Below are 72,089 nucleotides of genomic sequence, written 5' to 3'. Positions count from 1 at the left end.
TCCCACCAAGACGAAAACCAATGTTCAGGTGATTATTTTTATCAATGCAAATAAGGTTGTGACTAAATTTGCAAAACACAGGAGAAAAATATCAAGCAAAAATTCAAGGAAAGGGAGGGAGAAAATATAAACGGCAGTAGAGAGTGATGAACTTTTGTGGGAGGTTGGTTGCGCCAGAGGCTCCCCGAAGGCCAGTGTGACCACTGGTGGGATCAACGTGGAAGAAGATCGCGTGGAAGGAATATAGGCAGCCGTAGAAGTGTCTAAAATAGCCATGGTGGTCTCTGGGTGGTAACTCGAGCCAAGAAGAGCGGTCGCCCTTGCAAAGGAGGGCTGACTAAAACTCGAATGTGCGCCCGTCGAAGACCCAGAGGCGACGAAGAAGGAGTTGGGACCGATAGCAAAGCCGGCGAATGCCATGGGTTGCGGGGCAGCAACGGTGGCTTGGGCAGAGGCAGTGCCCACGACGCTGGATTAAGAAAGGAGCGCCGATGTAGAGTCTTGGGCCATACCACGTCTTCGGGCGACAACAGAGCCGGTAGCAGAGAAAGATCGGAAAGAGTTTGAAGGCATGAGAATTCAAGCGCGGGATGAGCAAGGGGCGGCGGTCCTCCACACTAGCAGCGAAGAGCAATCGGATGAAGGGGAGGGGAGGAAGTGAAGAAAGCAGGCTACAGAGTTTGAATTGAAGAGTGAATAAAGGAAATCCAATGGTTTAAAGCCCAATACAGATTGGGCTTGGGTGCTTGAACTACTGCTACATGTCCAATTCACAGAAAATGATTGCGGGCCGCTGCAAATAAATGGATCTAATTGGGCTCACATACAAGCATTTGGGACCAATGAGCCAATGCTTGCGGGGGACAATTGTTTGGGATTAATATATAATTATGGAGGTCAAATTTAATTATGGGTGTCCAAATTAAATCATACAGGCCTATTAAGTATAGCAGATCAATCCCTATCGATTTAAACTGATCATGAGGCGCTGAAAGGGATAGAAGATCGTGGGATGAATAACGGAAGAACATGGATCATGGGGGAGTGGAAGAAAGAACCGCACAGTTGCTAGGAAGAGAAGGGGCATCGGCTACAGAGAAAATAGAACACACATCGCAAAAACTCCAGGCAACTCCCTGCAGAATTCTCATAGATTTAGTCAAGCTTTTTCAGTCATATTTTAGCATCCTCGTACATATTCTAGCACTATTTTGTTATATTTTTCATGTTTTTGTAATTTCCTACTGATTTGTGGATACACAATCATGTTGAAAGTTTATTTCATCAAGTTCTATTGTCTTTTCTTTCGATTTGGTGTTGTATTTGTTTAGGAGACTATAACGAACGGTCAAATTTAGTGTCCATAATTGTTGTGTTTTTGGAAATTAGATTTTTATCATTTTACACAAATTGGTGCATCTTTTCACCTGGCACGCCCGCAAATCAAATATTGTGCAAACAATAATGTTGCAAAATTAAAAACTACAAGTCTGTGCTGGAGTCGAAGGAGGTGGTGGAGGAGATCAAGTCAAAGAGCATGTCGGTGGTGGATGGAAAGAGAAGCCGGGAATGACCTGTTGAAGTTGTTGAAATAATGCCTCAAATCTTTGATATTGATCACCTTTAGTCTGTTATTGCTCATCCACCATTCATTGCATAGCCGTTATTTTTAAACTATCATCATAAAGCTTTGAGCTGATGTTTGTGGCCTAGTACCACCTACTACAGATTGTTTAGGCAACCGGTCTAAATTTTTGACATAGCGAGATCGTGAGCCTAAGACTTGCATCATGATATTGACATCCTTGGGTAGATGTACATTATCAACATTAGAGGTGGACACTTCATCTTCTAACGGAGTCAAAAGAAATACCACCATTTTTGTCTAAAAAAATAAAATATTGGTATGTAAAATATATGTAAAAAATAACTACAAATTCAGTAATACTTGCACTTACATTTTTTCTCTGCAACTCAATCAATATTCTTTAATTTTCCTCCTTTGTGAAAATATATATTGAAGGTTTCGATCACTCTTGGAAACTCTCCCGCCACATGATCAGCCTTAAAAAATAAAACAAGTTATTATCATATAAATTGTGAAAAGAAATATTACTTTTAAATAAAACTTACAGCATCTTGATAATGTTAGACCAAAGTATTTGATCCATAAGCAAACCTCAAATGGCCTACTAAACCGGTTATTTGTATTTTATCATATTTTTCCTAAAAAATAATAATATTGCAAGTAATACTGAAATATTTATCGAACAATTTAATTATCAATAACCATTTGTTCTTTTGTGCCTAAATAATAACAATGAAAATCTCCATGATCTTGGCTTACTCCCTTGTACGACTTCCTCTTTGATGCATCTTTATGTTGCAACCCCCGGAGTTGCTTCCGGTTCTTCCTTATCTTACGACTTCCTTCTCGAATAGCTCTCATGGCAAGCCGTTCTACCTCTGCCATAACCACTTTTGTCTTTGAATATATAAATTTGTTCTTCAAAAAAAAAACTCATTAACACATAGTTTATTATATGATTAAAATAGCATACACAGATTAAAAACATAATATAATTTTCTCAACTTACATCAAAATGATCAAAGATGAGTTGTTTTTAAACCAAAAGACGTTATCTCAAGTCATAAACGAGAAGATATTTTACCTCGAACTATTTGAGCTATTAAATTATATATATATATATATATATATATATATATATATATATATATATATATACACACACACACTATCTTAATGTCTGCTCGAGAAATCTACAACAAGATCGTTGCATGTCTCCAGGTTGTTTGTCTACCTCCTCCATCCTCTACTGATCCACCCTCACCAGTACCTAAACCACTACCATCCAAACTAGACATCCATAGAAGATTAAATAAATGAAATAGGGATAATACTCATTTTCGTCCTTATTGTTTACCGTTTTTCCTATTTCAGTCTCTTCTCATTTTTGACTGCTTAATTAATCCTCCAAGTTTTCAAAATCTTCCCGAATTGGTCCCTACCGTTATCTTGACGTTAAGATTACCGTTGACTTGATATTAGCGACGGTTTTTATTAAACCGTCGCTAATTAGCGACGGTTTAATATTTTCATAAAATAAAAAAAATTAATTTTAATAATTTTTTAAAAAAAACTTAGAATCGTACTATGCTAACAATATTAATGATCTTAACTAACACTTAAAAATTTACAAAAAATTAAAGCGAAAAAGTTTACCCTAAGTCGAAACTAAAATCGTATAAGAGAGAAAAATTTTAAGTGTTGTGAAGTGGTGTGGATGAAATGGAAAGAGAGTATTTTTATAGACAGTTTGCGACGGATTTTGGTAACACCGTCGCTAATAGCGACGGTAATATTATTAACCTTGAAGTATAGACGGTTTTGCAATCACCGTCGCTATTTTACAAAAAGCATAAAGCAAACTGTCTATAAATATACTCTCTTTCCATTTTCATACACACCATTTCACAACACTTAAAATTTTTTTCTCTTACACGATTTTAGTTTTGGTAAACTTTTTCGCTTTAATTTTTTGTAAATTTTTAAGTGTTAGTTAAGATCATTAATATTGTTAGCATAGTCCGATTCTAAGTTTTTTTTTTAAAAAATTATTAAAATTAATTTTTTTTATTTTATGAAATATTAAACCGTCGCCGTCGCTAATTAGCGACGGTTTAATATTTCCATAAAATAAAAAAAAAGTTACTTTTAATAATTTTTTTAAAAAAAAAACTTAAAATCGGACTATGCTAACAATATTAATGATCTGAACTAACACTTAAAAATTTACAAAAAATAGAAAAAAAAATTTAAATGTTGTGAAGTGGTGTGTATGAAAATGGAAAGAGAGTACATTTATAGACCGTTTGCTTTATGCTTTTGGTAAAATAGCGACGGTGATTGCAAAAATGTCTATACTTCAAGGTTAATAATATTACCGTCGCTATTAGCGACGGTGTTACCAAAACCCGTTGCAAACTGTCTATAAATATACTCTCTTTCCATTTCGTCCACAACACTTAAAATTTTTCTCTCTTACACGATTGTAGTTTCGACTTAGGGTAAACTTTTTCGCTTTAATTTTTTGTAAATTTTTAAGTGTTAGTTAAGATTATTAATATTTTTAGCATAGTCCGATTTTAAGTTTTTTTTTAAAAATTATTAAAATTATTTTTTTTTATTTTATGGAAATAGTAGCGACGCTAATTAGCGGCGGCTTTTGAAAAACCGTCGCTAATTTCTACAGTTTTTCACAAGTCAACGTTAATCTTAACGTCAAGATAACGGTAGGGACCAATTCGGGATGATTTTGTAAACTTGAAGGATTAATTAAGCAGTAAAAAATGAAGAGAGACTGAAATAGGAAAAGATGTAAACAATAAGGACAAAATTGGGTATTATCCCAAATGAAATACATCATAAATCATGGAATAAATGAACAATAACATAAATAATGTGATAAACAAACAATAATATAAATAAGATATTTCTTCACTTCATTGTCAATACTACCATTTTCGTCAATTTCAACAGTATCATCATCATCTTCATCATTTTCTTCTAATGTGTTATCTTCAAAATCGTCATCATCAACTACAAAATTACCTATAATATGTAGAGAATGATCGATCGATAACCTCTGTTAGTTCGATATCATCACGATGGAAGTAACTCTGGTAACTCTACTACCATTTACAATGATTGTGAATTAATTTACTGTTTTGTTACAAAAAAATGATTTTCTCTAAGATTTTGTTCGTCAAACATATATATTTTTTATATATGTAATTGATAACAAATTAAAATAAATCCTAAACATATATTATTTTAAGTTATAAAACTTATTGAGATGTTATGGTAGGGTTATTGAACAAAACATATGTGATCCATGCATGACTCCAAAAAAATTGGATAATGACCTGAGATTACCCTAAGGCAGGATAAACTCAATCTAAATAATGTATATAAATGCGCTCTGTTTCAAAAAATTAATTAATACATAAAGTTTTTATATAAATTTGATCGGGCGTTACGAGCTAACTGTTAGAAAGAAGTTCAAGAAAGCTCCTCAAAGATTCATGGAGAGCTACCAAGAGTATACCAATCAAGTTTGGGGCCATTATAATGTCATACAAGTGCTGAAAGGCCAAAAAGAAGGTATCCAAGCCAAGACATGCACGCCCCAGCAGAGCTTTTCACCGCCCCAACGCGTGCCCTTCAGATAGAAATTCACAAACTCGGGATTTTGACACAAATTAATTATAAAAACAATATTTTGACGTTTTTGGATGATTTTTCCCATGTTTTTGGTCAAGTATTCATTTGATCATTGACAATTATTGAAGAATTTAATAAAGTTTTGTGAGTTTTCTCTCAAATTCAAAAGCTTTTTGCTTTATTCGAACAACAAAAATAAAACTTATCAAAGATTCGCTCTTTGTGATGTTTGTCGATTGTTTTCATGTGGATTATCAAAAATGAGTTCTTTGAAAGTTCATCTGAATTCAGTTGTTTATCCGTTTATTTGTTACTAACTTTTCGTAGTTTATGATTGAATATCACAACAATTACTTGTTTCAAAATATCAGGATAACACAACGGTTCTTCATTTCTTTGAATCGAGGGCATGACTTTGTTTTAGATCACGTTCACCTTTCATGTTTGAATAATCACATCAACTTTTCTAAGCAGACAAGATCTAGTTAAAAACTCTCGATAAAGATATTATAATTATAATATCTCATATGAATTACTTTTTTATTAGTAGGTATATTATAAAACGGTATCGCATATCTTTATTCATGATGCGAGTCAACTCTACCTATATTTACAATAATATTAAATAATATATTTGGCATAAAAATAATATTCATCGACCCAAAAAAGAGACTCATCTCACAAAATTATTTTTGAACTTTTTAAAATTTAATTATTAATCCAATATTTTTTCATATATAATAAATAAAACAAAATTTATTTTTACATTTTTTTAAAATTTAATTTTTAATATCATAAATCAGCAGTAGCTACCAAAGCGAACTCGCCGATCCCAAAGAAGAGATCCATACTCGTACATGCTTTACCCTACTTTAAAACGTTAAAAAAATATCCATAAAAAAACATTAAATGCTGCCATGGACAAATTGGCTAGTGCAAAACAACGACATCTTGAGTTATAATCCTTATTTTCAATATAAAAAAACATTGTCATTGCCCAAACAATTTTATTTATTAGTATACATATTATTTGGAATATTATATTAGAGCGGTTGTGAAAAGTTATAGCCATGTACAAAGTTAGAAAATTAAAATTTAAAATAAGATTTTTTTTCTCCATTATTTGTATTTGCAACAATTTAAAGCCGTATTTATTTCCTTTCATGAGTCTAACAAGCATTACAATTATTATGTTTTGCAAAAAAAAAAAAAAATCATTATTTATTTTAAAAAAAACTGATACATAAACTCCGTGGACAAGTTGAAACGATATTATAAAAGCAAAATTTTCCAATCCTCCAACATCATTACCCTATAGAAGAGCTAATATTTATTGCAATTGTTTATATATTGATGATACCCTTGTAAGAGCCCGGGTCATGGATGATCCGGAATATCAAATGGATTCCCAAATCCGAGTAAGTCTGCAGGTGGATTCTTCTGGAGCCGGGCAGGTGCAAGCCCATGCTCTACTCTCCGGGCAGTCATAGGCCCGAACTCTTGTATAAATCTCCAGGGAGGCATTCTACCCGGCCACCTCGATATGAGCACCGCACTCGAGTATACTAGCAGAATAGGATGTGGGCGACTGTCCCATCTCTGACACCGTGCCGATGAGTTGACATGTCAGAATATAGGGTGTGCTCAGCCGTCCTACTATAATTAGTAGCTAGGTAGCACGGAGAACGAGGTCATCATTACTTTTTCTACTATAAATATCAGGTTCTCTGTTTACATTTACATTCATTTTTCATTCATTCACACCAATATCACAGCCATCACTTGGCTACATTGGTTTTCTTGCTTGAGTACCCTGCTGACTTAAGCATCGGAGTGGCCACGCCGGACACCCCTCCGGCGCCCATTCACGAGTTCATTTCATTGTGTGCAGGTGACAGCTGAAGCCATATTACGGAGATATATCTCATTGCTCTTATTCCCATCATTATATTGATAGCAGATCCGGTGGAGCTCCCGACCCGGCTCACCCATTTCACCCGGATCGCATCATTGGCGCCGTCTGTGGGAACTTGAGCTCAAGACGTAGATATGGTTTCCATTCGAAGCAAGTCCGACCTTGCTCAGCACCACAGTAAGCCCAACTCTGCTTGGCAAACATAGAAGTCCGACCAGCTCGGCATTCAGATCTTATATGTGAATTTTATATGAGCTCGAAGCTCAGCAGCTATTCTGGATTGGCGTGGAAGAGCATTTGCAATGCACTCAGTAGCATACAGCTGTGAGAAGCAGATTATCTTAAGTCCGGGAGATACGAGGCCCCGGCACATTCTCTTAAGTCTGGGAGATACGAGGCTCCGGCACATTCTCTTAAGTCCGGGAGATACGAGGCCCCGGCATATTCTCTTAAGTCTCGGAGGTACGAAGGCCAAGGCTCCGCACCCTGGTTATCTATTAAGTCCAGGGATCCGTACCCTGGCTCGGGGCTCCGTACCTCGACCATTCATGAAGCCCAGGCTCCGCGCCTTGGTTATTTATAAGCCCAGGGTTCTCAAACCTGGCTCGGGGCTCCGTACCTCGACCATTCATGAAGCCCAGGCTCCGCGTCTTGGTTATTTATAAGCCCAGGGTTCTCAAACCTGGCTCGGGGCTCCGTACCTCGACCATTTATGAAGGCCAGGGCTCCGCACCCTGGTTATCTATTAAGTCCAGGGATCCGTACCCTGGCTCGGGGCTCCGTACCCCGACCATTCATGAAGGCCCAGGCTCCGCGCCTTGGTTATTTATAAGCCCAGGGTTCTCAAACCTGGCTCGGGGCTCCGTACCTCGACCATTCATGAAGCCCAGGCTCCGCGCCTTGGTTATTTATAAGCCCAGGGTTCTCAAACCTGGCTCGGGGCTCCGTACCTCGACCATTTATGAAGGCCAGGGCTCCGCACCCTGGTTATCTATTAAGTCCAGGGATCCGAACCCTGGCTCGGGGCTCCGTACCTCGACCATTTATGAAGGCCAGGGCTCCGCACCCTGGTTATCTATTAAGTCCAGGGATCCGTACCCTGGCTCGGGGCTCCGTACCCCGACCATTCATGAAGGCCCAGGCTCCGCGCCTTGGTTATTTATAAGCCCAGGGTTCTCAAACCTGGCTCGGGGCTCCGTACCTCGACCATTCATGAAGCCCAGGCTCCGCGCCTTGGTTATTTATAAGCCCAGGGTTCTCAAACCTGGCTCGGGGCTCCGTACCTCGACCATTCATGAAGCCCAGGCTCCGCGCCTTGGTTATTTATAAGCCCTGGGTTCTCAAACCTGGCTCGGGGCTCCGTACCTCGACCATTTATGAAGGCCAGGGCTCCGCACCCTGGTTATCTATTAAGTCCAGGGATCCGTACACTGGCTCGGGGCTCCGTACCCCGACCATTCATGAAGGCCCAGGCTCCGCGCCTTGGTTATTTATAAGCCCAGGGTTCTCAAACCTGGCTCGGGGCTCCGTACCTCGACCATTCATGAAGCCCAGGCTCCGCGCCTTGGTTATTTATAAGCCCAGGGTTCTCAAACCTGGCTCGGGGCTCCGTACCTCGACCATTTATGAAGGCCAGGGCTCCGCACCCTGTTATCTATTAAGTCCAGGGATCCGTACCCTGGCTCGGGGCTCCGTACCTCGACCATTCATGAAGCCCAGGCTCCGCGCCTTGGTTATTTATAAGCCCAGGGTTCTCAAACCTGGCTCGGGGCTCCGCACCTCGACCATTCCCAAGTCTCGGGACATGCTCCCCGACCCAAGGCTCCGCGCCTTGGTTATTTATAAGCCCAGGGTTCTCAAACCTGGCTCGGAGCTCCGTACCTCGACCATTTATGAAGACCAGGGCTCCGCACCCTGGTTATCTATTAAGTCCAGGGATCCGTACCCTGGCTCGGGGCTCCGTACCCCGACCATTCATGAAGGCCCAGGCTCCGCGCCTTGGTTATTTATAAGCCCAGGGTTCTCAAACCTGGCTCGGGGCTCCGTACCTCGACCATTTATGAAGGCCAGGGCTCCGCACCCTGGTTATCTATTAAGTCCAGGGATCCGAACCCTGGCTCGGGGCTCCGTACCTCGACCATTGATGAAGGCCAGGGCTCCGCACCCTGGTTATCTATTAAGTCCAGGGATCTGTACCCTGGCTCGAGGCTCCGTACCCCGACCATTTATGAAGGCCAGGGCTCCGCACCCTGGTTATCTATTAAGTCCAGGGATCCGAACCCTGGCTCGGGGCTCCGTACCTCGACCATTTATGAAGGCCAGGGCTCCGCACCCTGGTTATCTATTAAGTCCAGGGATCCGAACCCTGGCTCGGGGCTCCGTACCTCGACCATTTATGAAGGCCAGGGCTCCGCACCCTGGTTATCTATTAAGTCCAGGGATCCGTACCCTGGCTCGGGGCTCCGTACCCCGACCATTCATGAAGGCCCAGGCTCCGCGCCTTGGTTATTTATAAGCCCAGGGTTCTCAAACCTGGCTCGGGGCTCCGTACCTCGACCATTCATGAAGCCCAGGCTCCGCGCCTTGGTTATTTATAAGCCCAGGGTTCTCAAACCTGGCTCGGGGCTCCGTACCTCGACTATTCATGAAGCCCAGGCTCCGCGCCTTGGTTATTTATAAGCCCAGGGTTCTCAAACCTGGCTCGGGGCTCCGTACCTCGACCATTTATGAAGGCCAGGGCTCCGCACCCTGGTTATCTATTAAGTCCAGGGATCCGTACCCTGGCTCGGGGCTCCGTACCCCGACCATTCATGAAGCCCAGGCTCCGCGCCTTGGTTATTTATAAGCCCAGGGTTCTCAAACCTGGCTCGGGGCTCCGTACCTCGACCATTTATGAAGGCCAGGGCTCCGCACCCTGGTTATCTATTAAGTCCAGGGATCCGTACCCTGGCTCGGGGCTCCGTACCTCGACCATTCATGAAGCCCAGGCTCCGCGCCTTGGTTATTTATAAGCCCAGGGTTCTCAAACCTGGCTCGGGGCTCCGCACCTCGACCATTCCCAAGTCTCGGGACATGCTCCCCGACCCAAGGCTCCGCGCCTTGGTTATTTATAAGCCCAGGGTTCTCAAACCTGGCTCGGAGCTCCGTACCTCGACCATTCCTAAGTCCGGGAGATATGAGGCCCTGTCATCTTATGCAAAGACCGGGAGGAATAAGGCCCCGGCATCTTATCTCAAGTCCATGAGACACGAGACTCCGGCATTTCATCTCATTTCTGGGAGACATGAAGCCCCCGATGCTTTTATAGAACAAAATTGATTGTCTCTTTGGGAATCCAAGCATGACTGATCGGGACAGCGAGTATGACTCTAGCCCGACTATTTAAGGGATGTGTGATGATACCCTTGTAAGAGCCCGGGTCATGGATGACCCGGAATATCAAATGGATTCCCAAATCCGAGTAAGTCTGCAGGTGGATTCTTCTGGAGCCGGGCAGGTGCAAGCCCATGCTCTACTCTCCGGGCAGTCATAGGCCCGGGCTCTTGTATAAATCTCCAGGGAGGCATTCTACCCGGCCACCTCGATATGAGCACCGCACTCGAGTATACTAGCAGAATAGGATGTGGGCGACTGTCCCATCTCTGACACCGTGCCGATGAGTTGACATGTCAGAATATAGGGTGTGCTCAGCCGTCCTACTATAATTAGTAGCTAGGTAGCACGGAGAACGAGGTCATCATTACTTTTTCTACTATAAATATCAGGTTCTCTCTTTATATTTACATTCATTTTTCATTCATTCACACCAATATCACAGCCATCACTTGGCTACATTGGTTTTCTTGCTTGAGTACCCTGCTGACTTAAGCATCGGAGTGGCCACGCCGGACACCCCTCCGGCGCCCATTCACGAGTTCATTTCATTGTGTGCAGGTGACAGCTGAAGCCATATTACGGAGATATATCTCATTGCTCTTATTCCCATCATTATATTGATAGCAGATCCGGTGGAGCTCCCGACCCGGCTCACCCATTTCACCCGGATCGCATCATATATATATATATATATAAAGATAATCAATCGAAAATCCCATTTCATTTATTATAATCTATATTCAATATAATTTATAATGTCATTTTTCGACTTTTTTTATTCCAAATTGCCCAAATGAATGGTTTGCGATAACGCTACTATTTTATTATATATGTCACTGCCTAAAATTAAATTTTCTATTCCAAAATGACAATTTAATATTTGATAATTCACTTATAAACTTATAAGCTTTGAACCTTTTATACACATTTTAAATAGAGCTTAATTTTAAGCTTGGATCGATTTCCAACTCTATGAATAATATATGCTATATCCCGATTTATTTTCTTCTTTCTATGTCAATAATTGAAAAAAACAAAGCAATATATCATCAAGTAAAAACATAATAAAATATAAAATTATCCAATATCAGCTCAAAATGACAATGTTTCTGCCATTAAAATTATGTTTGCGTAGTTGTAAGCATCGTATAGCCACTGGCCAACTAAAATATATATCAGTAAAATTTTTATAGTTATGTGTTGTAGTTTCGTGACTCGTGAGTGGCTACCATGTGTTCTTTTCAATTCAAAAACAGCGAAGATGGATCCTGAATGCGCAGTAACCCTTTCACAAGCACATCCAGAGACGATGGATTTTCTTTCGCTTGCTTGGTGCAACTTCACTGTTCAAGTTTTGGACATGAGATACAAGATCGATCACTCGTCGTTGCTCAAGACAGCCCCATAAGGAAATTTTAGAATGATTCCTAACCTCCCCCGAAGGTTGGTTGATTGTCGCCTTTTACCATAATTGGATGAATATCTATCTACACACGAGAAACAAGTATATCATTCAATTGCTGTTCAGCTTTCTTTTTGTATCCAATCATTTACAAATAATCTTCAAACTTCTTCGTGATTAATGAGATGGAGTCTTCACAAAGTCCGACTCACTGGTACGAATCAGGTGAATGATAGGCTCCTCGGAGTTGAGAACTATGGAATATGGAGTAGAGCTATGCTTATTGTGTTAAGAGATAAGAACAAAATCAGCTTCATTGATGGAGCATATCCACGACCTGAAGTTGGACATGCCACTCTAAACCAGTGGGAACGATGCAATGCTCTGGTTCTTTCATGGATCATGAATAACGTTTCCCAAGAGATTTTTGGATGTATTGTCTATTCCAAAGATGCATCAGTAGTTTGGTCTGATTTGAAGGGGCAATTTGATAAGGTAAACAGATCACAAATCTTCTCTATTCATGGTGATATCAGCCGATCGGTTCAAGGAAATGATACTATTTCTGTGTATTATTCAAAACTTGAGCATCTTGGGGACGGGTATGCTTCTTTAGTCACTCTTCCTTCTTGTGAATGTGACACTGCAAAGCAATACTTGAAGCACGAACAACAACAAAGGTTGCCCCAATTTATTATAGGATTGAATGATAGATATATGTCAATTTGTAGCCAAATCTTTCTGATGAATCCACTTCCCAATGTTGGACAAGCCTTTTCTATTTTATCACAAGAGGAAACACATCGATCTTTGGTTCCAATGGATATACAGCCAACTTCTGTATTCTACTCCTCACAATATAAGTCCGAGGAAACTAAGAAATATCAGACTCAGAATCCAAATCTCAATCATTGCGAGTATTGTAACATGACAGAGCATACTAAAGCCATATGTTACAACTAGTTGGCTATCCTCCAGGGCACCGTTTCCATGGGCAGCAAATTCGTTCCGACAATAAAATGAGTTTCAGGGGTTATGGAAAACCTAAGAAACCACATGTGGCCGTGAATATAGCAGAAGGCTGTCACTCTAAGGAAGAAGAAGCAGCCACCAACAAGCATGTAGTCCTAGTTTTCACTTCAGCACAGTATGCGGAGATCATGAAGTTGTTGGGGGCTTATACCATTCACTCTTCCAGGGATCTAGTTGCTAATATCGCAAGTAATATGTTGAATTTTTGTGATAACTAGATCATAAATACTGGTGCAAATGAACATATGTCAGGATGTTCATCTCTCTTGCAATGTGCTAAATCCATGGCAGATTCCTCTAGTTATGTTAAGCTGCCAAATGGTAGCAAACTTGTCATAAGTCATATTGGTTCAGTTACCCTATCACCAGCTATTACCTTGCCTAATGTGCTTTGTATTCCTCATTTTTAATTCAATTTTTTGTCTGTCTCTAAGTTCACCAAAACTCATAATTTCTTCGTCATATTCTACCCACGTTTTTGCTTATTTCAAGACCTAACGAATGGGAGGATGATTGAGATTGGTAAAGCGAGAAATGGGTTGTATCATCTCACCAACCACCTGTTCCAACAGTCAAGTACAGTCAACAATGAGTCCCCACCTTCATGTTTTGATTCTCGTAGTAATAATTACAGTTTCGGCGTAGTCTTGATGTTCCTAGGATTTCTATTAACAGTGATATTTGGCATAAGAGATTAGGACACATGTCAATATCTCGAATGTCTTTATTGACATTTTTATCCAAAAAAATATCCTTGACACATTGTACAGTTTGCCCACAATCAAAACAAACAAGATTGACATTTCCCAAAGTGAGTATCTCTAAGTCATTGCATCCATTTTAGCTTATACATGCCGATATTTGAGGTCCTTTCCATACACCTACATATACGGGGAGAGGTATTTCCTAATTATCATTGATGATTTTTCTCGGGGTACTTGGACATTTCTTATGCATTATAAGCTTGATGTATTTCGTCTGCTCAAACAATTCTTTGCTTTAGTAGCACGACATATTTCAGCTCAAGTTAAATCGATATGAAGTGATAATGCTACAGATTTTTTCAAAACGGAGTGTCGAGATTTCTTCTCTTCTCTTGGTGTGATTCATTTCAGTTCTTGTCCATATACACCTTAATAGGATCGTTTAAAGGATGAGAAGTGTTTAGAAGGGGGGGTTGAATAAACACTCACGTTTTTTATCTCTTTTTCGAAAATTTGAATCAGTTTGATGAGAAAACGGATCCTCAAAATCTTGTCGGTCAATCACAGTCAGATAACGGTAAAGTGCGTAATATAACTGACTGAAAGATAGAATATAGAAGTTGAAAAACTTGTCAAAGATGCACACAGATTGTTTGTGGATGTTCGGAGATTTCAATTACTCCTACGTCACCCCTTCTATCACGAAGATAAAATTTCCACTAAAAGACTTTGATCAATACAAGATTTGTACAGACCCACTTCAGTTTGGATTTAACAATGCCAAAACTGAAACTCTTAGTTTACAAGTCTCTTTTCTCGAATGAAAAACTTAGCACAGCTGATCTCTAGGATCAAGTTTTACAATAATAACAATGTGCTAAACTGCTCGAAAGTTAGCCTTACAACTACGAATGTTTATGATAAGCTGTGAGCTTGAATTTCAGCAGAGTAACAGTATGAAATATTGCTAGTTCACTCTTCGTGACTGATTGTAAAGTATCGTTATACCCTTCAATTGTTTCTCTCTGCTATATATAGGCTTCCCTCCAACGGTAATATTAAATATCATTTGAATCTTTATATCCGTTGATTGCCATGTCAATGTCCTGATATTCGTACACTGCAAATTCTGCAATGCGGAGTTCCACTACTGGTTGCAGTCTGTTATGTACTATTTTCGATTGAATGTCCTTTTCAACTGATGATGTGTTCAGCTGAATGATCAACTGATAATAGATGGGTAGCCTCTTAACTGAGTATTTTAACTGATTAGTTTCCAACTGATCAGTCAGTTGACAAATTAGATTCAGTTCGGCTGATCTCAGTTGCTTTAAATAATCAGCGCAATAGATTTCTGTTTGACAACTGTCAGTTCGTGTGTTCGTGATCAGTTAGTTCAGTAGATTCAATCTCTTAATTTGTCAAATCACCGAAATAAAGTTTCCAACAATTTCTCCTTTTTTGGTGTTTGACAAAACTTTTAAAATATGAACTGATTAACTGAACTGAAAAAAATCTTCAATTTTATTGTAGATAAAATAACTTCTCCAATGTACAGATTCGTACAAATAAGTATCTAATCCTATGTACAGATTCGTACAAAGAATAAAGAATACAAAATCTTCAAGTCTTCAACCCTTCACTGAAGTCAGTTGATCTTCATACATTCTTCTTTCCTTTGTCTACATCTGTCTCTTTAATAATTTCCCTTTTTTTGTCAAGCACGTCTACTTTTCTTGTTAATATGCGGACGTCTGCTGCAATATCTAATACTGCATTGAGCATTATGTTCTGCAGCAGGTCAATCCTTTTAGTAACCTTTTCTTCAAGAAAGTCAAATCGTCTACCGACTAGAGCTTGAGTCTGGAAATGCGATTTAGTTGACAATCTGTCTTTCTTGAGTTCTGAAGTCTGAATATAAAAAGCATATACACTCTTGTTAAGCTAATTCAGCTTGTCTGTTGTAAATTCATAAGTTGAGTTCAGCTTCAAGGTATGTGCAAGTTGAGTAGATTGTATTGCAGAGATAGCATTCATCATATTGAGTAGGTTAGACTGAACGGTTTGAAGTTCTTCAAGCAGAGCCCCAGTGCCTGAAATTCTAGGAGACATAGCTCCAGAAGTTTCTAGAAACTGTTCCCTTTGTTCTTGATAAATTACAACCATCGCACCGTCAGTTGGTTCTGTTATATGTACAGCTATCTCTGAAACATCTTCAGTTAAAAGGTCCTAGGGAGGAGATGAAACCGAGGAAAGAGCAGAAGTAGAAAAAGGTTCTTCAGTTTGTTGACAGCTGCTTCTTCAGTTGGAGCAACAACTGCTTCTTCAGCTGGTTCAACAACTTGTTCTTCAGCTAGTTGAGCGACCGTCTGTACAATTTGGTCCAAAACTGTCTGTACATGTAGAGACTACATTTCCTCAATATCAGAGGTTTTTACCTTAGAGAAATTGTTAAGCCCATCAGTAGGCAATAGAAATAGTTCGCCGAACGATTCTTCAGAAATGATCAGCAACTGAGAATTGATAGTAACAGCGACGTTTCCATCAACAGTAACATAACCAGTTGAGTAGAAGTCATGAAGCTCTTGTGGATAAAGTTCCTGAGACGATTGTCCCAGAACCATCTTTAAGCTAGCTGCTTCTAATTTCAGAAAAACGTTCTTGACATCGGCATCATTGACCAATAGAATAGATTCAAAGTTGACAACCATAGCATTCAGAATATGTGCAGGGATTTGGTTTGCCATTTCTGAGAGTTGGAATGCCTGAAATTTTGCAAAGTAAAAGTTCTGAATATGAATTTGCTCTGAAGAGTAAAGTTTGCGTAAGGAAAAACTGAATCGGAGCAGGGAAAGTTACATATGTACGTGACTGTTCAAATTTCTGGACACGTGTCAGTCCACGAAAATTTGAAAAACAAATATGTATGTGTGTTAAAAACTGTGTGTACTATTTTACATGGTTCAAGTGGGTCCACGTTGCAAAACATTGTTCATCATTTAATGCAAAAGCTGACAGTCACGTCATTTGATTTGGAATAAAATACGATTAATTAGTTAACTTATATGAGAAGATTAGTTAAATTATCAGCTGAATGATCAGTTGTGAGACTGTGTCATTTCAGATGAAAATTCACTAACTACTGTCTTATCAGTTAACCTCTTAATTCGATATTCCACCTAAATAAATGCATGTTTGATTTACGAAAGTTTAAATAGCAAAGATTAGTGATGTAATAAATCTTATGCTCTAGAAGATTAATCGTTGAGTGCACTGATTACGTCCCTTTAGTTGCTTTGAACCTGTGTTATAAATAGGAGTAACAACGTTAGTCTTAACACATTAGCAACTGAATCTTTCAAGAGTTAAAATGGCAGGTGCAAGAAGCTCAAAGGTTCTAGATATGGCTGACGAGTTTATGGATTCAGCAGTGGAGACCAAAAAGACTGCTATGTAAGATGAAGTCTTCCACAAGGTTCTCCGATTTTGGCAGAAGCTACAAGGTCTTCAGTTCTTTCAGTAGCAAGGAGTAGTTGCCACCCCGAACGGGTGGCAGAAATGAAGAAATATCAACGACGTTTGCGCGTTGCCAAAGAAGTGGACATCTTCAAGGATGAAGGTGTCTACTTGCTGATGCTGAAGAAGGAGAAATGGACTCTGAAGCACATAGCTATTTCAAAGGGTTTCCTGAAGACTGCCACAAGGGTTTTAACTAGTTGGTTGACCTCTTGGCGGTCTGTTGTTAAAAAAGAACTCAAAAATGTACGCTCCAATTTTATAAATAAAATATTTGTTTGATTTACCGTTGTCTTTTACCTTTCTGCAAACAAATTTGTGTTAAGTGAATATTATGCAACTGAAAATACATCTACTGTAATGATAATAACTGACAAATAGTTCACTGAGCAATTAACACAGACTCAGGAAAAAATGGTAAAGGCCATGATATAATCAAGTTAAATCAGTTAAACCAAATATATTGCGAAAGTAAGAAAACTTAGTCTTGGGTAGTGGTTTGGTGAAGATGTCAGCTGCTTGTTGTTCAGTTGAAACATACTCTAGTCTGATGGCTTTCTTCAAGGCATGATCTCTAATGAAGTGATGCCTGACATCTATATGCTTGCTTATTGAGTGAAGAACTGGATTGTAAGTAATAGCAATCGTGCTAGTATTGTCCCAAAATATGGGTGATTCTAACTCCGTAATCTTTCAGTTGTTGCTGGATGCAGAGCAGTTGAGCAGCTTCAACAGCAAGGTATTCTGCTTCAATTGTGGAAGTAGCTATGGATGTTTGCTTCTTGCTGAACCAAGAGATTAGTCTGTCTCCTAAAAACTAACATGATCCACTGGTGCTTTTACGATCTACCTTACATCCTGCATAATCTGCATCTGAATATCCAACTAAATTGAAAGAAGAGTCTTTAGAATACCATAACCCAACATTTGGCGTGTCCTTTAAGATATTTTAAAATATGTTCGACAGCTGAAAAATGCGATTGTTTAGGATTTGATTGAAATCTAGCACACATACAGACAACAAATATAATATCAGGACGACTGGCAGTTAGGTACAATAATGAACCTATTAAATCTGTGTAGAGTGTTGTCTCAACTGATATTCCCCCTTCATCAGTGTCCAGTTTTACTGGACTTAAGAAAGAGTATCGACAATGGAATCTCAAGTTTGGCGTAAGTCATTATATGGACTTAAGCAAGAGTATCGACAATGGAATCTCAAGTTTGGCATGTCGCAGGATACATACAATCACAGCACGATCATTCTTTATTCGTTTAAAAAGATTCCAACAATATTGTGATCCTTGTGGTATATGTGGATGACATAGTCATTTACAAGGAGTAAGTGAGGACATGATTTCTAACTTGAAGTGTTTTTTACATTCTCAGTTACAAATCTGTGATCTTGGGAGATTGAAATATTTTCTGGGCATTGAGGTTGCTCGATCTCATGATGGTATTTTTCTCAATTAACGAATAAATTCACTAGAGCTTATTGATGATGTTGGTGTTTCTGGAAGCAAGCCTTTTGACACTCCAATGGAGCAACACAAGAAGTTGACTACCGTGGAATTGGACTCCATCATCACTCCAACTTTATCCATGCCAGTCCGATGATCCATGAATTCCAGATTGCGATGCTTATCAACGGTTGGTTGGTCGATTGATTTATCTTTCCATTACAAGACCTTATATTTGTTATGTTGTGCAGTACCTTAGTCAATTCATGCATTCCCCAAAGAAATCCCACATGGATGTTGTTGTTAGAGTGGTGAAGTACTTGAAAGGCTCCCATGGTTTGGGCATTTTACTTTCTTCACAGAATTCTTTGACAATTTCAGCATATTGCGATTCTGATTGAGCGTCATGTCCTATGTTTTGACACTCTTTGACTGGTTTTTGTATTCAACTTGGTCACTCATTGTTATCTTGGCGTACCAAGAAACAAAATACAGTTTCAAGATCCTCAGCAGAGGCCAAATATCAGGCAATGGCTGCTGCAACTTGTGAGAGTGTTTGGATCTATTATATTCTCATTGACATGGGTCTTACCCTGACTAGTCTAGCAAGCTTATTTTGTGATAATAAAGTTGCACTACACATTGCTACCAACCCAATGTATCATGAGAAAACTAAACATATTGAAATCAATTGCCATTTGATCCGAGAAAAGCTCAAGTTGGGAATCATTCAGACATCTCACATTTCTACTGATAATCAACTTGTTGATGTATTCACGAAGAATTTGGGCAAAGAACAACATGCCTTTTTGTCGTCCAATGTTAGTATTTGCAATTTATACCAAGATTGAGGGGGAGTGTGTTAGCTAGTTTATAGGAGATAAGTCATCATAATAAACATGTTTTGCAATTTATGTTTCTAGTTGGTTCACTCCCTGTCTTTTGTAACGATTAATGCACATACGAGAAATACATTCTCTAATCCAGATCTTGTGCACTTTAACATAATGAAGGTGGGAATTAGAGAGAAATATGAAAGAGAAGAAGATATTTTTATTGATTTTTGTTGAATGATTACAAAATAGAGTCTTTGTCATATTTATATCATTTGATATTACAACGAACTAGACCAACTCGTTTAGCCCTCGAATCCTCTTATCCTTAAATCATTTGTTCCGCACTCGTATCACATACCAGCTGTTGCCTATTCCTAGTTTTCACGTGTACTAAATCTAGTAATCACATATCATTTAATTTTTTTTTATATAACCATTCAAACTCGATTCCACAACGAGCGCATTTAAAAAGAAAATTTCATTTTCAAAAGATTTATTTATTTATTACATATATCATGGTAAAATTGACTCAAATCCCCAAACTCAAACTTGATTTGAGGTCTCGGAAACAAAAATATGTTCGCATCTTCTTATCCACAAAAAAAAAATGTTTCTATATTATGTGAGCCAACACGTTCTTTTCAAGATGAAAAATTGCTACAAATCATTGAATATATATAATACAAATGTATGACTTCAAATCTGATACAAAAAGAGTGTTCAGGGCATAGATACCCTTGAGTTATACGTGTTTTACTTTTTATCTATCTAAAATGACAGTGTAAATAATGATTTTATACTTAATTGATGATATAAATATATACTTCAATCCATTGATTTTTATATTTGTGTACCCAGAGACGGATTTACGCTAGGGCTGTACTGGGCTGTAGCCCAGTCCATTTTTTTTATTTAGCGACGGTTTTAGCGACGGTTATCAAAAAACCGTCGCTAATTTTGCGACGGTTTTAGTAAACCCGTCGCCGATTGGATCGGCGACAGTTTTATCAAAAACCGTCGCACATATTAGCGACGGTTATTGCTAAAACCGTCGCTAAAGTATTAAAAAATTCTTTGATATTTTTGATGCAACAATAGATTTCATTTTAATGGAGTTAAATACTCGGTTCAATGAGTTAATCGGTGAAACTTCTTTATCTTAGTATAGCTTTAGATCCTAAAAATTCATTTGACTCATTTAACAGTGATGATATTTGCAAGCTTGCGAAGAAGTTTTATCCTGGAGATTTCACAGATCAAGAAATTGTTGTTTTGAAGTATGCATTGATACATTTATAAACTCGATGTGATGCAGAATTTAAAGGTTTCTATACTTGTTGAGTTGTGTCAGCAATTGACCGAGAGTGGACGGTCAAGTGTTTATGTTATGTTGACTAGATTGATTCATCTTGTTTTGACATTGTCTGTGTCTACTGCCACTATTGAACGGGCTTTTTCAGCAATGAAGCATGTGAAGACGGCACTTCGCAATAAAATGGAGGTTGACTTTCTTGCCGATTGTTTGACACTCTATATTGAACGAGATTTAGCTAAACATATTGATGTAAATTCTATTATTGATGAATTTTATGTTTTAAAATCCCGTAAGGCACAACTTCGTTGAACGATATAATGTATTTTTTTAATAATATATAATTTATCATATTGAGTTCAAGCTCACCCCAACTCTTATTCCTGGATCCGTCCCTGTGTGTACCTAAAGTTTTTTAATATAGTGCCTCAAAATTTTTAATTATTTTGGTTCTCAAAATAATTATTTAAGTTCTCAAATAAATTAACTTGTTAAGCCATATATATGTGCAACACATTCATGTTTACATATATTGCTAAAAATTATATTTTATGTATTTAATTCTAAGTCAATTTGTAATAATAATTTTGAACATTGGCTTTAATATAAATTTTTTTGTAGCTTAACATGTATAGTCATAGTTCGTATCAAATAATTTTATATTAAAATTTTTTTGTAACTTATTTGAAACAGTTGATATTCAAATATCGTATGTTAATATTATTTTTAAATGTTAATCCATGAGGAGACAGATAGAGAATACAAAAATATCTTTTGTAGGCAAGCGAGTTAGACAAATACAAGCTCGGATTTTAAGATTTAAAGTCAATTTACCCATATATAATCCAAATAAATAAAAACTAACAATAACTACTTGCAGACGCCATGATGTAGGAGCAAAGCGTTTAAATGAAAACAGCGTTACATTAAAAAAATTTGTCAGAAAGAGTATTTAATTTCTGAGAAAGAGTAAAATATATTTCCATTTTAATTAATTTTTAAATAAATTACTTTTTATTTATATCACACTGTCACTGTTAAAAGTTAAAATCTGCTGTAAAAAAGTATCGAGTTCCTATGCTATGCATTAAGTACTTTCGACTGGATATTCTTTGAGATATATAACGTAAGTAAGAAGATAAAAAACGTGTTCTTGGGCAGAGTTGAGAGACAGATGCTATTTTCAGGGTGGGAGACTTTGTATTCAGTCCCTTCTGAAACCCTTTTTTTTCCCTAACTCTCTCTTTCCCCAAAATACCCTTCCATCTTCTTTCATATGATTGATTTTTCTTCTAAAATATGGTCCATCATGCTTCCGTAAAATAAACTAAAATTTTATACCTTTTTGACCGGAGTACCACCGGGTTATATCCACCGTATTTTACGAACTGCTCCTCACAGTCCAACCACACGATCGCAACCGATGGTTACTGACGCAGATTCCTTCAGCAGCACTTGGCACAACTCTAATTCGTTTCCTACCTTAGAGTGTACAGTATAAAATAAAGTTTTGAAAATAATACATGAGAGGGACTAGAGCAAAGATCTCTTTTATTCAAACACAAACATTTATTTATTACATAGTAACCTTCTGTAGAGGAGGAGAAACTTGTTTAGCTACTAATAGTAGCTGAACTTACTATACGCATAAACTTGAAAGAGAAATATTACAACCTTTATTATGAACGAATTGAGGAAAATGTTCGATGATCTTCACTTCCTTCTTCTACCTTATTTATAGAAGGCTCCTTCGGATTTGAAACTCGGATTTCAAATCTTGCTAAGCCTTTACAGCTTGCCTATGGACCATGTAGTGGTTGAGTGGTCCCTTCTTGTCTTGTCATATTCTAGATTATTAATCTAGACATCAATTTCTCATCTTCTTTTATCTCTTGAAGATACCATTGGCGATGAGTTTGGAAAATATCAGCTGAGATTTCTTTTCCCTCTTCTTGGTACATTTGGATTATAGATTTTAGAGCTTCAGCTTGTTTCCTCTTGTGTATTAATCGTCTTTTCAAAACTCTCAAATATACACGATACATCTTCAAGTTTTGTCTGGGTGTGATTTACTGGTTCCATTCTTTTTTATTTATAGATAAAATTTCGGGACCAGTTATCTTGCTTTTATTCATTGGATTCCTTTAAGTTTTGGTATCCAATGTTCTCTTGTCCTTTTCCACTTTATTAGTGGTTAACGAGTCACTTACTACCTATTATTGGTGGTCCTTGTTTTTCCACCCACCTGAATTTTCACATGGTGGTCCTTCTTTTGGTTAGTGGGTGAGTCACATGTCCACTATTAATTTTGTCGAGGAATCTTTGGTTTTCGGCTTCCTCGAGGAAAACGTGAATGTGGTCCATCCCCATTCGTACTTGTATCGGTAAAGTGTTTCCGATCAGATCTCGGCTTGAATCTTTTATCGAATTCCGGTGCCTTCTGGTTTTGGCATTCTGGACAGATGTTTTCAGACCATCTTCCTACATGTGCCATGTTACAGAATTTCCGACGAGTTTCTTTACTTGTCGGCATCTTGCTGTTCCACAAAAGATTTCTCTTTTTCTCGAATAAATCTTCTGCAAAACTTGTGGTTTTTCCTGTCATGGTATTTAACAGGAATGATCCGTTCACTGAATGATTATAAAATTTGAACGGAAACTTGACTTTGTCCATCTCAGTGAGACAGACCCATAGACCCCAAGCTCTTCTGGTAGACATATCATCTTCCGAAATTGAAGCAACCAGGGGTGTTTCTTCTGTTGGAGGATCCTTGATAAATTTTTGGACATTTATGTCCGGCCTCCTTAGCTTTATGAAATGAAAGGCTTCATGAGAACCTTTTCCTGCTGGTTCTGGTGCTGCACTAAAGAAATATAATTCCAGAACATCTCCTCTGGACAAATAATCATTATTTACCCAAGTCTCGTGAACAGCTTCCTGGATCCACTTTGGTAGACCTGAAATTTCTGGAAAGCTGGGTGATGTAGTATAAACTGAGGCAAGAGCCCCGAATTCATACCATTCCTTGACCTCCTTTGGATATGAATTTTGTTTTATCCATAACCTTTGATATTTTCCTAAAACATCAACCCGATTGGTAGCTGGGTTAATGCCAATTCTTGTTTTTAATTTCTCCCAATTCTGTTGGTAAACCTGAAATGGAGAAATTGTAATTTCATTAGTATCAACCTTAGTTTTGCCTTTGTCAGTACGAGGCCTAAGGTTGATCTCTCCCTCTTCAATCCAGAGGTGAAGGGTTGACTTGAAGACTCAAGATAAGAATCAGGAGTCTCAATTTTTGTTTCAGCCGACTCATCTCGTGATGATCCCGACTTAACACTTGTGCAAGGGGTATTTGAATCCCCCGCTACAGGTATAGAGTCCTGTACTCGAAAACTCTCCATTTGGAAAACCAGTGGTTTCTCAATGCCTTGGAGGATAGGCCTTTGTATTACAGACCATAGCTGAGTATATGCCTGTAAAGATCCTGTAATTCGATCAGAGACAACTCTCTTATCGGCTTGTTGTAGTCTTCCCGCAACTTCTGCGTTTACGACTAGCTTGTTAAACTCATTTTGAAGCATTTCAAGGTGTTCCCTCAAATGCCTCTGCATCTTGATGATAGAATCGATATCACTGCTTTCCATCTCTTGTTAAAAAATCTGCAATAATATTTTCATGAGATTTGATTATCACAATATCAAAAATATAATTCTGACATAGTTCTTGCCATCGTAATAATCTAGCCTTCTCAGGTTTAGACTCAATTCTATTCCTTAAAAAAGCTTTAACTTGTGTGTTATCAACTTTCAAAGTGAATTTCTTTGCAAGTAGAAATAATGGCCATTTTTCAAAAGCCCTTTTTACTGCGTAAAATTCCTTCTCGTTGATATGACATCTAATGGCTTCTGCATCTGAGAATAACCCACTACAATATCTGCATGGTTGTTCTACATCTGGTGTGAGCTTAGTAAGAACTGCTGCCCACCAATGATCACTGGCATCGGTATACAATACCAGATTATCTTCGTCTTGGGGAATAGCCATTTTTGGGAGATTTTTACAAACTTCCTTTAAATGGATAAGTCCTTCTGTGTGTTCTTTTGTCCATATAAACCTTGCATCTTTTTTCAATAATGGACTGAACACCTTCCTGTGTTTTGCTAGGTTTTTGATAAACATCCCAGCAAAATTAACAACTCCTAAAAAACTTTGAAGTTGTTTCTTGTCTTTGAGAATTTCTGGAAAATTCTGCACCTTTTCAATTATGTGGTTTTGCAAAATTATTCCTGACTCATTGATTTCAATTCCGAGGAATTCAATCTTTCTTGTAGCAATGACTGCTTTCTTTTCAGATAAAACCAGTCCTTCTTTCTTGCAAACATTAGAGGAAATTTCCAAATGCTTAACATGTTCGTTCATATCTTTAGATGCTATTAAAACATCGTCGATGTAAACAAACATAAACTTAAAATAATCTTTAAAAAGATTATCCATCTTTCTTTGAAATATATGGGGTGAATTAGCCAATCCCATTGGTAATACTTCCCAAATATAATGTCCTTGAGGTGTGGAGAAAGCTGTGAATTTCTTGCTTTCTTCCTGCATCCGAATTTGATAGAATCCAGACTTGCAATCGAATTTAGAGAATATCTTGGCATTGCGAATGCAACTTATCAAGTGTTCTCTACTAGGTATAAAATACCCATCAAACTCCAGAATTTTATTAATTTCTTGATAATTAATAACTAATCTGGGTTTTCCTCGTTTTATCTCACCATGGTTTCTTACCAGAAAACCTGGACTGCTATATGGTGACATACCTGCTTTGATCAAACCAAGGTCCAAATGTTCCTTGATTATAATCTGCATATCCCTTTGATCAATGATGTTCATTGGGATGGGTTTACAACGGACAAATTCATACTCTTTGCCTTCCTTGATTTTAAGGCAAGCCCTGAGTTGATTTCTGTCCCACCATGCCAAGGGATCTTCATTGTAGTTTTCTTTGATCCTTTTCTTGACATCTTCCAATGATACCTTAGCCTCAAACTCTACTTCATTTGTATGTAGAGTGATCTTAAGGCATTCTATATCATCTGGTTGGAGTTCTTTATCTGCTCTTAACTGGAGCATTGTTTCTCCAAACCGTCTTGAATTCTTCATTTTTGGGTTCAGAAGTTTTCATGAATCACCACGCTTGCTGCGAAACTGGATCGGCAATTTTCTGTAAAATGCCTCCCGAAGTCTCTGGACTATGATTTTGTGAGCACATGGTGTTGTGAACACTAATCTTCTAGTCTCATTTTCTTGTGTATAGGACTTGAACATTTGTAGGAAATTATTTCCTAACAATATGTCAGCTCCTGTATCATGAAAATAAATTGGTGGTGTCTTTACCTTATACCAAGGTGTTTGTCCAGCACCGCCAATCATAATTTCAGTCATCTTAATCCCTTTACATAGAATTAAGATCCTTCTGGAAAAGTTTTTATTTTAAAATTTATTTTATTAATTAATTTTTTAATATATATATATATATATATTATATATATATATATATATATATATATATATATATATATATTTAAAAACAATATTTGATAAATAAATAATTCTCAACTCAAATACACAGTTCACTTTTTTGGCATATTGATAAAAGTATAATAAATAAATATAAGTCACCAAAACCTAGACGTATTGTATTCACACGAGTTAAGAAAAAATTATCAACATTTTATTTTTTCAAAATCTAGTATTGATTTGTTGGAATTTGAGAAAATATTCAGCATGAAAGCTATAGATCATGAAAATATAAATATTTTGGAAAAATATAGTCCATGATGGTCGAAGCACGAACATATGAGAAATCTCACTCATTCACGATTTGCGTAACTCCAATGATCAAAGTTAAAATTTCCGTATTTTATTTAGGCATTTCTGGTAAATTTAGTTGATTTCCGATACTTCAAATTAAGTTTCTTCACCTTTCAATAATGCATAGTGGCTGAAGCACCGATATGACAACACATGAAAAATCTCGCGCATTCTCGATCTATAACTCTCTGCATGTTGAACATTTTTCCGAATTCCAACGGATCGATACCAGAATTTGAAAAACTAAAATGATGATTAATTTTGTTTTGAGAAAAAAACAATACCTCTTATCTCTAGATCGATATTTATTTATTATATTTTTTCAATATGATAAAAAAATTAATTGTATATTTATTTATCATAACAAAATTTTATATAAATATATTTTTATTTATTTATCATAACAAAAATTTTATATAAATTTTTTTTATAAAAAATTATCAATAAAATAAATTTAATAATCTTAAACATAAAAGTGTGCACCTAAATAGTTTATTAATGGTAATTGGAGTTAAAAAGCAATTAAGGTTAAGAGTAAATTGATTTTTTTTAGCGTGATCATGTATGAATTTGTAAATTTATAAATAGTTCATGTACCAAATTGCTATTTATCAATAATCCGTATCAAAATGAATTTTACTCATTTAAAATTTATATTATTATAAATATTTTTCAAGTAAATTACAAAACTAATTTTTTATCATATTGATAAAAAAAAATAATTTAATATATGTCACCAGAGGCTGGAGATATTGTTTCCCAATTACCGAAAAAAAAAATCATCATTTTAGTTTTATAAAATTTAGTGTTGCTCTATAGAAATTCGAGAAATTATTCCATGTGAAAATTATATATGAAGAAAAGATAAACCTTCTGCAAAAAAATCGATGGCACGTGGTTGCATAAGCATCGATACGACATCATATAGCATGAAAAAGCTCACTCATTGCCTATTTACGTCCCGAATTCCAACGGATCATTGTCAGACTTGAAAAACTAAAATAGTGATTGTTTTTATTTTCGTGCCTAAGACAATGACAAATATTTATTTATTATATTTTTATCAATGTTATAAAAATACATTTGTATAATTGAGTTGATAATTATTTATCATAATATGATTTTTAAATAAATTTGATTTTTTTTAAAAAAAATAATCATTAAAATAAATTAAATAATCTTGAAATTAAAATTGTGTACCTAATTGAATTTGTTAATTGTGTTTGGACTTAAAAGTAATTTAGGTTAAGGGTACAATTGAGTTTTTTCTTGATCGTATGTGTATTAATTTGTTAATACAATAGCTCATGTACCAAATTTTCAATTTATCTACCAAAATGAATTTTCTTTTTAAAAATGTAATCCTAAATTTATAACTATACATTATAGGATCACAGCAGAAAATCAGAGATGCCGTTTAGTATTTTTTTTTAAGAAAAATTGCTTTAATATAATTTCAAATAAAGATAAAAAAAATTTAAAAAAAAAAATTTGACCATTTTTTTATATAACTAGCATAATTAAATTGATTTTTTTAATCTTTCAATTAAATTGATTCTGTAAACATGAAATGTTCTATTCTTTAATTACAGAGAAGTATTACAACGGTAAAGACACATCATCCAACGTTAGCAGATAAATTTTTATCCTATGCGTTTTATTTTAAGGATATAACATACGACACATTATTTCCAATAGCTAGGAATATGCTAAATCAAAGCTTATTTATTTTATTTAGTTAGGGGAGGGGATTGTTACCATTGATGATCAAGTTTATGCTAATTCAAAGCTTATTCTCGGCAACTCGATTACCAAGTTTATTTGTTTCTTTCATTCCAAATTCAAGCCCTGCAATTTAATACAACAAACATAACAATTGTCAATAACTCCATATATATTTAATTTGGCTGAAATCAGATAATAACTTATGAGTTATTCCTTAATATATACATATCAAAGGATATACATACATATATGTGTGTGCGCGCGCGCGTGTGTATAATGTGCTTACGGGTTATATTCGATCTGGATCTTTCCAGCGTTCAGATCGGCAATTGTGGAGAAAGCTTGCTGAGAGAGGTCGAGCTGATTGGTTCCGCATCCAGGGCAAAGATCCACGATTTTAACGGTGATTTCGCCGTTCCGGCACGGCCTGTGGTACGCCTTGATTGGTGGGTCCAGTGCACTTCACCCTATAGTTTTTCCCGCATGCCGCACCATTGTTGTAAAGCTCTCTATTTGCAGCTGCTATCATTGTACCTTGGTCTTGATATCCATAGCATGCAGATGCTGCAAATCCATAAAATTATTAAAAAAAAAATTACCACGGAATTAAATGTATGCATTCTTGAACATTAATAACTTTAGAAAGGGAATTTCCTTGTATTATTTTTCAATAGTAACATTCAATTATAGAAATTATATCAGTAGTATATATATATATATATATATATATATATATATATATCAATGAAAAAATATTACTTTTAATTCTAAGAGTATTGCTTTTTATTTTGAATATCGTTAGGGTTGACCCGTTTCACAGATATAGATTCGTGAGATCGACTTACAAGAGATCTACTAATTATTAAGTATCACATTGAGGCTAAAGTTACTTTTCGTTAACTACTCAACGAGAATCCATCGAACTATGAATAACTAAACTAAAAGTGCTGAATATCTTATCATTAGATATAAACTGGAATAGTAACTAATTTTTGTAAACATATGCTCTTAATCTGTAAAATTTCTAAAATACATTCAAAAGTTAGTTAGATTGTTTTCCCCTCAATTTAACAATCATGTCGAAAAAATACGGGATTCGATATCAAAAAGAATTACTATATAATTGGGGTCCTATATAATTTGTACATCTTAATTTTGAATGAGTTTTTTGATGATATATTGGTCTTCATGCCAAGACTTCATTGAAAATAAGAGCAAAAAAGAAAACAAAGACCCATTTGTTGAACTAAACCAGCAAATTGAAATTTTTAAGACGAAAAAAGTGAAATAGACAAGTTAAACGACCAATATTATAAATTTTTTTTATTAAAACAATTGATTTTTGTAAAAAGAAATTAAAGTAAACTTACGAAGATATACAGTGTAATAAGTTGCGGTTCCGGCTACGGCAGATGCAACAGATACTAAACTGGTTATAATAATAGCCAGGATGATAATGCGTTCAGTTGCCATCGAAATATCTGTAAATTTTATGCTTGAAATATTAATTAATGTTAACTGAAATGCCCCGATATTTTGTGTGATAGCACGAAGAAATAATGCCCTATTTATAGTATCACCACTCCTTCACAGTCTCCTCACGTAGTCTATAGTTGATGACTTTTGAACCAAATTATCCGTTTATTAAAAAAAAAAAGTGTCGATTTAAGGGTCTGCTAGCTAGGGTATCTATCGTTTTCCTACAAATTACTTTTTAGACTTGAAATTAAAACTATAGTGATACATATTATTTGTTATTTTATCTAAATAATTATAGTTTATTTATTTTGACTATAACTTTTGTTTTGTCATTAATAATCTTAAATGTTATCTAGAAAATCAATTGAAAAATTCATGAATTTGAATGGTTTCGATGGCACTTTTTAGAAATCAAGTATCTGCCTAACATCCTCAAACATAGAGTGTAAGTTTGTCATGCATGCTGACCAATACAACACAATATAGGCATCTAGTTTCTCACGATGTAATGTCCGAGGTCGAAGAGGGGGGAGTACGATCGTGGTTTCATTAGGTAGCACAGATAAAGAGCGGCTCTTGACAGATTTTTATGCGAAAGAGAACATGAATGAACTTATCTCACACCAGAACGAGAGGAATTCCAAAGCTATGCAGGCATATATGAGACTGTACAATTGAAAAGTGTTAAAAAAATTTAATAGATACTAATCATATCAACAAAGCATTTTCTTTTATAAAATTGGTGACTTAAAAACTCCAAATTGTTTGACTTAGAGAAATTTTAGGATGAATGAACATGTGAAATTTCTTAGGTAGCGTGTGTTAGAAGTATGTGTCTGAAAAATCAACTTGTGACTTGGGTTTTATTGACTCTGTGTTACAAACGATTTTTATTTTAATAATATTTTACATTTTATGCATTATGGCATTAATTCTATCTGTATATTCATGCAAGATGTAAAGATTAAAATCTTGAATATATTACAATAAAGTCGTGCGTATGATGACAATCATGAAACACATTTAAAAATTATTTTATGTTCTAAACATGTTCCTAGTCGATTTTCAGTCGTCTAAAATAAGGATAAAATTCGCTCGAACTTGAGAGTAGCATATATGATTTTTTATACTATATTATATTCGTAAGGATATGGATATATTCAATCATACATGATGAGTGCTCATATGATGGATCATCACTATAACAAATTTGTCATTCAATAACACAATTACGACAACAGTTTTTTGCTAAAACCGTTGTCTTTTATTTTTTACAACGGTTTTTTTTTTTAAAAACCTTTGTCGTATGACATTTTTTAAAGCAAAAGGCAACGATTTTAAAAACCGTTGTCTTTGAGCGTTTTTTTAGGGTCAGCGACAACGGTTTTATAAACTGTTGTCTATTAACATGTTTTTTTTGGACAATCGACAACGATTTTTGTCGATTTTCTAAAACCGTTGTCAATTATTGTGTTTTTTGGACAAACAACAATGATTTTACTAAAACCGAAATTTAGCGACGGTTTCTTAAAACCGCCGCATTTCTTAAATTAGCGATGGTTTTGAGATTTAATTTAAATCATCTCATATTTTGAATTAACGACGGTTTATCGAGATCCTTCGCTAAAAACATTAAATTAGCGACGGTTTAAAAATAACCGTTGCTAAAAGCGACACAATTTGATAGCGACGGTATATGACTAACCGTCGCTAATAGTGACGGTTCATAAAATTAGCAACATCTAATCAAAAATCGTCGCAACTTGTCTATAAATACCAGCCTTCTCACTCCATTTTCTTCCACACCACTTCACAACACTTAAAATTTTTCTCTTACATGATTTTAATTTTGATTTAAGGTAAATTTTTTGCCTTTAATTTATTGTAAATTTTTAAGTGTTAGTTAAGATCATGAATGTTGTTAGATTTATTAAATTATTAAAAATATTTTTTTATTTTACTGAAACAATTAACGACAGACATCATCACAACCATCGCTATCCGTCGCTAAAATTAGCGATGTCTTTATGTTAAAATCGTCGCTAAATTTAGCAAACGCTAATTAGCGACGGAAATGATATGAACAACCGTCGCTAGCGACAGAAATAATAAAAACGGTTTTTCTCCGTCGTCTTTAGACGTCTACGACAACGATTTTTCACCGTTGTATTCGAGCGCACTCTTTATCACAGGGCCTTTAACAACGGTTTTACAAGACCTACGACAATGATTTTTCACCGTCGTCTTTAGACGTCTACGATAACGGTTTTTTACCGTTGTCTTTGAGCGCACCCTTTAACCACAGAGCCTTTAACAACGGTTTTACAAGACCTAAGACAACGGTGAAAAACCGTTGTCGTTAGCCTTTTTTTGTAGTGACTGAACAACCCTCCCTTGTACTTTTCAAGTGTTTATCATTTATCGAGTGAATAAGTCTGCACTTATAGTTTTACACCAATAGCCCTTAAGACTTGAGACAACATAGAGGATCTATGTACTAGTCAAAACACTTTAACTCGTTAACCTGCTCCGCGAGGCTCATCAAATGATGACGAGGTTGAGCGTAATTTCGACATATGTAAGAACCAATACATTGTATTTGAGGATTCACCGTTCATCTATAGGTGTGGATATTCTATGTGATCTGACGAATTAATAGTGCAAATAATCTCTGGTTGGAATATGAGATTTGCTTTAGGGTAAAGTGGTTCCCTAGTTGCACATATGATGCATAAATGATTACTCAAAGATAAATCGAACTGTTGTCGAATTCACATGCAATGCTCGATATGCAAGTTGTTGCAAATTTAGTCGGGATATATGAGATAAAAGGATTGAATTGTACACTAACCATAACCTACTGGTTCTTGCATTCACTATTAGTGATACCTAAGAAATCATGGGACGATGCTACCATGTGCTCTTATCATGATTCGATAAGTGAAATTATATATGAGTTTTGACGTTCTTGTGATCAAGGGTTGAGACATAGAATGAGGCTAACATGGGTAACCCGGTATAAGGGATACATGTCTTGAATCACATGACTTTCGAACTTATGACTAGCTGTATCCCTGAATCATTGAGGGACACACAAGTATTTATTTATGTGTTCTAGTTGAGATACTCAAATTCAAGGATTTGAATTCGGTTGAATGTGGTTTGATGGAGATCAAAATTTTGAATTATAAAGATTTTTGTAAGTCGATTCTATATTTGGAAGTTTTGAGATTTAACATGACTGATAAAAATTTGAGGATATTGCAATTACCTAAATTTTGTGAAGAGTTCCAAAATTGAGAGCTGTCAGAATTGAGTAAGAGACAGTTGACTTTGACTTGGTGGTTTTTCGAAAATTTTGAATTTGCATCATTATAATGAGTGATGTACATTCGTCACATCAGAAATGTCTGGTCATCTATCGGAATTATGATGAATTGTTTCGAAAAGTTTGAATTGTTAAATTCATTAGCTAGTCATGATAATTTGGTCTGGTTAGCTTGTTTTCATCAAGAATAATAAATAATAGATTTCGCCACGACGTCGCAAGTATACTGAAAATGGAAACAAAATTAACGTTACTAATTATTTTAAAATATTTTATAAGACATAAAATATGGAATTTTGTTTTATGAATTAACTCCCACTAATTTTATATTTTCACTCCCATTTGATAAAATAGGAAATCCTATTTTCTTATTGAGTACACAAGACATAATTGCTAAATCATTTTCCTGAATAATATCAATCAAGCATGATTAAAAGGTAGAGCCTAATTACAACTCATGCAACCCTCACGTAATTTGTCTTACGTTTGATGACGACCCAATAATATGAGGTTGTTTCTCTTCACATGTCGAGCCTGACCCAACAACATTGAAATTTAGTGGACGGCTGCCCTGAGATCATCCAATAATATGAGCCGAAGTCACGGGATTTACACATAATTCACATCATTTCGGTGAAATTCACAATTTTCCGGGGTCCAAGTCTCCCCAATAATATGAGAAAAAAACTGATCGTGGTAAAGTTCATCATGCAAACACCATTGATGGAAGGCAATAAAATATTAACTTTCAATTTTTTATTTATGGGCTGGATATAAAGTTCGAATCTTATCAAAATCAGTGCTTCTAATCATTTAATTTTAAAATCCTGACATGTTTGTTTGTGTGTTTGCTAGATTCATGCAACTCTGCTATTATTATAATAATATCATACATACTGATTATTTATAATGTATCAGATGCATTATAAATACCAAATGATGATCGATAACAAAGATCTATTTGATCTGTGGGAGTCATACACCGATTCAAGCCCAAAACTTAGGTAAATTCATAAATGAAAAAGCAATATTACATAAGTTTTCAATATTTTACATGTCTTAGACATTCAAAACTCTTGATGATTTTGGCTCACCATCTTCAATTCTTGATTTCTCAATAAATCTAATTTTTATATTAAATTTATATATAACATTGAGATACAAATTCAAGGGGTGGGTAAGGGTCATAAACCAAGTTCATTTTATAAATCAAGTCCACTTTAAAAAATTTCAAATAATTAAAAATCAACAATGTAAAAAATCATAACATACACCTAGAACATTGGTCATTCCTATTAGTTATGTTAGACTTAATTTAATTGTGGTCATGAGAGTCAAAATCAGTAGGCTGTGATAGTAAAACCAGAAGACAGTATAAATAGCAGAAGCCCTTGTATCGCTTTAACAGAAACAGTACTTTTCAAAGTGCTTATCGACTTATAAAAGCAGAAGCAAAACTTATCAGAAATTAAATTCTTTTGCTTGATCGTTACAGTTTTAAATATTACCGTTACTTTACCTAGTACTAATATTAATTGCATTATTAATGATGTGCGAAGACATTTAACGCTACTTACTAGTTTTGGTATGAAACAAAGATTGATTATTCTGAAGCTTTCTGTAGGACCCTTTTTAGGTATTAAAGCTTTGAATCAAGCGTCTATAAACAAAACGGCTTATATATATATATATATATATATATATATATATATATATATATATATATATATATATATATATATATATAAAGCTTTGAATCAAGCGTCTATAAACAAAACGGCTTCTTTGACTTCTGAGTAGAATCAACTTTAATACCTAAAAAGGGTCCTATAAGGATAAATCCTATATAGAATTGAACGATCATTCTATTATCATGCAACACATTATCTATCCAATGTTATTTTGAGCAAATAAAAGAACTACTCGTTATCTTCAAAGCTCAACATACGGAAAAGCAGGGCACTCGTTATAGCAATTATCAGATCTTCTGAGATCATATTGTGATGCTGTTTCGTTATCTCTTCACAAGCTATAAACTTTACTACATCTTGTTGAGAAGAGACTGTAATCTGGGAAAGAGTCTTTTCCAGAACTTTGTTGTATTCGTTATACTGTGTTGTGAAACTAAGAGTTTCAGTAGGCTAAGGGTAAGTCCTACTGAAGTGGGTGTGTACATCAATTGTACTATAATAGCTATAGTTTTTTAGTGATACCTTCTGGAAACAGAAGAAGGGAAGACGTAGAAGATTTCATCTACGAACTTCCAGAAACAACCATTGTCTATTGCCTACTGTTTATTGTTTTCTCCCCATACCATCAGATTTTTTCCGCACTAGTTTTTGTGATCTGCTGGATATTTATTCGAACAAAATAAGCTTTAATCTCTAACAGGATTCTAGCAGCCTTTGCCAAAACGTCCAACCAAAGAACGAGTTTATTCAACGATACTTTACTTAGTACTAGTATTAATTGCACCATTAATGTTGTACAAAGACATTTAACGCTCCTTACTAGTTTTGGTATGAAACAAAGGCTGATTATTCTGAAGCTTTCTGCAGGACCTTTTTTTGTTTTAAACCCAATTCTACTCAAAAGTCAAAGAAGTCATTTTGTTTATAGACGTTGGGTTCATTATCAAGCAACACGTTATCTATCCAAAGTTATTTTGAGCAAATCAAAGAATTACTCGTTATCTTCAAAGCTCAACATACGGAAAAGCAGCGCACTCGTTATAGCAATTATCAAATCTTCTGAGATCATATTGTGCTGATGTTTCGTTATCTCTTCACAAGCTATACACTTTACTACATCTTGTTGAGAAGACTCCGTAATCTGGGAAAGAGTCTTTTCCAAAACTTTGCTGTATTCGGTATATTGTGTTGTGAAACTAAGAGTTTTAGTAGGCTAAGGGTAAGTCCTACTGAAGTGGGTGTGTACAAAAGTTGTACTGTAATAGCCTCAGTCTTTTACTGATACCTTCTGGAAACAGAAGAAGGGGAGACGTAAAAGATTTCATCTTCGAGCTTCCAGAAACAACCATTGTCTATTGTCTATTGTTTTCACCCCATACCATCAGATTGTTTCCGCACTAGTTTTCGTGATCTGCTGGATATTTATTCGAACAAGATAAGCTATAATCTCTAATAGGATTCTAGCACCTTTTGCAAAAATGCCTAACAAAAGAATGAGTTTATTCACTCCCCCTCTAAACTCTATATCGATCTCCAACAAGTTATCTTTTTAAGTATAATATCACATATTATATAACATTACATCATATCATATATTATAATATAATATTATATATTATCATTAAATCATTTTCTTGTAAATTTGTCGTCACCTGTTATAATTAAAAATAAATCAATAAATTAAATAAATATATTTATTAAATCATCCAATTAATTTATTAATAATTAAATTTTTTGTAATTTTTTTTACCATAAATAATAAAAATCGTATTTTAATTATATATTTTATAATAAAATTTAATTGTTTTATCAAAAATTAATTTCAAAAATAAATTAGTTGAATTTTCATAAAATATCAAATTTACCAATAATTTTTCAAAAATAATAAAATATCACCTGGGCTCGTGAGCTAGGGCTGCCCTAGACCACCTCGAGCACCAAGCCCGTGCACTGCCAGCTCGGCAAATTTCTTGGGAAGCGTTGGCAAGAAGCCCTGATTCGAGTAGGGCAGTACGCTGCCGAGCCCGAATCTGCTAAAAAAATTATTTTATATTGTTCTAGGTAGTAGTCGCTGCCCAGATTTGGGCAACCAAGTGTAGATTTTTTTTAAAAAAAATCATCTTTTCAAGGCATGCAATTTATGGAATTTTTAAACGGTTAGAATCAAATAACTCAACGCGATTCAAAAACAACAAACAATTCAAATCATACGATTGAGAATCTAGACTCTGATATCACTGTCGGAGTACTGTTTTCTCGTACATAAGACGTAGTGGAAGTTTAAAATTTTCATTAATTTTCAATTTTGACAATCAAAATTTTCTTTGGCAAATACATACATAACATGTTTAGGATTATTTACTTTTGTATTTTAAACGTTGAACACCAAATTATTCTTGCATTAGCACATATAGTGTCACGTCCCGATACCGGGGTGAGTTGACATCCGGCGTTGTTTTACAATTATTCAATCGTAAATCAACAAGCCTCGTAGTACAGTGTACAACCAAACCAGTCTTTTTCATAAAACATACATTGTCTTTACAACGTAATCAATTTAACAAACGAGTGCGGAAGCGAACATCGTAAAAATAAAAGATAGCCAAATTCCAAAGTATGTCTTGATCAACTGAAACATTGTTACCATCCCCAGAAATGCATTTGCTCTTCTTCTTCAACTTGTTTTTCATTCTTATCTGGGAGTGAGAGGTGTAAGGGTGAATATTTTTTGAAATACTCAGCAAGTGGGGGCCGATCGATCACAATAACACAAGGATATACATATATAGATCTTTAACAATTCGAAATTTTCCGTGTCTCAACAAACGTCGGAACAATAAAATGATAGATACGACATAACTTATATATATTTATGTAAATATTAAATGAATTTCATGTCACAATAATTATTCATAACAAAATCAAGACATGATATTAACAATGAGCAAACATAACATAGCATATGCATATAGACATAAATTATTCGTATTGCACTGTTATTTCATCTTATTATCCATGGTGTTACTGATCAGTCCCCTATATGTAATTCCTCTAAGGGGTGAGGCCATATATCGGTTATTATTACCCACCGCATCAAGGCCATAAACTTGTCATCTCTTATCATGTTTTAGGAAAATTTTCCTTTTTACCATTTCTAACTTGAATCATAACAGTGCCTTTAACCAAAATTCTTAAAATACACCAATTGGTGTTTAAGAACATATATTAGAATATAACATGAAACTAAGACAACATAATTTTGAAACGAAAGGAACATGCAATCGAAATTGATTTAAACATGCCTAACAATTTATCGAAACGAAATATTCATATATCAAATCGAAGGAATATATCATGTCGATCGAATTTTCGAAAACATACTTAAATACTTTAAAACATAAGCCCACTTACTGAAAGGTGTTCCAAAATTACGGAAGAAACAAGCTGGAATTTATCGTCCGAAAATCCGTAAATTAGCTAAACTCGTTTGGAATCCGAGCAGTTTTCTTGCCGAAGGGTTTCACAAAATTTGACCGTATGGATGAGGCTGGAATTTTGATATGATGTTTAAAACATATGAAAGTGTAATATGAACGGTGGAGATTAGATTTGAATAAACCGTTGGACCGGACGTTTCTCTCGAAAATGAACAGAATTTCTAGCTCGAAAATATCACTCAAGAAAAGGTTGATGGTGTTCAAGCTTCATTCATGCTCTAGTTTGAGAGGTTTATGGTGTGTCTTCCCTCATTCTCAACACATCTATTTATATGTAAGATTGGAGAATAATTCTTATAATTTAATGCATGCTTTAAAATATTTTAATTATTTTAGTCAAGAATTTGGGCACAATTGTTTTTTTCAATGTTTTGGACTCTTGTTTTTCAATGTTTTGAACTCTTGTTTTTCAATGTTTTGAGCTCATGTTTTTCAATGTTTTGAGCTCATGTTTGTCAATGTTTTGAACTTCGTAATGGATAATAAATATAATACTAATACTAATAATTAATAATAATAAATCATATTCTTACATTCCTCCCTCCTTATTGGAAGTTTCGTCCCTGAAACTTGAGTTTTCTAGATTTTCGAACAGATAGGGATATTGCTCGAACATCTTCTCTTTTAGTTCCCACGTAGCTTCTCTTTCGGTATGATTAGACCACTGTATCTTAACATAGGAAATGTTGCGTCGCCTTAATACTTGTTCTTTGGTGTCCAAAATTCGAATTGGAACTTCTTCATATCTTATTTTTTCGTTCAGATTATTTTCCATCAGGAGCGGTCCAGTTTCAAGAACATGACTTGGATCTGGGATGTATTTCCTCAATTGTGAAACATGAAATACATTACGAATTCTTGACATATCTGGTGGCAATGCTAGTTTGTATGCCAATGTTCCGATTCTTTCTAAAATTTCAAAAGGTCCTATGTATCGAGGATGTAATTTCCCAGCTTTATTGAATCGAACAACTTTCATGGGAGAAACTTTTACGTAAGCTTTTTCTCCAACGGTGAATTCCACTGATCTCCTCTTTAGATCAGCCCAACTTTTCTGTCGATCTTGAGCAATTTTGAGTCTTTCTTTAATGATTGTTACTTTGTCCATGGTTTCTTGGACAAGTTCAGGTCCAGTTATGGATTTCTCTCCTACCTCATCCCAGTATAGAGGTGATCGACATTTTCGGCCGTAGAGAGTTTCGTATGGAGCCATTCCAATACTGCTATGATAACTGTTATTGTAAGCAAACTTAATTAAAGGTAGATATTCACTCCAATTACCACTGAATTCTAAAGCACATGCTCGTAGCATATCTTCAAGGGTTTGTATTGTTCTCTCTGTTTAGCCATCCGTTTGAGGGTGATAAGCTGTACTGAGAGTAACCTTAGTCCCCATAGCTTGTTGAAAACTTTTCCAGAACCGAGATACAAATCTTGGATCTCTATCAGACAGAATGCTTGCCGGAACTCCATGTAATCGCACAATATTGTCCATGTATATGATAGCCAATTTTTCCAGATTATAATTCATGCGGACAGGTAGAAAATGTTCAGATTTTGTGAGTCTATCAACGATTACCCATATTCCATTATGACTTTGCCTAGACTTTGGTAAACCTACTACAAAATCCATGGAAATATGTTCCCATTTCCATTCTGGAATTTCCAAGGGTTGAAGAAGTCCTCCAGGCCGTTGATGTTCAGCTTTAACTTGTTGACAGACCTGGCATCTAGAGATGTATTCTGCTACATCCTTCTTCATTCCGCTCCACCAAAAAATTTTCTTTAAATCTCTGTACATCTTTGTACTGCCGGGGTGGACCGAAAATTTTGATTTATGTGCTTCAGACATTACTTTCTGTCGAAGATTCTCGATGTTTGGTACACACAATCGTCCTTTCATCCATAAAACTCCCTTCTGGTCTATATGAAGATCTTGTGACTTCTTTTCTTTGACTTGTTCTTTAAGTTTTGTCAAAATAGGATCTTGATTCTGTCTTAACTTGATTGTTTCTTGAAGGCATGGTTGTGCAGAAAGTGAAGCTAGGATTACTTCACCCATGTTTTTCCTACTTAAAGCATCAGCTACCTTATTTGCCTTGCCCGGGTGATAGCTTATTGTTAAATCATAATCTTTTAAGAATTCAATCCATCTTCTCTGCCTCATGTTCAATTCTTTCTGTGTGAACAAATACTTGAGACTTTGATGATATGTGAAGATCTCGCATTTGGCGCCGTAAAGATAATGCCTCCAAATTTTTAAGGCAAAAACTACCGCAGCTAGTTCGAGGTCGTGAGTAGGATAATTTTTCTCGTACGGCTTCAATTGTCTTGATGCATATGCGATTACTCTTCATTCTTGCATGAGTACGCATCCTAAACCCTCTTTTGATGCGTCACTGTAAATGGTAAAGCTTTTGTCCTCAGTGGGTAGAACCAGTACTGGTGTAGATGCAAGCTTTTTCTTGAGCGTTTGGAAGCTCTTTTCACACTCCTCACTCCAGTTAAATTTTGAGTTCTTTTGTGTGAGTTTTGTAATAGGCGTAGCTATTTAAGAGAAACCTTCAACAAATTTTCGATAGTAGCCTGCCAATCCCAGAAAACTTCGAATTTCAGTTACTGTCTTAGGTCTCGGCCAGCCAGTGATTGCTTCCACCTTTTTAGGGTCCACAGAAACTCCTTCTTTTGAAATGATATGGCCTAAGAAAATCACACTTTTTAGCCAGAATTAGCATTTCTTGAATTTCGCGTATAACTCTTTTTCTCTTAACATCTGAAGAGTCAGTTGAAGATGTTCTTTGTGATCTTCTTCACTTGGGGAATATACGAGAATGTCATCAATAAATACCACCACAAATTTGTCGAGAAATGGCTTGAATACTCTGTTCATGAGATCCATGAAAGCTGCTGGAGCATTTGTCAATCCAAATGGCATTACCGTAAACTCATAATGACCATATCTTGTTCTGAAAGCTGTCTTTGGAACGTCTTCTGGTTTGACCTTCAGTTGATGATATCATGTCCTCAAATCAAGCTTGGAAAATACTGTGGCTCCTTTGAGTTGATCGAAAAGATCATCTATCCTTGGAAGAGGATATCTGTTTTTTATTGTGATCTTGTTGAGTTCTCTATAATCGATACACAATCTCATACTTCCATCTTTTGTTTTTACAAATAAGACTGGAGCTCCCCAAGGAGAGACACTTGGTCTGATTTGTTTCTTGTCTAACAACTCTTGAAGTTGTTCTTTTAGTTCATTGAGTTCTGCTGGAGCCATTCGATAGGGTGCCTTTGATATTGGTGTACCACCTGGTACCAAGTTAATCTCGAATTCTATCTCACGGTCCGGGACCATTCCAGGTAACTCTTCTGGAAAGACATCCGAAAATTCTTGTACCACTGGAATATCTTCTATCTTGAGCTCGACTCCTTCTTTTACTTCATTTACCATTGCTAGATAGACTATTTCTCCAAACTTCATGGCTTTCCAGGTTTGAGATGCAGAAAGGAGGGATTTACGTTTCTTAGCCTTGCCATGGTATGTGATTTCTTTTTGGCTTGGAGTTAGGAGTTTGATAATCTTACGCCGACAATCTACTATTGCATGACTCTTGGATAACCAATATTCACAGAATAACGTCGAACTCCACCATGTTGACTTGAATCAATTCAGCGTTGAATGTGTGTTCATTGATATATACTATGCAGCTCCGATGTATCTTATGTGTTTCAATTGTTTTACTGGTGGGAGTAGCAATTCTAAAAGGTTCAACAAGTATCTCTGGTATAAGCCATAACTTCTTAGTGAATCTCTTAGAAATAAATGAATGAGTGGCACCACAGTCAAACAACACATAAGCTGAAATTTTATTGATTATAATGGTACCTGCCACGACATCGTTTGCATCATCTGCCTCTTCTTGAGTTATGGCAAACATACGAGCATTGGTCTTATTCTCCTTTGGTTTGTTGGGGGTAGCATTAGTGTCTGACCATGTCATTTTCTTTAATGGTTCAGGACAATTAGCAATTCGGTGTCCCATCTTCCCACAATTGAAGCAAGCACCAGTGTTCCTTCGACATTCTCCAATGTGTCGGTAGTTGCAAAATCGGCACGGTTTTATGCTTGAGAATGTCGTAGTTTAATTGGAAGGAGTTCCCTTGAATGGTCCACTCGATTGGTTTGACCTTTTAACTGGTTGTTTACCTTGAAAAGATTGTCCCGTGAGAGGTCGTTTATTTTTATTTTCATCTTCTCGGCGCTTGATATCAGTCTCAGCTCTAATGGCTGCTCCCATTAAATCATCAAAACCTGTGGGTTGTTAAACTGCCAGAGCTAATTGGATACGGCTGTTCAGACCACGTTTGAAACGATGCATCTTCAGGATATCATCTGCCATGATGACAGGAGCATAGGTTCCAAGGGAGTTGAATTTAGAAGTGTACTCCACAACAGACATATCCGGGGTTTGAGTAAAATTCTCAAATTCACTCAACAATTTTAATCTCAACTCTGCTGGATAGTATTGTTTCAAGAATGCTTCTCGAAATCTTTGCCATGTGATTGGTCCGACTTCTGTCATATTTGCTGAGATAGTCTCCCACCATTTGGCCGCCTTTTCTTCTAGGAATGGTGTCACCACAGTCACTTTTAGTTCATTTGGCACTTCAAGCAATTGGAGTTGTGTCTCAATATTCTTGAGCCAGCCTTGACCAACTTCTAGGTCAGGGTTGCCGTCAAACGTTGGGACTCGATTCCTCCGAAGAGATTCATAATGGTGTTTGATTCCATTCGCTGGTGGAGGTGGTGGTGGCTGATTAGTGTTGGTATTTAAATGGCTCATTCCTTGGAGTGTTGTTGCCACAATTGTTGCTATGGCCATTAAATCTTCTCTGCTAAGGCCAACTCTCGCTGGTGGTGGTGTATCTTCGTTGTTATTGTTGTTGCAATCATTGTTGCGATTGGCATATCGCGGGTTGCGGTTGCTACGATGGGGTCTCTCTGCCATTTCCTACACGTATGAGAATTTCTCAGAGGTTTGAATAATGATGTACAAAAATATTGAAGATTATCTCAGATACGAAATCAATCAAGGAATAGATCAAATAAACTTTTTATTGATTCCAATGAAAAGGAAAAGTAATACAAATCAAAGTTTTCAGAAGTGCAATGATAAGAAGTAAAAGAAAGGAAATGTATTATCAATCCTTATTACAAATAGTCACGACACTAAATACTCAATCATCTAAAACCTCGCCATCTCCTAATACTTCATCTTCCATCTATTCTTCTACCGGTTCTACTTCCGGCTCCAATGCCATAATGATGGCATCCTCAAGATGATGAACATAATTCTTTAATTGTTCATTTTGCATAGTCAAATTGTGCACTGAATTCTGTAGTTCTTGAATGGTTGCCTCATCTTGCTGACGACGTTGATTTTCCATCAGTATACTTTGTTGAATTTGAGACTGGAGTGCTTGGGATTCTTCTAGCATTTGTTGGTGTTCTTTGTTCAATTCAAGGACTGTTTTTGGGAAGCCTCTAGTTTATTTTTGGTCATTTCGTGATTTTTCTCTTCTGAGTTGAGATAGTAAGCAAACCTTTGTACGTCAGCCTGAAAATGGTCTTTGATCTCTTCTAACTCTTGTTTTTCCTTTTTCAAGTTTTCATATGCCAAATCTTTGGCCAACAATTGCTCTTGGTGTTTTTGTTGCTCTTCATAAAGTTGAGCTCTAAGGTTTGCCATTGCAATCTCGTGGTTACTAAGAGCGAGTTCACGCATACATTTGGGTATTTCAGCATGAGTACGGGAATCCATTTCCTGAAATAAAACCAATGGAAAGGCTTAGAACAAGGAGTTTATGATATTCACGATTATTACCAAAAACGGCAAAACGTGATTTAGGATGCTTCAACAATAGAATTTTGTGATTTTCAGATGTCACGATAAGAATAGTGAATATTGTTCATTGGTAGGAAGTCGCTAGGGTCTTGCCAAAAACTGACTTTGTCAAATTTCCTATGGCAATTTCCCAGCCGGATTATGAACCTGGAGGGCTCTGATACCACTTAAATGTCACGTCCCGATACCGGGGTGAGTTGACATCCGGCGTTGTTTTACAATTATTCAATCGTAAATCAACAAGCCTCGTAGTACAGTGTACAACCAAACCAGTCTTTTTCATAAAACATACATTGTCTTTACAACGTAATCAATTTAACAAACGAGTGCGGAAGCGAACATCGTAAAAATAAAAGATAGCCAAATTCCAAAGTATGTCTTGATCAACTGAAACATTGTTACCATCCCCAGAAATGCATTTGCTCTTCTTCTTCAACTTGTTTTTCATTCTTATCTGGGAGTGAGAGGTGTAAGGGTGAGTATTTTGTGAAATACTCAGCAAGTGGGGGCCGATCGATCACAATAACACAAGGATATACATATATAGATCTTTAACAATTCGAAATTTTCCGTGTCTCAACAAACGTCGGAACAATAAAATGATAGATACGACATAACTTATATATATTTATGTAAATATTAAATGAATTTCATGTCACAATAATTATTCATAACAAAATCAAGACATGATATTAACAATGAGCAAACATAATATAGCATATGCATATAGACATAAATTATTCGTATTGCACTGTTATTTCATCTTATTATCCATGGTGTTACTGATCAGTCCCCTATATGTAATTCCTCTAAGGGGTGAGGCCATATATCGGTTATTATTACCCACCGCATCAGGGCCATAAAATTGTCATCTCTTATCATGTTTTAGGAAAATTTTCCTTTTTACCATTTCTAACTTGAATCATAACAGTGCCTTTAACCAAAATTCTTAAAATACACCAATTGGTGTTTAAGAACATATATTAGAATATAACATGAAACTAAGACAACATAATTTTGAAACGAAAGGAACATGCAATCGAAATTGATTTAAACATGCCTAACAATTTATCGAAACGAAATATTCATATATCAAATCGAAGGAATATATCATGTCGATCGAATTTTCGAAAACATACTTAAATACTTTAAAACATAAGCCCACTTACTGAAAGGTGTTCCAAAATTACGGAAGAAACAAGCTGGAATTTATCGTCCGAAAATCCGTAAATTAGCTAAACTCGTTTGGAATCCGAGCAGTTTTCTTGCCGAAGGGTTTCACAAAATTTGACCGTATGGATGAGGCTGAAATTTTGATATGATGTTTAAAACATATGAAAGTGTAATATGAACGGTGGAGATTAGATTTGAATAAACCGTTGGACCGGACGTTTCTCTCGAAAATGAACAGAATTTCTAGCTCGAAAATATCACTCAAGAAAAGGTTGATGGTGTTCAAGCTTCATTCATGCTCTAGTTTGAGAGGTTTATGGTGTGTCTTCCCTCATTCTCAACACATCTATTTATAGGTAAGATTGGAGAATAATTCTTATAATTTAATGCATGCTTTAAAATATTTTAATTATTTTAGTCAAGAATTTGGGCACAATTGTTTTTTTCAATGTTTTGGACTCTTGTTTTTCAATGTTTTGAACTCATGTTTTTCAATGTTTTGAACTTCATAATGGATAATAAATATAATACTAATACTAATAATTAATAATAATAAATCATATTCTTACATATAGTCCTCCTTGTAAATTCCTATGAATGATCTACTAGATCAATCACCGTTTTCAATCTCCTAATCAATTCTTTGATTGAAGATTGCAGTCCTCGTATATATCGCACTAGATATCTAGACCAATTCTGCGTTGAGATTTATCACTTAAAGTTGGCAAGCAATGGCGGCAGTGGCAGCAGTGTACGATGACATGGGGAGGAGCTCAGCCATTGGAATCCTTCTCAAGGTGATGGTTGAAATCCTTAAGTTGAGAGGAGAGAGATAGTAGAGATAATCTAAGTGTGTATTTTCTTGTGCTATGTCATCAACTTTTGAGAAACATTATTTATTATATCTCAGCCATTGAATCTCAATTTGTCAAGAGCACTCCATGGTTTAGTCATGATCCCACTAGAACTCTTCTAAATCAAGTGTCTCTCTCGTTTCAAATATCTCATGTAGGATCTCAATTTTTAACAATAAATAATATAATTAAATAATATTTAATTAGTTGATTCTAGATCCTTCAAGAATATTCATTTAGAATTTTTATATTGTAGTAAAAAATACTTAATTAATATTTAATTTAAATTTTCGAAATTGACTAATTAATTAATTGTAATTTCATCATAATCTCGATTGACGATTAGACAATATTGATGTGACGATGGTACAAATCTCATTATTATAATGAAAAGTGAAAGTTTTGAAGCTCAAAATTTTTCATTTATTCATTTTTTGCCGCTGCCTATTTTAGAACTTTTTTATTAAATTAGACAGTTGCACTATTCTTATTAAACTAGAAGTTAAGTTAACTTTCAAAACTTTTAAATATGAAATCTACTTATAAACTCATTTATAAGTAATATGTTAATTTGATGTACATCTAACTTAATCATCAAATACATATAAATCAATACTTGTGTGATTTTCAATTATTCAGAGATACAACTAACTGTGAGTTCATAACTTCATGTGATTCAGGATAACATTTGTCATTATTTGTACTTACTCTAATTAACTTCATTCTTTTCATCAACTTATTGATCAAGAATGTCAGAACTCAAGTCCGATTCCTCCTATCCAATCATGGTAAGAATTTCTAGTAACATCGTCTCATGATTTCCTATGTATCACTAATAGCTTCTGCAAGAATCTGCAAGTTATGGTTAGCATACAGTATGGTCTTTCAAATCATGTATCCTGATCAAATCTGCAACCATTGATATGTGAAAGTTACAAATGAATTTGATAACAATGTGATTTATTTTGAATAATCAAAGTGGCATCGTGTATGCAACTAAGGAAACATTTTTCTTTAAAGCACAACTTATATTATGGCCAGTTATTCATTACACTATTAACTCATCATATCACATAGAATATCCGCACCTGTAGGTTAATGTTGAATCCCGGACTATAATGCATCGGCTCCTATATATATCTGAATTCACCCAACCTCGTCACCTTATGACTCGTGAAGTCAATAAACGAATCCAAGTATAGTACTAGTACTAGAGCCTCCATGTTGCCTAAAGTCAAAGGACTAATGGTATAAAACTATAACCATGAACTTACACACTTGAAAAGTGATAACCACTTGGAAATTTCAAGGAAAGGTTTTTCAGTGATTCATCATGTGATCACTCGTCTGCAGAGGCGTATCTGAAAGGGATCGTTTTAAGGTGTTCGAAATCGCAACGGAAGCTCAAAATATTTTTCATCTCATGAAAACCGAAATTTTGCAAGAAAATTTTCAAAAATTCGAACACCATATACTAGTGTGCAAGCATATACAAAAATCTCAACTTTCATACATAGGGTGTTGAGAAAATCGTTACCTATCAACCTCTTGAGGTTGATGATAGCACCAACTAAAGTGTAAACACTTTAGCTCTTGTATGGCAAGAAAATCTACAAGCTTTCCTCCTTTTCTTCAAGAATTAGACCCACCACCAACTTTGTAGATTCACCTCACACTTGCACTAGAAAATGTAAGGCTTTTTCAAAGAGAAGTGACTTGTTTCTTCAACAATTGAAGAACACAAAATGAGAGAAAAATTGAGGGAAAAACACCTCACAATTTTCGGCCAACACTCTTGAATGAGGGAGGGGAGAGTTGCCTTGGTTGTTGGAAAAGTGGAAAAGTTGTCTTGCATGCCATGCAATATTTTATTAAAAATTATTCACAACTCTTCACCTCCCAAGCATGCAAACCCTAGTGGGCTTGTAACATTTACAAAGAGCCCATGGACTTTTTAATCGTCTAAAACATATTTGAGCCCAATTAGACTTTACTTGATTTTACTCAAGCCCACTAGTTAAATAATTATTTCCAATTGGGCTCTAAAAGGCCCAATGTTATTTAATTAATTCAACACTTGAATTAATTTAATTATTTGGACTCTACTAGGCTCACTAGTGTTTAATTAATTCAACACTTGAATTAATTTAATTTAGTCCATAATAATGTTTATGAAAATCACAATTTTCAAATACATTATTCACTTGGCCTACTTTTAATTCAGGAACACATTCATAAATTAAAAGTTACATTTCTCTCACAGAAGTCATACTTCTATTTTTCTTTACGCTTATAAACTCGTTTATAAGCCGTTCAACACATTGAACTATTTTAACTTCTCAACGGGATCTAGAAAGCTAGTACTTGTGTGGCCCTCAATGGTTCATTTGATACAACTAGCCGTGGGTTCACATCTCCATGTGATTCGGACTAAATATGTCCTTATATTAGCATACCCTAATTGCTCCATTCTTACTTATCAACTCCTCGATAACAAGAACTTCAGAACTCCAGTCTGATTGTACCCAACCAATCATGTTAAACGCCTAGCATCATCGCTTACATGATTCCCTAGGTATCAAATGATAGTGCCTGCAAGAACCATTCAATTATGGTTAGCGTACAGTACGGTCCCTTCAACTCATATATCCCGATCGATTCGACAACCATTGGTTTATCGAGAGTTGTAAATGAATCGATACTATGTGTCATGTCGTAGTTGCATCCATGGTGTAATCTATGAAACCCCTTTCATAATTACCACCATATTCTGATCAGAGATTTCAACCTACATACATATGATAACACATAGGATATCCATACCCGAAGGTAAGCGGTGAATCCCCGACTACAATGCATCGACTCCTATATGTTTCGACAGAACACCCAACCTTGTCACCTGATGACCCCATGAGAGTCGGTAAACAAGTCAAAGTGTAATTCTAGCACATAGAGTCTCAATGTTGTCCCGGGTCATAAGGACTAATGGTGTACAACCATAAACTAGGACTTTTCCACTCGATAAGTGAGAACCACTTGGAAAGTCCTTTATGGAGGGTTGTTCAGTGCACTCTACAAGGAGCACCTATCTGCATGTTCGGACATCACAATGTCCCCTACCAATGAAACATGGTACTCACATCGCAGATACTAGTCTCGAACTCGAGCGGCCTATATCCTTCTTAGTGGCGGCTGAATCGACTAGGAACCGTTTAGAACATACAGTATTACAAATATGAGTTTCATGATACTCATCATATGAGCATCTCATATTCTTTCTACTATTTGTATATTCAAGGGCTTTATCTATGCAACTAGCATGGGTATACAGATAAAGAAGTGCCAAAATGATAAATTCAAATATTATTAAAATAAAGACTGTTTATACATAGATTTTCATTGTGAACACTCGACCAACACTTGGCTCGACGTGCACCTACTCTAACAATCTCCCACTTGCACTAGAGCCAACTACCCATATGCTTCAAACCCATCGAATCGCGATGATTCTCGAACAATGGTCCAGGTAAAGGCTTAGTTAGCGGATCAGCAACATTATCTGCGGAGCCGACTTTGTCAATCGTGACATCTCTTCTTTCCACGATCTCTCTGAGGATGTGGTACTTTCTCAATACGTGTTTGGACTTCTGATGAGATCTCGGCTCCTTTGCTTGAGCAATGGCTCCCGTGTTGTCACAAAACACCGGGACAGGAGCAACTCCATTAGGAATGACGCTCAACTCTTGGACGAAATTCCTTATCCAAACAGACTCCTTTGCTGCAGCTGATGCATCAATATATTCTGCCTCAGTGGTGGAATCCGCTGTACTGTTTTGCTTGGAACTCTTCCAAGAGACAGCAGCACCATTGAGCATGAATATGAATCCAGAGGTTGAATTCGAGTCATCGATATCGCTTTGGAAGCTAGAGTCGGTATAGCCTTCCAATTTCAGTTCTCCACCCCCATAGACAAAAACAACTTATTGGTCCTTCTCAAATACTTGAAGATGTCTTTCACAGCTTTCCAGTGTGGAAGACCAGGGTTGGATTGTTATCTACTCACTACACTTAGTGCAAAAGCCACGTCAGGACGTGTAGATATCATCCTATACATGATGCTACCAATTGCAGATGCATAAGGAATGCTTGTCATCGCCGCTATCTCTGCATCAGTCTTGGGAGACATAGACTTGGATAGGGACACGCCATGACACATTGGTAGATGTCCTCTCTTGGACTCATCCATCGAGAACCGCTTCACGATGGTATCAATGTATGTGGAATGGGTGAGACCAAGCAATATTTTTGATCTATCTCTATAGATCTGTATTCCCAATAAAAAAGATGCTTCACCCAAGTCCTGCATCGAGAACTTACTAGCTAACCATATCTTAGTTGATTGCAACATTCCTACATCATTCCCAATGAGTAGAATGTCATCAACATACAACACCAGGAATGTCACAGCACTCCCACTGACCTTCTTATACACACAGGGTTCCTCAGGATTCTTAGCAAAACCAAACTCTTTGATTGTACTATCGAATCTGAGGTTCCAACTCCTAGATGTCTGCTTTAGACCATAAATAGATTTTTGAAGTTTTCATACCATATGCTAACTTCCGATAGATGTAAACCCTTCGGGTTGAGACATGTAAATCTCTTCCTTAATATCCCCATTAAGAAAGGTTGTCTTAACATCCATCTGCCATATCTCATAGTCATACCATGCAGCTATGGCTAGCAAAATCCTTATGGACTTGAACATTGCAACTGGAGAAAAAGTTTCTTCAAAGTCAACGCCTTGTCTTTGAGTATATCCTTTTGCCACCAGTCGCGCCTTGAAGGTCAATACCTTCCCATCCGCCCCAAGTTTCCTCTTGTAAATCCATTTACACCCTATGGGAACAATTCCCTCAGGTGGATCCACGAGATTCCACACTTGGTTTGAATGCATGGAATTCATCTCAGATTCCATCGCTTCAAGCCACTTGGATGAATCGGCATCAGATAATGCTTCCTTGAAGGTCCTTGGATCACATCCATGGTCAGGCTCATCATGACCCTCTTCAAGAAGCAGACCATACCTCATAGGTGGTCTCGAGACTCTCTCGGATCTTCTAGGAGCTTGTATCTCTTTTCTTGGCTTTTCGGGTGTGGGTTCTATAATTGTGGGTGTCTCTCGAACCTCTTCGAGTTCTATCATCTCGCCTTTTCTATCTAATAGAAATTATTTTTCTAAAAAGGTTGCATTCCTAGAAACAAATACCTTTGTTTCTTGGGGATGCTAGAAGTAGTATCCAACCGAATTCTTTGGATATCCCACAAAGTAACATAAAATAGATCGACTATCCAATTTATCTCCCACCACCTGCTTCACATAAGCAGGGCACCCCCATATTCTAAGATAAGAATATTTGGGTGGCTTACCCATCTATATCTCATATGGTGTCTTGTCAACTGCCTTTGTATGGACATTGTTCAACAACATTGCCTCTGTCTCAAGCGCATATCCCCAAAAGGATGGAGGCAACTCCGTGAACCCCATCATAGACCGAACCATGTCCATCAAAGTCCGGTTACGACGCTCCGAAACACCATTCAACTGTGGTGTAGCAGGCGGAGTCCACTGTGAGAGAATCCCATTCTCTCTAAGATACTCTTGGAACTCGGCACTCAAGTACTCTCCACCTCGATCCGATCGATTTGTCTTGATGCTTCGTCCCAATTGCTTCTCTACTTCACTTCTGAATTCTTTGAACCTTTCAAAGGCTTCAGACTTGTATTTCATCAAATACACATACCCATACCTCGAAAAGTCATCGGTAAAGGTGATGAAGTAGGCATGTCCATGCTTAGTGGTGATGCTAAGCGGACCGCACACATCGGTATGGATCAAATCCAATAACCCTTTGGCTCGCTCCACATGACCCTTAAAGGGAATTTTGGTCATCTTTCCTTTCAGACAGGATTCACAAGTCGTGAGAACATTAATATCAGACATATCAAACATGCCAACTCCCACTAACTTATTCATCCTTCTTAGGGAAATATGTCCTAATCGAGCATGCCATAATTGTGTTGAATTTAGAGTATCTTGTTTTCGCTTGTTTGTTGTTGTTATTGCTTGGACATTGTTAAGTGGAATATCTTTCAATTTTAAGGTATAGAGATCGTCTTCAAGTTCTCCAGTACCAATTAAACATTCATTCTTGTAAATATTGCAAACACCTTTGTTAAATAAACAAGAAAATCCATCTTTGTCTAACATAGAGATGGAAATAATGTTTTTCACCAACTCTGGTACAAACAAAACATCTCTAAAAAATAACTTAAAATCATTGTTCAAACATAAGAAAACATCTCCTATGGCCTTTGCAGCAACCCTTGTTCCATTGTCCATCCTCAAGAAGGTCTCACCTTCCCTGAGCCTTCTACTTCTTCCCATCGCCTGCAAATCATTACAGAGATGTGAGCCACATCCGGTATCCAATACCCAAGAAGTAGAGTTAATTGAAATGTTTACTCAATATAGAACATATCGTTTCCAGAACTCTTCTGGGCAAGATATTCCCTGCAGTTACGCCTCCAATGTCCAGGCTTCTTGCAGTGATGACAGATGTCAACAGTCTTGTCAGCCTTCACTGGTGTGGCTGCCACTACGGGACCCGGAGTCTGCCTCTTCAAGGGCACGCTCTTCTTGGGACGTTGGAAAGAACGCTTCTTTCCCTTCTCAGGTGGACCAGTCTTCGTACCAGATGAAGAACCCACAAAAAGAACTGGCTTCTCTTTCTTGATGGTGGACTCAAAGGTCACAAGCATGTTCACCAACTCCTCAAGGGTCGGCTCCATCTTGTTCATATTGAAATTCACCACAAAAGGATCAAACGAGCTAGGCAGTGACAACAACAACACGTCGGTGGTCAACTCCGAGGGCAAGATCAGATCCATGCCAACGAGCTTGTCCACGAGCCCAATCATCTTTAGGCCATGCTCATGGACCGATGCCCCATTTCGCATGCACATAGTGATCAGCTCCTTGACGGTAGCATGCCTAAGAGGCCGAGTCTGCTCACCAAAGAGCTCCTTGAGGTGCATATGAATGTCAGCAGCATTCTTTGCATCCTCAAAACGCCTCTGCAGCTCATCGTTCATAGAAGCCTGCATATAACACCTAGCCTTCAAGTCATGGTCACACCAATCCTTGTAGGTCTGCAATTCCTCAGGAGTGCAGCTAGTCGGAGCCTCAGCAGGGGGCGACTCAGTCAGTGTATATGCAATCTTTTCCGAGTTTTGGACGATTTTCAGATTTCTTAGCCAAGTGAGATAGTTAGGTCCGGTTAATACATGTTTTTCGAGTATAGCAGATAGCGGGTTGCGAATCGAAGACATTGTCAAAGTTTTGTACTGAAAAGTAAAACAGATAAATGTTAATGACTATTTTAAAATTTTTAATAAGATATAAAGTTTGGACTTTAATTTTATAAATTTTCGCTCCCACTGTTTTGATATTTTCACTACCCTCTAGTGAAAACGGGAAACTCCTTTCCTCAGTAGGTACGTAAGGTCCAATTAGCGAATTATGATCCCGAATAATATCAGCCAATCATAATTCCTAAAAGGTAGTTTCCAATGGCATTACCATGCAACCCTCTTTGTAAACTTTTGTCTCACGTTTGATTAGGACCCAATAATATGACGTCGTTCATCTATACGTATCAAGCCTAACCCATCGATATTGAACCTTAATGGACGGTCGCCATGCGTTCCCTCAATAATATGAGCCGAAATCATGGGAGTTCCACGTAGTTCACATCACCATGTCAATGGATGTCACAGCTTTCCGGCACCCAAAGCTCCCTCAATAATATGAGCCGAGCCTCGAGTACGGGTAGCGTTCATCATGCACCCATTGTCGATGGAAGACAAGGAAATTATAAACAAATTTATAATTCCCCTTTTCGGGCTTGATATTAATTTTGAATCTTATTCAAAATGAGGGTTTTTAATTTTGAAAGGTCTCATCATTAATTTTATTTTAAAAGCTCGCCATGTTTGATCGTATGTTTGCCGGATTCATGCAACTTTGTTATTATCATAATAATAATAACGCACATACTCATTATTTATAACATATCATGCATATATTATAAACCGTAAACAAAACAAGAATGATCAATCGCCCCAATACTAATGGCCCGTGTGAGCTAAACACGGGCCTAGGTCTAATCCTAGGGAAATGCATGAGATGCAAATGCAACTATTACATTAACTTCCAATATTTACATGTCTTCGATCTTCATAATCATCATGGCCACCATCTTCCAATCTTGATCATCCACTATATTAATATTTACAAATAAATATCCATGGCAAATAGGGATACATCTCATGGGGGTGGGAACGGGCCATAAACCAAGCCCACTTTATAAATTGATAATTATTACAATCATTCAACACAAAATATCCTAGCATACACCTAGCAAATTGGGCTTGGGCTTTTGATCATCTTTCATGCATAATATCACATATCATACACCATCAATTAATTATCACAATAATTAATTGATCCAATATTATATATCTTGATCCAATCACTAACCGCCACGATTATAAACTAAATTAACAAAGTATACAAACACCTTTGTCTACTTTCCAATTAATTTATTTATAACCGAATTTCTTATAAATCACAATTTACTATAAATAATTAAAGTCCAACTTCAATTATTTATTTTATGAGAAAAATTTGCAACTTTTGTAATTTTAAACTTAAGGGCCCAAAACTTATTTTTCACAAAAAACATTTTAACCCATCTAAAATTCACAAATATGCTAGCCATTTAATGGCCCAACAACTCAAGGCCCATGACACTTTGATAATCCAAAACACTTTTGGAAACCCTAGTCGTCATCGCCGTCGCCGGATTCCGACAACAAAAAATTTTTTTATTATTATTTTAAAGGGGCTGTTCGGGCAGCCCCTCGGGCTGCCCTAGCTGCCCGAAATGAGCAGCCCCTCGGGCAGCCCGAGCTGCCCGAAATGGGCAGCAAGTTGCTGTCCGAATTATGCCCCGAAACGCCTTGATTTTTGTTGCAAATGTTCATCTCAATCGGTTAGAAATCGCCCTAAATATAATATTATGTATATGCTACACAAAAAATAGTACCCTTAGCTCATGATACCCCTTTCATAATTACCACCATACTCTGATCAGAGATTTCAACCTACATACACATGATAACACATAGGATATCTATACCCGAAGGTAAGCGGTGAATCCCCGACTACAATTCATCGACTCCTATATGTTTCGACAGAACACCCAACCTTGCCACCTGATGACCCCATGAGAGTCGGTAAACAAGTCAAAGTGTAATTCTAGCACATAGAGTCTCAATGTTGTCCCGGGTCATAAGGACTAATGGTGTACAACCATAAACTATGACTTTTCCACTCTATAAGTGAGAACCACTTGGAAAGTCCTTTATGGAGGGTTGTTCAGTGCACTCTACAAGGAGCACCTATCTGCATGTTCGGACATCACAATGTCCCCTACCAATGAAACATGGTACTCACATCGCAGATACTAGTCTCGAACTCGAGCGACCTATATCCTTCTTAGTGGCAGCTGAATCGACTAGGAACCGTTTAGAACATACAGTATTACAAATATGAGTTTCATGATACTCATCATATGAGCATCTCATATTCTTTCTACTATTTGTATATTCAAGGGCTTTATTTATGCAACTAGCATGGGTATACAGATAAAGAAGTGCCAAAATGATAAATTCAAATATTATTAAAATAAAGACTGTTTATACATAGAGTTTCATTGTGAACACTCGGCCAACACTTGGCTCGACGTGCACCTACTCTAACAGTATCTACAGTAAAGGCTAGACTGGGCTCAAGCCCAGCCAAGATTTTGGTTATATATATATATATATATATATATATATATATATATATATATATATATATATATATATATATATATATATATATATATATATATCTCCATAAGCCCATATATTACAAAATAAGATAAAAGGGAAAAAAAAGAAGTAAAAAACCTCTTTCTAGGCGTGGAAATTGGAATTCTTCTCCAATTATCAACCCTCCTTCGGTCCTTGTCAGGTATCTCCTTGGAGTAAAAATACTCTCTCACAGTCTCTTGTTCTTTTTTTCCCCCAATTTTCTCCTTCTTTCTTATACTGTTTTTACCTGTCACTTTTAAATTCTTGTTACTTGTCAGGTATCTTTCTAATAATTTAATTAATCTTTTTTAAGAATAATCCTTCTTGATTCTTGCTAGGTTTGAGTTAACATTATTTGGGGTTGATTGGTTTATGTTTTCCCAAGATTCTTGTAGTTTCTGGTGTTTTTGAATATGGGTTTGGTCTATTCTGGGTTCAAGATTAAAAACTTGCAATAAATTAATTGTATTCTTTTATGGAATCCTATCACCATGAATTATTTGTTTAGTGTTTTTGATGTTTGATTAGTCAAAAGATAGAAAAAAATTGTTTTTTTTTCATCTTTTAATTTAAATGAAGAGTATTCTTTTAGGTGAAATAAAATAACTTTTATAGGTTTTTTTTATTTATAGGCGAAACAAAATGTCGAAAAGAAGCATTACCAATTATTTCATCCAAAAAGACAATGAGCAGTTATCAAAAACTTCAAATGATCATGTTCCGTCAAGTTCAAGATCTACATTGAAAACCAAAAAACTCAAACCTGGCAATGAAGTTGCTCTCGATCCATTAGAAGGAAATAATCCATATTATGAGCGTGATCCTGGGAAACGAATTATAATATGGGAATATCCATGTGATAAACAAGATGATGTTCGAAGATAATATATCAGCCTATATATGAATTCCACTTGTTGATTTTAAGCATCAAAAACGTAGTTTTCAGTCTTCTTGGTACGTAAAGTTTCCATGGTTAGAGTTTTTTAAAATAAAATAAAGTGCATTTTGTTTCCCGTGTTATCTTTTTGATATTCCTTCATCATATCAGAAGAAATTTACGGTTGAAGGATTTAAGAATTGGAAAAGAGTGAATTGCAAAACATGTCCACTGAAAAGACATGAAGGAGATTGCAATTCATTACATAGTACTGTTATGCAAAATGGGGAGGCTTGAAAAATGTATCTGAAGGATGAATAAACAATCTGAGAATATTGTAAAGAAAAACAGATTGCTTATAAGGACATCGATTAGAGCTGTAAGATGGCAAGCATTACAAGGGTGTGCATTTAGAAGACATGATGAGTCTGTAGATTTTCATAATCGTGGAAATTTTCTTGAACTCGTCAAATTTCAAGGAGAATTGTTCAAAGAAATTGGTGATATTATCTTAGATAAAACATCTAAAAATGCCAAGTATACATCACCATCAATTCAACAGGAGATTCTAAAACTTGTTGATGAAGCAATTGATGAATCCCGTAGATCAGAAATGACTATTGTTTTGCGATACGTAGATTGTGATGGGTTTGTTAGAGAGAGATTTTTTGAAGTTGTTGGTGTTGATGATACTAACTCTTTGACTTTGAAAACACATATATGTAGTATCTTGACACAACACAAGCTTTTGATTGAAAATATGCGAGGTCAAGGATATGATGGTGCTAGCAACATGCGGGGAGAATGGAATGGATTACAAGCATTATTTCTCAAACATTGTCCGTTTGCATATTATATTCCTTGTTTTGCTCATCGGCTGCAACTTATATTAGTTGCAGCAGCTAAAGAGGTATCAGATGTATGGCTATTTTTTTCCAAATTGAGTTCAATTGTCAATTTTGTGTCTTCAAAGCGACACTCTCAGTTGAAATCAATTCGAGAAGTTGAAATCATTGATTTGATAGAATTTGGGGAACTTGGAACTGGTACTGGAGTTAATCAAGCTAGTACTTTGCAATGACCTGCATCTACTCGATGGAGTTCACATTACGTTTCTGTGAGTCGAGTTATCGAGTTGTTTGGTTCATTTTGTACGCACGTGCAGAGGCTAAAGGTTTGCTTAAAAAGATGATGACATTTGATTTTGTATTTATCTTGTTCTTGTTATTGATGCATAGAGTTTTGGAAACATCTGATATGTTATGTCAGGCTTTGCAAAGAAAAAATCAAGACATTCTGAATGCAATGAGTTTAGTCACGACTACAAAATTGCTTTTCCAGAAAATGCGAGATCCTGAATGGGAAGATTTTCTATGGAGTGTGAATATTTTTTGTGATAATCATGACATTGTAGTGCCTGATTTGACAGCTCGTTATGTTGAAGGTACTAAACATTCTTGTCAACAGAAAAATCATTTTATAGTGGAAGATTACTATCATTTTCATGTATTCAATGTAGTGATTGACAAACAGATGATGGAGTTGAATACACGATTTACTGAGCAATCAATAGAGCTTCTCACTCTCTGCGAAGCCTTGAATCCTAGTGATGACTTCAAATCATTCTCTGAAAGTGTTATTTATTCTTTAATTGATAAATTTTATCCCAATGATTTTTCCAAAAATGACATGAAACATTTGAAAACTCAATTGGATCATTACAAGCTTGATGTGTTTGAGGATCCGAGGTTCAAAGATGTTGATTCTCTTCCTAATTATGCCGACTACTAGTTGAAACAAAGAGATCGAGGATTTATTTCATTATTGATAGACTGATTCGTTTAGTCTTGAATCTTCCAGTTTCCACTGCTACAACTGAGCGAGCATTTTCAGGGATGAAACTTCTCAAGACACCACTTCGCAACAAAATGGAGCAGGAATATTTAAACAATTCAATGGTTTTGTATATTGAGAGAGAGATCGTTCATGATATTGATATAGATTACATAATTGATAGATTTGATCTTTTGAAAAATCGAAAGTTGCGACTAAAGTTGTGTTTATTTAAGTTACTCTCGTTTGGCATAAGTTGTATTTTTTTTTTGTTATGCGTACTCTATTATATGATTAATATTTGAACTTTTGGAAAATATTGTTCCAGATTTGATGATTATATTGTGAAAATCTTGGTTTGCACTTACTTTTTATTTCATGTGGAAAATGTTTATTGGTTTCTAGATTAAATTTTTTTAAAATTTTTCTAGCCCCTCATATTTTGAAATTCTGGCTACGCCCCTGCTGGTCTGTATGTTTTGACATCTTCATGTCCCTACCAATCAAACGTGGTAGTCTCACTCGAGTCTTTATCCTTATTTTAGATTGTTGAATCAACTAAGAACATATTTAGAATATACAATAACTTATAAATGAATTTCATGATCGCCATCATATGTACGACCTCACGGTATCATACTGTATATTGAAGGTATTTATCTATGCAACTTGTATGTGTATACAGATAAAGTAAATGTCATAATTAAATAAAAGTATAAAATATTATTAAAATGAATATTATTTTAACACAAGAGCGAGAAAAGTCTAAGCCAAAAGTTAGCTCGCTTGGAATGTACTCTAACACAACACACAATGCACCTTTGCGTAATTGAAAATTGTATCCTTTGTATATAATGATTTCCTAGAATTTTGTTAAGCATGAAAACCATCTTTCATTAACCATGAGTTACAACTTTATGCAAAAACAGAGGGATAGCCTACTGAAAATCAAAGCTTCTGACAAATTCAAACATCTTTAAGCCAAATAAAAAATAAAAAAAAAAGAGCCATTTGCTTTTCGTCCTACGAGTTTCTTTTTTCTTTTGTTTTTATGTCTAATTTTGTCAGAATGCTGACATGATATCAGACACATTAACAATGTTCACCATCATTATTGCCTACAATATTCGATGTCACTCGGCATTCTAATGAAATATGACTAAAAAAAATTTAATGAAAAAAACAAATTTACACCAAAACCAAATTTGGATTACTAAAAAAACCAAAACCTAAATCAGGTAAACTTAGAAAAAAATAATTTGACAATTTTCTCGAAATATATATTATTTTCACAAGTGAGCATACACAGGTATGAAGACCGAGAGAAACTAGCACCATCGGATTAACAAAAGAGTAATCTCTTGATGCATTGCCCCATCAGGTGAACCCCACCATTTTAACCACTTGGAACTCAATATTTTAATATTTCATTTCAAATAAATTGGATATAAGAAATTACTTGTTTTCTATAACTTCCCAACCATTTTAAACTACATTGTTTTCTAATCAATTCAAACCGTGAATGAAATTCGTTATCACTTGCTAGGTGATTGCAGACGACTCACTCCTTACACCTCTTCAATAAAAGATTAAAATCAAGGATAAAAATTATATCGAAATTGCGAATTGTGCTGGTCGGATAAGACATGACCGCCTCGACTCATATTTTAATTTCGTGCTATGGTTAATTATTTTCACATACCAGAAAAGTTTCATATGTATTTATATTATGCATGTAATAAGAACATCGTCCCTTTTGTGTAAAAAATTTATGGCGTTATCCGAAGTTTATTTTAAAGTTTACGACCTGTCAACTAGTTTTCTTGGTCTTCTACGAAAAAACATTAGGCAAAAACTTGTGTGAGACGGTCACACGAGTCGTATTTTGTGAGACATATATCTTATTTGGGTCATCCATAAAAAATATCACTTTTTATTGTGAATATCGGTAGGGTTGACTCGTCTCACAGATAAAGATTTGTGAGACCATCTCACAATAGACTTACTCAAATCATTGTTATCTTCAGTCTTAAAATTGGAATGTATTAAAATTCGAACTTTGATATCGTCATTCGATCAACTTCTAGAAATTGTAAACGGCTGCAATTACATCTTTGATTTAGGGTGTGACTTTAACCTTTGGCAACTAACTAGCATATGTACTTTGTGTGACTTCCTTCGAAGTTTTAATATTTGAATTCGTCCTCCTCGATCATTCCTTGTGAAACAAAATTTGACTCTTGATATTATCTTTCGATTCTATAAAAATAAATACTTATGGATTTTTAGTAAATTTATCAATATTTTTTATTCCTAAAATAAGTTATTTAAAACATTAACTACTCAAAAAAATGAAGTTTTTTGGAAGAATAAATTGCGTGTAGAATTCTCTTATTAAATCGATTCAAAGAAGACTATTTAACTAGAATTTTCAGGCATTGATATGAGGAAAATGCTACAAATTATGTTACAAAATGCATGTAATTCAATGTGTAACCTCCATTTTACATGTAGCGTGATCATTTAAATATTAGAACATGCATGCGAGCTACTTGAAAATAAAGGATAAAAATATATTTACTTATATATAATTATATTAATGAAATTTTAAAGTTAGGGAGCAAACAATCAAGTAAAAAATTTCAGACTCGGTGTCAGCTCGAAGTGTTCGGATCAAATTTCAATAATTTTGATTATGAATCAAATATTTTTGTTAGGATCGGGAAAGAGTTTAGAGAGGGTGTGAATGAACTCTTTCAAATTTTCTCATGTGAGAATGTGGTTTCAACCGTTTCTAGGCAGTTGAAAACGTCTTCTCAAACAGTTGAGAGTGTGAACCACTATTAAGTGCGGAAAACGGTTCACAATCTTTAATGCAACTTAAAACACAATATCAAGCTAAAATAATGAATAGAGACTAGACAGATAGATGATTGCGGAAAGTAAAGTGACACAAGTTTGTTATGAATGTTCGGAGAATGAATACTCCTACGTCACCCCTTCTTCCTCCTTAGGAAGAATTCCACTAAAAGACTTTGGCTTTACAGACTTCTTGCAACAGCCCGATCCAATCAGGACTTATCGCACTGCCTGTTTTGGAACTCTTAGTGATCACTTTACACTTCTGGATATTTAAGAACACTTAGTTCACCAAATATCAAAGCTGAATCATATAACCTAAGGGTTAATGATATGAATAAATAGTTTTGATTTAGCAGCACGAAAATGATTCTTAGATGATCAGATAAATTTCTCTTATATGAGTGCTGATTGAGCGATGGAGTATATGAATTTTTAAGAGCGCTCTGAGATCTTTTTGAATAGCAAGCGAGTTGTAATATTGCAGTTGAGGATCTCTAGTGTTTCTGCTTGCATACTCTTCCGTTAATATACACGATTTCCTTAACGGTCGGAAAAAAACATAACAACGTTAACCTGAGCCTCTGTACAGACGTGTTGTTGTCGATATGTTGAGTATTAAATGATCTTTGATAAACGCATTTAATGTTCCTTTTGCTCAGCATCGTTCTGAATCGCTTTTCTTGAGGAGTTCTTTTTAAGGAAACTGTTTTGGGGAACAGAACTTTAGGTCTATGCTTGATCTTTCTTTTTCTGGGAAAGATAACTAAATGTAGATCAATCTTGGAACTGATGTAAGAAATTGTTGACTTCAAATCGATGTAATACTTGAATGTATTTAAGCCGGTCAGAGAATGTCTTCGAGTAATAACTAGTTCTCTTTAATGATCGATTCTGATAACGGTCTGAAGTGAGCGGTTGAAACTGCTTTGAGCTTTGATCAGTTAGCTGAGCGGCTGAACTGTTGCATATCTTGATATACGAACCGCAGCTGAATACTTATTTTTTTCAAAGACCAAAATTCATGAGAATAATATTTTCTTAACAATTTTCTCCTTTTTTGGTGATGACAAAACTTATAAAATATATACGAAGATATATAAGAGCGAGAAAAATTGTATTTCATTAAGTGAATGAAATTACAATTATCAGAGTAACTGGCTGTATTTTGTAAATTTGCAAGAAAAGTTACTATTGACCTTTTACTTCGTTCCACTGCTTTCGCCTCATCTCCCTTTTCTTTTAACTTGTGCAATTCCTTCATGACCGATATTTCAGCAGCTTGAATAGCCTTTTGTCGCTCTCTTTTCCCCTTTTTGACATCACCATGTACGAGGAAAGTCATGATTTCCGCAAGCTGAGCACCTTGGGCATCGAGGGGTTGTTCTAATTTTGTCTGAAGACTGGTCATTTGCTCCGAGAGGCCAAGGCACATGTTAATATGTTTAGCATTGTTTTGAGCTTGCTTGATCGAGAAACCGGTTTCCATGGTGGAGATATCATTTCGGAAAGCCAACTTGACTGATCGAAGGTCTTCTTGGAGATCAAGTTGTTTTTGATTGAGAGCCAAAATTGATTGATCCATAGTACTCAACTGAGCCAAAATTTTTTGTTGCCGATTAGTTTCTAGATTTGCTTCTTCTTCAAGTTGTCCTTCTTCTGATAATGATCTGTCTTTGAGAAGAATCAGTTCAGAGGAAGAATGCTTCTCAGCAATGTTTGATTGTTCAGGCTCATGAAGTTCAGCAGAGATGTTCTCAATGATTTTATCAATATCATCAGTGAAAGTCGAGGGTATAGTGCTGGTTACAATTGGTTGATCAGGTTTTGTTGATGAAGGACTGTTTTGAGGAGATTGAGCAGGCAGTGAAGATGTGATCAGCTCGGTGTCCTGTACTTCTTTTGGAGGGGTCAACAATTGTTCTTGAAAAATTGTTGAATCATTTTTGGTGGGAGAGCTTGGTGTATAAACTGTTTGATCCTGAAAATTGACAACTTGATCAAAGTCGGATAAAAACTTTTCTTTCTCATCAGTAGAAACAATTTGAGCAGCTAAAAAATTAGGCTGAGACAGATGGGTAGACATTTCCATGATAGAGACAATTGGAGACTTAGATGGAGTATCAGAGTCAATCAGATGGCTCTGTAATTCAGTGCTTAATAAGGCTTCAAGCGTGGGTTTTTCAGAATGAGGTACGGTGGTTTCTTCATCACCCGGTTGAGCTGACATTGTAAGTACTGGTGAAAAGGGTTTTGAACTGGGAGACAGATGAAGAACTCTTTTTGGAAGGGATGGTTTGAAACTGTTATGAACTCAATTCGTCATTAATTTGCATCACAGAATCAAACTTGCCTTGTTCTGTTGTAGCTGGAAGATGGAGATCTTGACGCATCTGAGCGACTCTCATAGGAAGTCCCAATGCGTCCATCTCAAGTTGAGATATTACTGCAGAGTCATCCATGGCAGTAGGGCTAACAGGATCAAAATTTTGCCTTTTCAGTTGAATAATGATTCGGAGAGTGCTTTCCTTCATTTGAAGTTCCAGAAATTCTCGTCGATGAAGGGTGGTTTGAATATCAGCTGTTTTTGCCCATTTCGAAATGGACCGCTCAAGTTTAGCTGCTGCTTTTATTTTTCCAAATTTAAGTAGGGAATCAAAAGTTACAGTCGTCTGTTACTGAACACATGTATCAAACATCTTGATCTTTGTCTGAACAGCCTCATTTACACGCTCGCTTGCGAGTACAATGGCTATATGAACTGCATTGTTTTGTGGTGGATTTTCAATCAAGACCTGTTTGCCCTTATCTGAGGATAGAATAATTGGAATTCTAGAATAAGATGACTGAATTTCTGGTTCTGAAATTTGAATTCCCTTCAACTTAGTGATTGCGATTGCAGAAATTGGGGCAGAAACGAATGGTGCTGAAAGATGCTTGACCAGCTTGTTCTTAGCTGGTTGTGTAGTTCTCTTTTTCTTAAAGACCTGAGCAACTGGAACGTTATCCGTGGACTCTTCATCAGAGATGTTCTTTAGAACCAGCTTCCTTTTAGTTGCTTTTGCGGTCGAACCGATTTTTGATTATTTCTTTTGTTTCACAAACTCTTCCCCGGTTGTACCCCAGCATCAATCAGCATATGGCATATTTGTACTGCAAAACCTTGCGATTGATTTTCTTTGTTGATCATGGCCTCCAAAATTCTGAAGAGAACATCAGACCAGTTTACTCGCAATTCGGATGAGATAGTGGCCATTAAGAAGAATTTCTCCAAGGTGATTTTATCATAGGTCCCAGCCTTGGCAAGAAGTTCTTTTGCCACAATGTCCGGCAGTAAGCGGAATTCGATCTTCAAATCGCGCTTTTGGCATGTTGGGTGAGAGATAGGAAACTCTGTGAGTGAGAAATTTTTTCGCCAAATATCAATATTCCCTACGGGTAGTGTAGAGAAGTCAGTGACGCCATCAGTGGGTAGGCTAAACAATTCGGCAAACATCTTCTGTGTGAAGGTGAGGTTTTTGTTTTGAACAGAACAAATGATTTCTCCGTTCTTCATGTGGGAAGAGTCAAAGAACTCTTCAATAATGTATCGGCTGTAGCTGCAACCCAGAAATGCTCGAAGCCCAGATTGTTCAAACGTTCAGAACTTAGCTTTCATGGACTTATTGGGCATGGCAAAGACGGACCCAAAGTTTACAACAACTATGTTTTGAGCAATTGAGGTAGCCATTTCTTCAATTTGAAAAAAGGTTGAGTTTTTGCACCTGCGGAATGATCTCAGATGAGATATTACAATAAAAATGATGATGTAAGCGTATGTATGTATGTATGTCTGGTTCAAAAATGTACCAGACAGTCCACGTAGAGGACTGTTAGTGGTGGGTTTTTCTTAAAATTTTGAAAAAATATGGACGGCGGTAAAATGAGTATTTTCGAATTTCCAAGAGATAGCCTTCACGTCAGACTGAATCAGTCGAAAAGTTGGAGGAATGTTTACAAAAATGACGTGGAGGTATTGTGTCCACAGAATTTGAAATGGATAAGTAATATGATTAAGAAGGAGCCGGTTAAGGAATATATTAATTATTCTTAACCACTGTTCCCCCTAAATAAATGCATAAATGACAATTTTGGAAAATTAATCGTCAGTTGCTTAACACAGAACGCTTCACATTCCCCACTGCAGTCATGATTACATATACTGGCACTCGATTCTTTATCTATAAATACACGCAGAGAGGTTAACGATATAGTCAATTTGAAACACATAAGCGAAACAGATAAGAAGAATGGAGAGAGATAACAGTCCAGACTTAGCGGAGGAGTTTATGAAGGCAGCGGTGGCTTCCCGCAAATCAGCTATGGAGGACAAGGTGTTGGAGAAGACGCTGGCCGTGTGTACTAAGGTCCAAAAACTCCAGTCCGTCCTTGAGGGCGGACTAGGTGCTACCTCCAGCGAGATTTCAGCTCTGAGGAGATATCGGCGACGTCTTCGCGTTGCCGATAATGCTGACGTCTTTTCTGATGACGGCATTTAACTCCTCACGCTCTATATGGAGCAGAGCACTCTGAGGAGGATTTCCATCTCAGAGGAGTTTTTACATACCTCCACTGGAGGGCTGACCGGCTGGTCGGCACTCTGGAGGGGGTATGTTGATGAAGAAATTAAGAATGTACTGCCCCACCTATTTTAATATTTTAATGAAATGACTTATTTTGTATTACCAACCGCCTCTTACCTTTTTATTTTATTTCCTGCAAACTAAAACTGAGCATACACAAGAAATATCCTTATCACGGTAAGTCAATCAAACCAAGCGTATTTCGAAAATGAGAGAACTTAGCCTCGGATCGTGGTTTTGTGAAAATATCGGCCGTCTGTTGATCTGTATGAACATATTCCAGCCGTATTTCCTTTTTCAAGACATGTTCTCGGATGAAATGGTGTCTGATATCAATGTCTTTGGTCCGAGAGTGGATGACAGGGTTGTATGTGATAGCTATTGCGCTAGTGTTATCGCAGAATATAGGAGATTCAATAGCTTGAATTCCATAATCTTTTAATTGCTGCTGTATCCATAGCATTTGAGTGCAACAATTTCCAGCCGCTAAGTATTCAGCTTCAGCAGTTGATGTAGCAATTGACGTTGGTTTCTTGCTGGCCCATGATATTAGTCGATCACCCAAAAATTGACATGAACCGCTCGTTCTTTTTCGATCAATCTTGCATCCAGCATAATCTGCGTCTGAGTACCCTACAAGATTAAGACTTGATTCTTTGGGATACCAAAGACCCACATTAGCGGTTCTTTTAAGATATTTAAGAATGCGTTTAGCGGCTATAAAATGAGATTGCATAGGTAGCTTGAAATCGTGCACATAAACAAACCGCAAACATAATGTCCGGTCGATTGGAACTTAGGTATAGCAAAGAACCAATCAATCCTCTGTACATTTTTGTGTCAACAGAGATTTCCCCTTCTTCTTTATCCAGCTTAATTGATGAACTCCTTGGGGTGGAAGCTGGAGAGCAAATTTCCATGCCAAATTTCTTTAGCATATCTCGAGTGTATTTGGCTTGATTGATAAATATACCATCTTCGGACTGCTTGACTTGTAGTCCTAAAAAGTAATTTAATTCGCCCATCATGCTCATCTCAAATTGCTCCTGCATTATCTTGGAGAATCTTTCACACAGCTTAGGGTTAGTTGATCCAAAAATAATATCATCCACATATATTTGTACAAAAAGTGAATGATCATTTTTTGAGAATTTAAACAACGTTTTATTAACCGTTCCGATTGTGAAACCATGATCAAGCAAGAAATTGGTTAATGTGCCATACTATCTCTCGGGGCCTGTTTTAGTCCATAGATCTTTGTCAAGTTTATAAACATAATCAGGGAAGGTGTGATTAATAAAGCCAGGTGGTTGTTCTACATGAACTTCCTCATTCAACAAACCATTCAAAAAAGCAGATTTAACATCCATTTGACATACTTTAAAATCTTTAAATGCTGCAAATGCTAAAATATTCTAATGGCCTCTAACCTGGCCATAGAGGCAAAGGATTCGTCAAAGTCTATACCTTCTTCTTGTCTATAATCCTGAGCTACTAGTCTAGCCTTGTTTCTAATATTAAACCACTTTCATCCATCTTGTTTCTTAATACCAATCTAGTTCCAATTACATGAGTGTTATTTGGCCGAGGAACTAGATGTCAGACCTTACTCCTTTCAAACTGATTAAGTTCCTCCTGCATGGCTTGTATCCAATTTGTGTCAAGTAGTGCATCATTGATTTTCTTAGGTTCTATCTGAGAGACAAACGCAACATGCATAAATTCATTTATCATTAGATTTCTTGTTCTAAGAGGAGCAGTAGGGTTACCGATGACCAGTTCAAGTGGATGATCCTTTTTCCACTGGAGACATGGTCCATAGGGATTTAGCTCGGTTGATTGAATGGTTTCTTCTTCTTGTTCCACAGCTCCTTCTTCATTTTGTACATTTTGCGGTTGCTGGTTGTCTTCCGGTTCGTTCACTTGTTGAGTTTGTTCTTGAGCGGTTGGATTTTCTTTTGATATGCTTCCACCTGTTTTTCTCAGATCTACCTCATCCTCACTGCTTGCTTCAAGGTTAGTAGCATCAAAATTAGTTATCAAATCATGTGTGCTGCTATTGCTATTGTCATGACATATAGATGATTCATCAAAGACAATATGTATGGATTCTTCAATAGTGAGAGTTCTTTGGTTATAAGCTCTATATGCTTTGCTCGCTGCTGAATAGCCTAAGAACATACCATTATCAGCTTTTACATCAAAGGCAGTAAGATGTGTTTTACCATTAATATGAATGAAAGACTTACAACCGAATATGCAAAAGTACCTAACATCATGTTGTTTACCGGTCCATATTTCGTATGGAGTCTTCTCATGATTTTTATTAATCATGGACTGGTTTTGAGTGTAACAGGCTATGTTGATAGCTTTAGCCCAGAACCTTTGTGAAATACCAGATTCAGCTAGCATGGTTCTAGCTGCCTCCTTCAAAGTGTGGTTTCTCCTTTAAGCTATTCCATTCTGTTGTGGAGATCTTGCTGCTGACAGTTCATGTTTTATGCCATGATCTTCAAGATAAGATGATAGGAATTGGTTTAGAAATTCAGTTCCTCTGTCACTCCTGATTCTGTCAATTGCCTTGCTTTTCTCATTCTGAAGCCTTTTGAGCAGCTTGATTAGTTGATCAGCGGTTTGATCTTTGGAGCTCAAGAATATCACACACGTGAATCTGGTGAAGTCATCAATTACGACAAGAGTATATTTCCTTCCCCCTAAGCTCGTCACCGGTATTGGTCTGAACAAGTCCATATAAAGGAGTTCCAGGCATCTATTTGATTAATTTCTTCCTCTATTTTTGAATGTTGAACGGACCTGTTTTCCTAATTGACATGCATTGCAAACTCTATCTTTGGCAAAATCAATGTTAGGCAAGCCAGACACAAGATTAAGTTTACTGATAGTAGCAATGGATTTAAAATTGAGATGATTAAGACGCTTATGCCAAAGCCAATTTTTATTTCCATTTAAAGCAACAAAACAAGTAGGTATGCCGAGACAATCATCATTCCATTTGACTTTGTGTGTATTTTACTCTCTATGTCCATTTATCATGATATTACCAGTTGTGGTTCTCACACTGCATAAGAGTTTTTGAAATTATACAATGTAACCACTGTCACATAGTTGGCTTATACTTATCAGGTTATAACAAAGATTTTCTACTATAAGTACATCTCTAATGATAATTTTGCCGTGGATAATCTTACCCTTACCCACAGCTTTACCTTTAGAATTGTCGCCGAATGTGATTGTTGGACCTTTGCAGTTAACTACTTCTGATAAGAGATCTTTGTTTCCAGTCATGTGTCTAGAGAATCCACTATCTAAGAACCAGATGGATTCTTCCAGGTTCCTTTTCTTTGACACTTCATTATTGAAAATAGAAATTGGTACACTTTTCTATTTGGGTCCTGAGTTTATCAGTCCTTTAGGGATCCACACTTGAATTATCCTGAAGGATTTTTCATGATGTATCCTAAAATAGTTGTTGTTGTGTGCGTAATCAAGTGATGTATGCAGTGTTTGTGCAGTATGCTGTTTCAACCGTTTGTCATTGTCACTCAATCGATACCTCTGTTGAACAGGTCGGCTGTTGTGGTAATGGTTAGGTCTAGTTTTTGAATGATTTCCAATTGACACTGGCTTTCTGTTGGCGCAATTTGAACCGTTGTGAGCGGTTGTAATAGACCTGCATCTGAGCCATGATCTGCTGGTTATAGCATTCTCAATTTCGACGTATCCTAAGCCACATCGCCTTCTGTTATTTTCAAGATTTGCATTTTGAGTGCCTTGATCTTCAGCCTTACCATGTTCATATATCGTGCTAGATCTGACAAATTTAATTGGTTTTAAACTGTATTTCTCTAGTAGCTGTTGAGTTGATACTCCGGAAGTACTGCATTCATTAATCCTATAACCTATTCCGATTTTGTCTCCGGCTGGTTTCTGCATTTCATGCATCTTGTTAAGAGAAAAAGAGGACTTGTTCCAAGTGTTGATTGTATTAATCATCCGTTTGTTTTCTTTCAAAGTAGCAAGGAACAATCTTCGTAGATCATCGTTCTCAGCCGTTAGCAGACATAACTTCACTTTGAAACCGTTAACCTCTTTTTGCTGCGAACAGCTAGAGAGAGTTAACTTTTTTTCCAAGTTTTATTTTTCTGTTGTGGCTTCATTGAACTACTGTGATAGCCTCTTAAACTCATCAACCATGTCGTAAAGTGCGGTGACAAGATCTTCTCATGTGAATTCATCAGAGTTAAAGTCAAATACCACTTCATCAGTAGATTCTTGGTCTTCTTTGGCCATGAGACACTCTACTTTCTCATCTTCGCTTTCGCTTGAAGATTCTTCAGAAATAGATTTTTCTGATTCTGAATCAGCCCATTTGCCTTTATCGTCTTCTCCAACTAGGACTCGCTGATTCTTCTTTTTTATGTATCTTTTGTTGTCTTTAAACCGTCTTCTATCACTTGATTTCTTTTCATATTTCTTTGGCCTGTTGCATTCTGCAATAAAGTGTCATTTCTTTCCACAATTAAAACAAGCTTGACTATCATCAGTATGGTCCTTGTTGAAGTGAGGTTTATTCATCTGTGATTGATTTTTACGCATGAATTTACTGAATTTTTTAACGAATAAAGACATGGATTCATAGCTTAATTGTTCGGCTGATTTCTCACTTAAGGACTCTTCGACCGGAAGAGTCACTATAGTAGCTGGCAGCGCCCGTCTACTGAGAGGTGAGTGGATCTTCTTCTGTTCGTATACCAAGCTCGAACTCATATGCTTTAAGGTCAGCAAAGAGATCGTGAAGTTCCAGTTTGTTCAAATCTTTGGATTCTCGCATCGCAATAGTCTTCACGTCACATTCTCTGGGGAGAGCTCACATAACCTTTAGAGCAATTTCTCGGTTAGAGTAATCTTTACCTAATGAAATGCATTCGATAATGATGCCACTGAACCGTTCGTCGAATTCTGCTAGAGTTTCTCCTGGTTTCATTTTTGCAATATCAAACTTTTGAATAGCTGTCGTCAACCTTTTTTCTTTCGTTTGATCATTGCCTTCACATAATTGAGTAAACTTTTCCATATTTCCTTGGCAGTAGTGCACGTCTTGATCTTGGCAAACATATTTTTGTCCAAGGTTTTGTAGAGGATATCTTTTGCAACGTTATCCAGATTTGCTTTCTTCTTATCCTCAGCAGTCCATTCGGATATGTGCTTTTCTACCATCTGAGGAGCACCTTCGATTGTAGCAGCAGCTGTGTTTACTTTGAGGATTTTCATAGGCCCATCAGTGATAATGTACCACATATCATCATCTTGGACTGCTAGATGTGCCTGCATACGAATCTTCCAATCATCATAATCTTCTTTAAAGAACATTGGAATTTTATTAAAAGATGCCATAAGTGTTCGAAAGATATTAGTGTTTGAGAGAAACCCCGCTCTGATACCACTTGTTAGAATCGGGAAAGAGTTTAGAGGGGGGGTGAATGCTCTCTTTCCAATTTTCTCGTGTAAGAATGTGGTTTCAACCGTTTTTAGGCAGTTGAAAACGTCTTCTCAAACAGTTGAGAA

The 72,089-nt window shown here is 36.2% G+C and overlaps 3 protein-coding genes and 1 pseudogene across 3 annotated transcripts; 2 read left to right on the top strand and 2 right to left on the bottom strand.

Moving 5' to 3' along the window:
- Positions 1–28,249: 28,249 nt before the first annotated feature.
- On the bottom strand, positions 28,250–29,926 carry LOC140837909 (EG45-like domain containing protein; annotated as a pseudogene).
- Positions 29,927–42,021: 12,095 nt separating this feature from the next.
- LOC140839203 (uncharacterized) lies at positions 42,022–44,217 on the bottom strand. The gene is made up of 4 exons (XM_073205835.1): positions 44,008–44,217; positions 42,756–43,407; positions 42,584–42,707; positions 42,022–42,469 (listed from the first exon to the last, which is right to left on the bottom strand). Exons 1-4 carry the CDS (start codon positions 44,215–44,217, stop codon positions 42,022–42,024), a joined length of 1,434 nt encoding a protein of 477 aa, XP_073061936.1.
- A 13,285-nt stretch (positions 44,218–57,502) lies between these two features.
- On the top strand, positions 57,503–58,270 carry LOC140839202 (uncharacterized). The gene has a single exon (XM_073205833.1). It carries the CDS (start codon positions 57,503–57,505, stop codon positions 58,268–58,270), a length of 768 nt encoding a protein of 255 aa, XP_073061934.1.
- Positions 58,267–58,980, top strand: LOC140839201 (uncharacterized). Its single transcript, XM_073205832.1, has one exon. The coding sequence runs from the start codon at positions 58,267–58,269 to the stop codon at positions 58,978–58,980; it is 714 nt and encodes a 237-aa protein (XP_073061933.1).
- Positions 58,981–72,089: the final 13,109 nt, after the last annotated feature.

The sequence above is a fragment of the Primulina eburnea genome, chromosome 8 (genome assembly GCF_022965805.1).
Source record: "Primulina eburnea isolate SZY01 chromosome 8, ASM2296580v1, whole genome shotgun sequence".
NCBI lineage: Eukaryota > Viridiplantae > Streptophyta > Magnoliopsida > Lamiales > Gesneriaceae > Primulina > Primulina eburnea.
Note: the sequence above shows the minus strand (reverse complement) of the source record. Positions and strands in the feature narration are given on the sequence as shown.

Coding starts and splice junctions, on each gene's coding strand:
- LOC140839203 (XM_073205835.1), bottom strand. CDS start 44,217: ATGGATTCCCGTACTCATGCTGAAATACCCAAATGTATGCGTGAACTC. Junction 42,708..42,755: donor GATGCATCGTTTCAAACGTG/GTCTGAACAGCC, acceptor AACAACCCACAG/GTTTTGATGATTTAATGGGA. Junction 42,470..42,583: donor GGTAAACAACCAGTTAAAAG/GTCAAACCAATC, acceptor AGAATGTCGAAG/GAACACTGGTGCTTGCTTCA.
- LOC140839202 (XM_073205833.1), top strand. CDS start 57,503: ATGAATAAACAATCTGAGAATATTGTAAAGAAAAACAGATTGCTTATA.
- LOC140839201 (XM_073205832.1), top strand. CDS start 58,267: ATGACCTGCATCTACTCGATGGAGTTCACATTACGTTTCTGTGAGTCG.